At 30.9% G+C, this 56,273-nt stretch overlaps 1 protein-coding gene across 6 annotated transcripts; it reads left to right on the plus strand.

Annotated features, from left to right (window-relative positions):
- The first annotated feature begins 933 nt into the window (after window positions 1-933).
- Ufsp2 (UFM1 specific peptidase 2) lies at window positions 934-53,406 on the plus strand. Of its 6 annotated transcripts, none has more exons than XR_013029384.1 (13): window positions 934-1,091; window positions 12,428-12,667; window positions 18,408-18,621; window positions 25,058-25,275; window positions 30,228-30,321; window positions 34,389-34,540; window positions 36,607-36,709; window positions 39,452-39,598; window positions 41,087-41,259; window positions 42,635-42,733; window positions 45,111-45,213; window positions 48,499-48,686; window positions 49,502-49,626. XR_013029384.1 is itself a non-coding variant. In XM_076506402.1 (13 exons), exons 1-13 carry the CDS (start codon window positions 1,050-1,052, stop codon window positions 52,963-52,965), a joined length of 1,797 nt encoding a protein of 598 aa, XP_076362517.1. In that variant the 5' UTR covers window positions 934-1,049; the 3' UTR covers window positions 52,966-53,406. The 6 variants fall into 6 exon arrangements, 5 of the variants coding, with proteins under 5 accessions (XP_076362517.1, XP_076362518.1, XP_076362521.1 ...); XM_076506402.1 differs by lacking the exon at window positions 48,499-48,686 and adding an exon at window positions 52,879-53,406; XM_076506403.1 differs by lacking the exon at window positions 48,499-48,686 and adding an exon at window positions 53,067-53,406.
- The last annotated feature ends 2,867 nt before the right edge of the window (window positions 53,407-56,273 follow it).

The raw sequence follows: 56,273 nt of genomic DNA on the forward strand, positions 1-56,273 counted from the left end.
GATAAAATATCAATTTTGGTGTTAATCCTTTCGTTGGAGTTGACATTATGGAAAAATAAAGATGAGAAAATTTAGTGAAACAAGAGCTATTCCACCTACATTAAAGAAAAATGTCCTTTATGTAATTGATCTTATAATCTTAGCCAAAATAAAAATATCGTCATCTTGGCAGATCATCGGAGCTGTTCATGTTGCTGCTGTACTAACATTTCATTATTTGACATTTTACATACAGCCAGACAAATACTGCTAACATCTTCCTCCTTATACAAATACTTAATCGCGTCATACATGTTTAACATACGGGACTGCAAGGAAACGTTTCAGACTTTCTTCAACCTTGTCCTTAAATTTTGGGGAAAAAATCAACAAGCGAAATGAGTGTACTCATGGCACATTAACTGAATGTTTTAGACTTTAGAGTCGTTAATGAGAAAGTCAGCTTTTGCTGTTCTGTTCCAGGATTTGTTTGCTATTCGCGTTACTGTTGGCCATTCCGATAGGAAAATTACAGCAGCTGTATCTTTAGCATATCACATAATCTGACAGCTTAGAAACATCAAAACATAAAGTTTGTTAACAGTTTGTCAAAATTCAGCTATAAGTTAGTCTTAACTCTCGTCGCCAACTGGTTAAAGAAACTTACTGCACCCTCAGTTGTTGCAATACAAAAACGTTAAGTGATTCAATAAGTAATCTGACTGGTATAAATCTTTAAGCGCAACTAACGAAACATGAGAAACTTCAGTTGAATTTACAAAGTGATTAAAATTAGTTTTTGAAACCAAAGGTAATGGTGTACATTAAAAAGTTGAAAAACAAGATGATCAACAATGTGTTTTTGTATTTGTACAGTTACCTTCGAAACTCTGAAATAGAGGAGAGGATGAATTTCCGTTCAATACATTGACAGTTGTAAGATGACACAAAATGGCTTCAAATAATCTTCTACGTTTTTGTTATAGTTGCGATACGTATAAAAATGGTGTCAGCGAGGTGACTTTACGAACTTCGTGGAAAAACTAAGGCTAATATGTTGTAAAAAAGAAATGGTTGTTCGTCGTGTGTCCGTGTTTCACGAACTGAGATGGGTTAGTCCGACGAAGTTTTATTTGTGATTTTTAGTTTCTTTCATTTTGTACTTTTTATTTATTATAAGTTTTGAACTTTTTAAAGTTTTAGATTAGTGTTAATCTTGATTCTTGCATTTAATAGTTATGTAGAAACGGAAAGATCCATATGTTGTGTGTATGATTAGCACCAGTAATATCATACGGTGTATTATAGGGATCGTTCATTTGTTCTTTAATATTATTTAATCTTGTTTTACCAAACAACAGCAAAAATGGTTATCAGTATTGTAATAGAACTTGGGCACTATAACTAAATGCATAACTGTTCGTTGCATTGGGTAGCTTTTTACTTTATTTGACTACCTAGCAAATAAAGCTGCAGTATAAGCGTTAAAACCCAATTGTTTTGATGTAGTCTGTGGTTTCTATGGAGCCACATAATCTGCTAAATGCATACATATGATGCTGCATGCAGTTCATGAATATAATATAATTTTTACATGGCAAGCATCCTGGGGGGGGATGGGGGTATACATCCCCTCCTTCATTTTAGGTGGGGGGTATGGTGCATACAATCATCCCCCCCTACAGTTTGGACTGTTGAATTGTTTTATTGCATCACAGGCCAACAAATTGTATGTTTGTTCTTGTGATTCTTACCAATCGAATTACATAATTAGGCCTAGATGTAGGTTTTTTTAGTAGTCAAAATGTACATCTTTAATATAGGCGTGCTTCTAAGCTTTTTGATCTAAGTGATAGTTCGTAAGTATCAGTCAGTAGGCCTAAGTATACATGCAAGTATCGTGGCAACAAGATTACTCCGTGACTGCATGTTTACAGCTTTCAGGTTCACGTAATCAGAGATTACCAATTTGCAAATTGAAGTCCACATAAGTGGTTGAAAAAATCATCCCCCTCATCGGATGTAAAAAATCTATGCCCCTGCAAGCATCAAACATGTACCATAATGGTTATTAACTTACTGTTGCAACTGTGTTGATGTTGCATATCATTTGTTTATGTATCGGGCTCCTGTCCATTCAGACATGATGCTGTTTACAAGATCTTATATATAGTTTTTCTTTACCAATGCATGATTAATTTGAGCTATTTTACTCAAATATATGAAATGTTTTACAAATATAGACTGTCTCACTCGACAGAAATAATTAAATCATAGTTTTAAAGATAGTGCAAAGTTTGGTTTCAAGCATTTGATCAGCAGTCATGGTGATGGCTGATAATAAGTGTTAAATTATAGCCAACACTGCGTGATTGTAAATTTTATAGTAGTCAGTCTTGAAGCTGACTATAAGGAGTGGCAAGAATCGTGCAAGCAGGAGATGGTGCAAATGATGGCAGTTGTAGGTGAAAGTGAGGTAGAACTTTTGCAGCTATGTATTTTGTTTAGAAAATATTTAGTTTTGGATAAAGTATGCTGCAGCAATAGTTGACCAGAATTTAGGGTTGTCACAATGGAAGAGAATTGTAGAAGTGATTTGACCTAATATCTTTCAGAAATGATGGGGGGAAGGTATATTGATACAATCAATTCATAATTGTTAATTAAACCATTTTTGACTTTGTACAGTGTGCCAAATGTCATTAAGAGGAAATCTGTCCAGCTGCATCAAAACCATGACTAGCTTTACTATGGCTATCAGAGAGGAATGAAGATATATAAATACAATATATAAGACAATGTATTACAATAAAATAGGATATAAATAGAAATGCTTCTTTGTGTGTGTGTATATATGTATATACATATATGATATTGTAGTACATTGTCTTATATTTTCATTGAATATATATGCATGCATCTATATAAATTAAAAAATGCATATGACTATCTGTATATATAGCTTTACAACAGATAGCCCAGTGTGGCTTTTCTACAACATGCACACAGTTTGAAAAGTTGCCCATTCAGGCAAAGTCCAACATTCACTTTTGAAATGATGCAAGAACAGGCATAAATAATGTTGATGACAATTTTTTTTCTCAAGCAGGATATTGTACACTACATTGTTAGGAATTAACCACACTGTCACTATCATTTCCACAAAATGTGGTCTAACTTAAATAATAAAAATGTAGATTTACTCTATGTTATTGTTGAGCAGCTCTCAGCATGATTGACATGTTGAGAAATTACTTTTCATAGTGGACAGTGTAAGTAGCTGAAAGCATTGCTTTGAGTGAAACCAAGAGCACAGCATAAGTAACCTTTTTAAAATCCATGAAATAACTTAAAATGATAAACTTAAAATTTATCCAACATCAGAGATGGATATTTTTTGCTTATATGTATAGTGGTATGCACCAGTAACATGTTTTATTTCTTGAACTTTAACTTATTAAGATACCATTGGATATTGTATTACTAGAAGTAAAACTGTGCATTATTAAAAATTATATTTGTATAAATGAATTATAAGTGCACCGCATAATACACTACTCTACAGGGTGTTTCAATGAATTCATAAGATTCTGACATCAAAGTCAAAACCAACATTTCAGTTTTACTTATAAGTTATTTTCAATAAAATTATTATTAGAAAATTGTTAAAAGTATATCAGAGGCTCAAATTGTGGGCTTTTGAAAGCTTACTGAATTAGAACTTTTAAACACTGTAAATGAAATTAATATTAATCTTAGATGTGTTATATTATTGTATTTTAAAATAAATTTAATTTTGAAGTAATAAAAAGATTTTCAAGCTTTTGATATGTATGAACAAGGTTTTTAAGGTATCATCACTAAAATAAACATGACCCGGCATGGGCAAGCGTGTTAAGGCGTGTGACTCGTAATCTTAGGGTCGCGGGTTTGCATGCCAGTCGCGCTAAGCATGCTCGCCCTCCCAGCCGTGGGGGTGTTATAATGTGACGGTCAATCCCACTATTCGTTGGTAAAAGAGTAGCCCAAGAGTTGGCGGTGGGTGGTGATGACTAGCTGCCTTCCCTCTAGTCTTACACTGCTAAATTAGGGACAGCTAGCACAGATAGCCCTCGAGTAGCTTTGTGCGAAATTCCAAAAACAAACATTTGTGGATCTTTCAAATAAAGTTTATAAAATTAATTTGTCAGGTGCTGCATGATAAATTTACTCAGATTTTGAAATATTCAAATGTTATAGAGAACAAATTGCAATTCAAAATGAAAACAAGTGTAGTTTAGTTTACTTTTTAATACATGAGTGAGGTGTTCATATTCTAATATACAGGTATTTTAACACTTGAATATGGTAGATTATTATGTACTTTAATAAGATACAAATTAGGCCTCATGTAGAATATTGTTTGCATTTGTAGCCTTCTTATTCATTTATTGGAGAGGTTTTGCAGAAGGGATAAGAAAAAGGTAGATTCCAGGGATTGAAGGGTTATCTTATGGGGTGCAGTGGGCTAAGATCTCTTGATTATTTTTTATTGAGAAAAGAAGGGTAAGAGAGCTAGGGAAATGATAATGCAAGTACAGTCATGTGAAAAAGTTAGGATACCCTATGAAAGCCTGTGTATTTTTGTAACATTTTTGGATATATAGATAGTTAATCTTAATTTCAACAATACTGAGAGATTATAGGAATATAACTAAACAATTAAAACTGAAGAAAAGACTTTTTAAGATCTTCTGTAAATGTAATTCTACAAAAATGCATATTCTAACTGAGGAAAAAGTTAGGACACCCTACCCCCTAATAGCTATTGTTACTCCCTTTGGCTGAAATAACTGCAGTGAGATGCTTCTTGTAGCCATCTACCAGTCTCTGACATCATTTTGAAGAAAGTTTGCTCCACTCCTCAATGCAGAATTCTGTCAGTTGTGAGATGTTTGAGGGGTTTCTTGCATGTACAGCCTGTTTCAAGTCACTCCACAGCATCTTAATTGGATTAATATCTGGGATTTGACTCGGCCATTCCAGGACTCTCCATTTCTTAGTTTTCAGCCAGTCCTTGGTGGATTTACTGGTATGTTTTGGGTCATTGTCGTTTTGTTGGGTCCAGTTCCGCTTCAGCTTTAATTTTCATACAGGTGGTCTCACATGATCCTCAAGCACCCTCTGATACACAGTAGAATTCATGGTGGATTCTATGATTGTGAGCTGTCCAGGTTCTACTGCAGCAAAGCAGCCTCGAACCATGACACTTCCATATCCATGCTTCACAGTTGGTATGAGATTCTTTTCCTGGCATGTTGTATTTGGTTTATGCCAAACATGTCCTCTGTTCTGGTGTCAATCATTTGATTTGTATGTTTCAAGTGTTTGATTAGGCAATTGTTTAGCTGTGTCATCTTTCCAGTTACATTATACTGCTCTTAAGGTGTTCCACTTGGTCAGGTATAAGTATTATACCTTTATTATAGCATGGGATATTTTCTTTATTAGTGTCTTATTATATAATTTCTGTGAGTACTTTCAATTGTACACAACAAACTCTGGGCATTTTCTTGTGATCAGAGTAGCTTGTGAAATAATCCAATTTATATCTTCAATTAATTCAGTTTCTTATGCACAGAGGTGTTTTCATGATAATGTGTTCAAAGCAAGATTGAAAATTTTAAGGAAACTCTAAAACAGTAGAAAGGAGATCAGGAGTAAAGAGATGGAAATTTTAAAGAACTGGAAAAGTGGGAGGAAGAAAAATAAGAATTACAAAATAATTACATACAAAATTTATTGTTATCAAAGAAAAGATTGAGGAATCTGTAGGAAGTTTAAAAAAAAACCCAACATAAATGAAGTGCAGTAATTACATATACTAAAGGACACCAAAGTATAGAAATACACTGATCACAAGATCAAAGAAATGTATAGGAAATTTACAGAAGGGTTATACCAACAAGATAAGTAAAATTCTAAAGGAAATTATATAGATTGCCATGAATTGATAAATAAAAGATCGAATAGGTCACACCTTTTACTACAACCACTCAAGAATTCCAACCTTGAACAGAACTGTGTAATAAAGGAGAACCCATCTGACTACATCTGTTATCACTACTGTTTTATTAAATGCAACTGCAGGAACTTCCTTGACTGCTGAAGCTGCATCACATTTTCATCAATGTTTGAAGTATATCATATTAATTCAACACATAACAATTCACCCGACTGTTATCAACCTCAGTTTGAAATAATTTGCAAAGCTATTCATCTTGTTGTCAGTTAGAACAGTTAGCATTAACATTATCATGGAAGCTTCTAAGAGAGAACCATAATAATTATCAGATATTGATTGCTACTTTATCGTATAGATTTAAACTATTACATCAAAAGAAAGTAATACAAAGTTTAGGAAGAAAGTAAGGAAGAAGAATGAAAATCTTGTGATGATGAGAAACCCACTTGAAGTAAAAAATGTATCTCAGGATGGCTGGTATGGATATTAATACTTTTATTGAAATAAAATAGAGAACAATGTTAGTTTATGTTTACCAAATTGACTAGGAACAACTTTTTGAATAGATTCAATGATACGATAATGGATTAAAGAATGACAAGGCTCTTGGACTAGATATTTTCTTAAGAACTTTGAAGGAAATCAAGGATTGGATATGTGAGCAACTTGCTATTCTTTTTTGTAAGTCAGTAAGTAGTGGCGAGATGAAAATTGGCTAATGTTACAGCTATTTTTAATGGAGAAAACAAGTAAATAAAAAAAAGTAAAAAGAAATTGTTTGCATTGTTTTTGAAAGATTGATATTAGCCATGTCTTCAGTTTCTTCCTTTTTGAAAAGTTTTCTCTTTACTTGTTTGATTGTTATTTGTTGTTTTTTTGTAATGCAGTGTTTCAATAGATGTGTGAAGGTTATATTTATAACAAAGTTCTAAATTCAGTGAGGTTCCAACTGTAATGTTTATTGTTTATCTGTTTCTGGATGGTAATTTCTGTTTCATCCTGTACTTAAGGAACACTAAATTTCTGTAAGGAATCTAAGTTCAAGGGTAATGATAAACTTATTTGCACTTAATATAGGATTTTTTAAAGTAACTACAAGTTATTAATAATACTTATAAATGTGGATAGTCCATTTGAAACTATATTACCTCTGTGAAATAGGTTGATACCATTGTTTTGGTTTTTGATATTATCATGTAATAAAAAAGATGCAGAAGAAAGAATAATAAGAAACTCAAACAATTTCTTATGATATTTACTGACATTTCCAGAACTTGTGATACAGTCATTACATAGATATTGTTATAAAAGGAAATATTATATTATATTGTAAAGGTCTGATGACCTATTGAGGAGATTTAAAATACCATTATGATGAACAATTCAAGCTACCCCTACATAAGTAGTGCTACTGCTTGCCTTATTGTAAAATTATTCAGATAATTTTAGGCCATTTATCTTACATCAATGGTGAGAGAAGTTTTTGAAATCTCAATGGAAAATGATCTGTAGAGTTTTATTAACAACTCAGCAAGGCTTCATTAGGGGAAAATATCACTAATCTTTTGGCATTTGTTAAAGAGGTTACTACCTGTATTGATGGTGATGATGATGACTTGGGTTTGTTATATTGCACTGACCCAATTACAGGACAATCTTGAATGTCTGATGCCCCTCATTTTCAGAAACAAATGGAAAGAAGAAAAAAACTAAGTATCATAATGCTCATTAGATTGACAAAATCATTGCTGTAACTGAATAACTTGTAGGTGGATTAGTTGCAAAAATTAATGACCTTGAACAACCATCTGGCATGCATACATATGTAGATGCTATTTTGACATTCAGTAGCATTCATTTTGACAGGCTAGAGTGGAGGGAAGAGACCTATAGGCAGCCATGTATTTTTACAACTTAATTATTAATAAAAAAATGCTGACTTATAATCAGACTAGAACAATATTTATTTTTAGAAAGCATTTGACAAGTGCCACATGAAATAAATGCTTGTTAAACAATATTGCTAGGTGCATGCAGGGAGGATTGAAAAAGTTGGATTGAAAAATCTTTGAAGGAATGTAAGTAGAGAGTTGTTATAAATGAAGCTCTGTCATTCAACAAGTGTTGAATATCAGGGCTCAGTATTGGTATCTTTCTGCTTTTGTTGTTTACTTCAAGGGAATGATCTCTGCTGATGATATTAAGGTCTTCAATATTGCTGGTTGTGAGGAGAATGTTGCTGCTAAATGAAAAAACTTGGTTCATTTGGTGAGTGGTTAAAAAATTGGCTGATGACTTATAGTAAATTCATGGTGTTGCATTTTGGTTTTTCTAATTTAATTTATAAGCATAATTTTGATGGGAATAACTAAAACAGTGTCATGGAAGAGTGTGATCTTGTTATTTTGGTTGATCAAGCTGTATACGTAGTATGTTTTTGTATGAGGAAAAATATTTTGTTTTTAAAATTAATGAAATATTCAGTGATGTCGAGAAAACTCAGTTGTAGAGAAAAATATATATGTAGAAACGGCTCATTTGAGTTGAGAAAATTTTTTATGTAAAGAAGCAAACAATTAGCCCCTAATTTTGGAAAGGTAAAAACTATCAAAATATTTTAATGAATACACAAACATTATCCAAAATTTACAGAAAAAAACTACTCAAAGCCATGTTGAACACGAAATACAAAGAACTACATGACTTGCAAAAACAAAAAAATGAACCTAGACCATCAACTGGCATGCTGCATCAAACCAGAGATTTATGGACTTATACAACAAAACATAAACCAAATCAACACTAGGAATGACAGAGACAAAAAGATCTGCCACAACAAAAAACTAGAAAAACTAAGATGCAAACATCAGAAAAGACACCAACACGACAAACCGTTGACTAACCTCATAATTAACAGATTCAACCGACAATTAAACACAGACAAGATGCATCTACTTAACAAAGGATAGCACCTAGGTACATTCCAAACTTAGAAATCAAAACATGATTAGAAGATCTGGCTAGGAGACTTGTGATACTTTCTGTAGAAAACAAAAACAAGAAAACAACCAACAGAAAGAAGACAACTTAGACAATTTTATTGACATCCAACAGCCAAACTTCCCAGGAAAAATTAAAAATTAATATTTTTCAGAAACATCTAAAAACAACATCTTAAACAATTTTTTCAAAGAATTTTCTCACAAAACCATCAACATAATTTCACAAAACACAAAGCCAAAAAACAATCTTACAAAAAGAGACATTAATTCCATTAAAAACCTAAAACAAGACAAAAACATAATTCTGAAAGCAGATGAAGGAAATGCTATAGTCATAATGAACACGAATGAATACATCCAAAAAATGAAGAACATCATATCAGACACTAACAACTTTAAACCAATACACACAAATCTAACAAAGACACACAAAATGCAACTAAACAAAATACTACTAAAAATGAAAAAAGCCAACACAATTTCACAAACACTCTATACCTACCTACGCAAAACTGACTTGCGCACACCACAAATATACAGCACCCCCAAACCTCATAAACCAGATTGTCCATTACGACCAATAATGTCCAATTATGAATCGTTTTATTACAATCTTGGTAAATACATACATTTATCCAAATATGTAACATCAGCCAGCTCATTCATCAATGACTCCTTTAATTTCAAGTCTAAACTTAATCATAAAGCCTTAATGGCCAGTTTCAATGTTATATCCCTCTTTACAGAAGTTCCAACTGCTGAAGCCTGCAAGATAGCCTTAGAACTCTATATCCGAGACCCTAACCCATCTATAAACACTCCCAGCAACCAATTAGCAACCCTCATGGAATTCACCACGATGAAGACAAACTTCATGTTCAACAACCACAACTATATACAAACATAGCCTAAGCCTGGGCAACCAAGTATCACCAGTTCTAGCCAATATTTTTATGATACAAGGTGAAACACAAGCAATTAACACAGCATTACATCCACCACTATACTGGTACAGATATGTAGATGACGTGGTTGTGGTATTCACATCTACAGAACACACTTAATTTTTTCAATCACATTAATGCTATACATCCCAACATCAACTTCACATGTGAACGAGAAGAAATCAATCAAATATCATTTCTTAACCTCAAAATTACAAGAACCAACACACAATTCAAAACAGAAATTCACCGAAAAATCACCCATACTGGACTATACATTCCTTGGGACTCAGCACATGAAACAAAACAAAAACTGAACATACTAAGAAACCAAATAAACACAGCCATAAAACTATGCTCACCAGATAAAATTAACGATGAATTAGACAAAATAAAACAATACTTCATCAACATCAATAAGTTTCCTCCACAAACCGTAGAAAACATTATACGCACACACCTAGACAGAAAGCAAAATCAACCAACAAAAGTAAATATATCTCACGAATCAAAAAATCACGAAACCATATACTGCTGTATACCATATGTTCCTGACATCAGCAGACAACCAACATTTGGCAAAATCTAGTAACAAAATATGACATTCCAGTTAATACCAAATTTATTCAAAAACCAGGCACAAAACTGAGGTCTATACTATGTAAAAACTACACTGACAAACACTACACCAACATTATTTATAAAATACAATGTGATAACTGCCACGACTTCTATATTGGAGAAACAAGTAGAAAAATGGAAACCAGATTCAAAGAACATAAAAAGTCACCTTCACACGTTTTCGAACACTGCAAGTCAAATAAACACAACATTATCATAGAAAACACTCAAATACTAAATAAAGAAACAAACATAAACAAATGCAAAATTAAAGAAGCCTTACTTATGCAACAACTCAAGCCCAAAATAAATCAATACAAAGGAACACCTTTATACCTATATTAAAAATAATATAATAAATAATAATAAAATAAATAATATAAAATTATATATGACCGAAGAAGGCCGAAACATTGTTCACTCCTTTACGTAAAAAATTTTCTCAACCCAAACGAGCCGTTTCTACATATATTGTACTTAAATATTCAATACAAGTCTAAAGGGTTATTTTCATGATGACAAGAAACATCCTTGAAGTAAAAATGTATTCTGAAGACTGCTGGTATGGGTATTGAAACTTTAATTAAAATAAAGTACAGAACAACAAGAAGGTTCTGCACTTTATTTCAATTAAATGTTTATTAGCCATGCCAACTGTCTTAAGAAAGGGCTCTTTAATTAGGCAGGTTACTGGTTAGATTTCATTTGGGGAATTCTCTTTAATCTTGGATTTCTTACATTAAGAAGTACATTGAATTATTGGTAATGGTTTAAAGAATGGTTTCTGTGATATCTCACAGAAAAAGTTGTCATAGGAGGACAAATTAAGATCTGAGAAGTTGGTTTTTCTTCAACAAATAGTAGTTGAAGGGATCAAATTTATTTAGGCAAGATTGTTAAAGGACTTCATAGCATCAATGTATTATTATTGTTGAAACCTACTTTTTAAGTAGTATATTGTGTGTGTATGTGTAATGTAAATATGTCAGTGTGTTGGACTAAGGATTATTTTATAGTAGGTATTTATGATTTGTTGGTGATAAATTCAGTGATAGACAAATACCATTCACTCCACTTGTTTTTCAAATAACTTATATTTAAAATAAGTTAAATGTGTGTACACAAATTTTTTACACAATGGAGATAATGATTATATCTTAAACACTATGCAATTATTGTCTTGTCAAAAATTTTCTTAGGCCAATTCAATTGCAATTGCTTTAGAATTCAGTTGACAAGCCAATGTATTTCTTTCTCTGTTTCTATTAAAGTAGTGTCTGTGTGTAATTCATATATGCTGTTGCTTGAGTTGCAGTAGTTGTACCCTGAATTTCCAATAATCATTTAATTTAATGGGGTTTAAAGGAGGTTCTATAAAGCATACGTTATTAGAGCTGGATTTTTGAAGTAAGCGAGACATCTTCAATAGATAAACAGACCCTTGTCTCTGAAATGTTGTGTTATAGTCATAATAATAGGCTGCAAATTGATGAATCCTGTCTAATTTACAAATTTGCAAACCCGTGTATAAATATGCTATCTGTTTTCAAATCTATGCTTAAATTTTAAATAAAAAAGTGAAATTGAATGTGTTTTAGCTTTTAAAAATACTTTTCTCTTTTCTTGCATCTCTATGATGTGTAATTTAACACTGAATTGTATCTTAGTTTACCACTGGTACAGTAACATTTTTTATATTTGATTATGTGAAATTGAATGTGTTTTAGCTTTTAAAATTACTTTTTTCTTGCATCTCTATGATGTGTAATTTAACACTGAATTGTATCTTAGTTTACCACTGGTACAGTTACATTTTTTATATTTGATTATGTTACAAATGCTTTGAAATGTATGCTTTCTTTGCTGTTTGGTTTTAGCAATTAACAGAAACAGTAAAAGAAACAAAAAGCCAAGGAGCAGATGTAACATTTGGACTTTTGTTTGGCTGGCATGCTCAAGATGAAACAATTTGTTTGGCATGTTGTACACCTGATGGTTTTCATTACCTGCCATTTTCCATGAGTGAATGTATTGGTTCATTCTGTTGTGCAGCTTCTTCAGTAACAGATGAAAATGAAGTTTTCCAAATTTGTGAAAAAGTTCTGATGCAAAATCAGGTAAATTTCAATTCTATTTTTCTGCAAAATGTGGTAAAGTTAGTTTCGTTTTTGAAAGTTAATAAATGTTTCACTTTGTAAAATGAGAATTTAACTTGTAAGTTAGTTGATGATGGCTATGATTTTGCTAATTTCCAGAATCTTGCATTGCAGTTCAGTAAAACAAAAATATTTTACACCATGTATTGAAAAACCAGATATTTTAGAAGGCTGAAAAATATTAACTTGTCAAGATTCTTAATAAGAAAAGGCAATTACAAATGACTTTAGACTATGAATTCAAAACTAAATTGGTTGAACAAAGTTTGATAAGTTGCCACTGAACATTGGTTATTTTATCAGCTGTCTGTTTGTCACTTTTATCTGTGGAAATCCCTTTTTTATATAATACAAGTTGGATTGAAACTGAAACTTCATGCAAAGTTGAAATTCCATTTTTATATATTGCATGAAAGTAACTGAACCTTGAACTTGATGCCAAGTGAATTGTTTACCAATGAAACTAAAGAGTGGATGGGAAAGTGTTAAAAGTACCATCTTCCAAAATATACTTACCTTCTTTTCAACTTACAGCTATTTCACAACTGTCAGGGTTTTTCCTTTTCCCATTTAAGTACTGATGTTATTTTTTTCCCCTTGCTTTAGTCTTTTATGCCCCACCCAATTGCCCTTGGCAGTGTTAATCTTGTGACACTATATATCTACATCAATTTGTCCTCTTTACTGGTACTGTATATAAGCAACTCATTCAAATAATGTTATCTCTCTTTCTTGACAAAACATTTAGGAATGGGTTTTTAATTTTTAAAAAAGTACTGCAACTGTTAAAGTCCTAAGGTGCAATTTTTGCATTGCTTACTTGACTTATGATAATTTTTTTTTGTTGCAACACAGCATTTTCAGACATGAATTACTTGGTTACTGTATCTGTCACAGAGGTTAATCAGACCTTCCCTGCCCCACCTTTGACATCTAGTGCTGTTGCTGATGATTCTGGAGGGATTTTAGGCTTAGTTTTCCTGGCACCTTCATTTACTAGCTTGGCTTCTCATGAGACCAATTTGGATTAGCCATTTTAAGCTTGTTTACTTCAGTTAGTACATGGTGAGAGGACCTCCCAGGGAAGGTTCTGTTTTTTAATTTTACCTCCTCTGGGATCTAAACATCCACCCCAATGTTTGCTGTGCATGGTGACTCATGAAGGGGAGGAGAGGATCCTGGTGGTTGAGGGGTCCAACCCTAACACACCACTTTGGCCTTGAATTCCTGCAGATGCCCCTTGGGTCAGTCGGCTGGTCTACTTTGGCGAGTATTAACCAAGTAACAGTGTTGGATGTTCTCAACAGGTGTTGTGGACATTGTGCCTGATGCTGGTGTTTGGGTATAGTGCTCACGAAACCCTGGCGTTGCTGCATTGTCCTTGCATGACTTTGTGGTGCATCCCCTCGTAGGGCTCCATGGTGGGTGGGGTCAGTGGGTACCGAAATTTTTCTTTTTTCCTATGGATCCTCCTTCAAAACATTTAAATAAAATAGTGAAAAAACAGTCAATGGTTAAGCGACCACGTCTTGAAGACTGAACAGCAATCTTCAACATCTGTAGCACACGTACCTCATTTTCTTATATTACATTCTCTTTCCGAAAAACCTTTAGGGCAATTGTCCCCCTTTTTTATTCAGAAGGGACTTGCTGGATCTCCAAAGTGAGTAAAGAAGCTTCAATCTGGTGACATATTGGTAGAAACACCCACATCTTAACATAGTGAACTCCTCTTGCATTCAAAGGCAATTGAGGATATACCTATTGAAATTACACCTCATGCTACTTTGAATTCACCATGAGGAGTTATTGTTGAGAGGGATTTGAAGAACATTCCCAAGTCAGAGATTCTCTCTGGTTTCTCCATCCAAGGAATCTCTGCAGTGAGGTGTATCTCCACTTGCAAAGATGGAATTACGATGCCAAACAGTGTCTTCATCCTTACACTTACATCACCATGTCCACCTGTCTTCATCAAGGCAGGTTATCTTAATTGCAGGGTATGGCCATACATTCCAAACCCTCTCAGATGTTTCCAGTGTCAGTGGTTTGGTCACTTGAAGACATCATGCCGTAGTTCCTAGATGTGTGCTTGTTGTAGTGGCAAGGACTATGATGCCTATGAGTGTGAAATGGGCCCTTATTGCATCAGTTGCAATGGCTCTCACCCATCCTACTTTCATTCTTGCCATAAATGGTTGTAAGGAAAAGAGGTGCAGAGTTTGAAAATGATTCAAAACATTACTTATCCTGAGGCTCGAAAGTTGCTGTCCACCACTTCATCTGAGATGTATGCTGCTGCACTTTGTTCTGCTACTAAAATGGGAATGCAGATGGATCTCTCTGTGCCTCCAAAAGAATCATTGTCAAGCCAAATGAAAAGTCTTTTGACCTCCATGGTTGAAAAAGTTGATGAATCAACTTTAACATCTATCTCTGTCCGTAACATACATTCCAGCAAATCCAATGATCCACTTCCTTTGGTTCTGGATATGAACATTTCCTTGGGTACATCTTCTTCTCCCACTACAAGATGCAAAATGTCTCAGTCGCTGAAATCTTCTTTCTTTCAACAGCAAATATCTGCACAATCGATCTATGGAGGTTGATAGAGCTCCCTTGAAAAAAGATGTGATTTGTAAACAGAAGGATTCTCCACCCAGTTCACCTACACATAAATTAAAATTGTTACCTTGATACAATGGAACTGTTGAGGTTCACGTTCTAATCTGGATGACATCAAAACACTGATTGCTTCCTTCCATCCTGTATGTCTTTCCTTACAGGAAACATTTCTGAAACCTGCTGATACAGTCACTTTTTGGCAGTTTTCTTTGTACAGAAATGACAGGCTGTGTGATGGACAAGTGCATGGAGGGTTGCACTGTTGGTTGATTAGCATTTGCCCACCCTTTCTTTGCCACTCGATACACCCTTGGAGGCCGTAGCCATTCGTGTTTCCTTGGGTCATACCATCACTGTTTTTTCTCTCTACCTGTTGCCTGGAGAGACATATGATCAATTAGACCTTGATGCTTTCATTGAACAGTTGCCATTTCCCTTTTTAATCCTGAGGGACTTTAATGGACATCATCCCCTCTGGGAAAGTCCTGATATTGACAGGATATTCTCTGTAAAACTTATCTAGTTTTGGCAGATGCCAGGAGAATGCTCTGTGCCTGAATACATAATGCCAACTGGAAAGTTTTGTGGAGGAGGAATAATGGTCTGGGGCTGTTTTTCATGGTTTGTGCTTGGCTCTTTCATTCCAGTGAAGGGAAATCTTAATTCCACAGCATACCATAATATTCTAGAGAATTGTGTGCTTCCAACTTTGTGGCAGCAGTTTGGGGAAGGCCCTTTTTTGTTTTAGTATGACATTGCCTTCATGTACAAAGTGAGGTTCAAGACATGGTTTGCTGAGGTTGGTGTGGAAGAACTTGACTGGCCTGCACAGAGCCCTGACCTCAACCTCATTGAATACTTTTGGGATGAATTGGAATGTCGACTGTAAGCCAGGCCTTCTTACCCGATTTCACTATTGCTCTTGTTGTTGAATAGGAGGAAATTCTCACAGCCATGTACCAAAATATAGTGGAAAGCCTTCCCAGAAGAGTGGAGGCTGTTATAGCAGTAAAGGGGGACCAACTCCATACTAATGCCCATGGTTTTGGAATGAGATGTTCAACAAGCACATATGGGTGTGATGGTCGGGTGTCCACATAATTTTTGCCATGTAGTGCAAGTATTATGTGGAGCTCACTTTTAATTTAAGAAAATGCTAACTTCCAAAATCCAAGTAATGTGTTTAATTATAAATACACTTCTGTAATAATCAGTTTCCAGTGTCATTAGATACTGTTTTTGTAGAATTTTGCATAATTAGTAAATGACAATGTGTTTTAGAAACTTCACATATTTTACTTGACTAATATCTAGCTGAAAGATATTTGCAGATAAGGAAAATATTAGCTTAAAATATATAGTAGCTCGACATGATAAATATAAAACATAAAATTATCTGTTCATCACCTTTTCAGAAAATTAATTTTTTTATTCGAGTAAAAACCCTATCATGTGATGATAGTAACTATCGAATCATTTGTAAACATATTTTAAAATGCATTGCTATTTTGAATAGTATCAAAATATTACTAAAAAAGAATATTTAAAACTTTCGTTAAACCTAAATGCAAAACATACATAGAAATGTAGAATATTTTGTTAATAATCAAATGCATGCATATTGGTCAACTTATTAGGAAATTCAATGATTATCTACTGCATCTCTGGAATACCTGTCCCTTAGACAGAAGTTATGTAAATGCATGATTAAATGACAGGTTATCTTAGGACATGAAAAGTTTCTTTTCTTATAAATATTTGTAAAAATTAACCATAACTCCAAAACACAAAATCTGGAATTTGCACTTATCTCCACATGAACCCAACAAATCTTCATGCCAAATTTGGTAAAGGTCCATCAACAGAGGGTGAAGTAGTGGTAAAAAACAGAAAAATGTCCATAAAAACAGCAAAATGCAAAACTTCAAATTTATATGAACCCCTGCATGGATCGAATGAACCATCATATCAATTCTAGTGAAGATCCATACATATTCTGTGAAATCATTACATGGACATATAACAAAGAGTATTGTTATATTTATATAGATTATAATGATTAAAAGTTACATCTTGAGGACTTTGCAGTTCACTAATTGTAATTGATGAGATCATTCTATATGAATACAAGAATGCAGACTCTGGCTGGTCCAATATAAGGTGAAAAGGATGTTGGTATTATGTTACAGTACATTCCAGAGATGTTTAACACAAATAAAATTAAGCCATTTTGCTGTTCATGGAAGATGTCTGAGTAGTCTTTAACATTTTATTGGAATACATTTTAAACTTTTCCTGCACAATAAATAATAATAATTGTATTGTATTGTATTAGGATTAACATTAAGATATCTAAAAATCTTAAGTAGACGTGTGGGATCTTTCAAAATGCTCGAGTAATAGGAATAATTTGATGAGCTATTAAACAGCATTAAAAAAAATAGTTTTAGGTCTATAAAATTTCTTACATCAAGACCATCTACAGCCTGAGTTGGAAGAATTAAAGAACTGGAATCCAAAGCCTCAAAAGGTTTCTTTTTATATCAAACTAGTCTTTCTGTCAGTGAAGACAAGTATGAATCATAAGACAGCGTAATGATCTTCTATTCCACATTTTAAAATACATTACAACAGTCTCATTCCACATTTTTCACTAACTCCAATGATTCTTGAATGGTCTTCAGCAGCGATATGAAATCGGGCCAAGCTCTTTGTGTAAAAGACTGATTAATATAGCAGAGTAATGTCTAAGGTTATTTGAATCTCTCAAATCTCCTAGTTTTTAACCTATGTAACAACTAAGTACATTGATCTTGGGAATAAAAAACACCTTTTAGACAAATACTAACAGTCTTCTCTGAAACTTTTATCTTAACCCACCTCGGGCAAAATTGAATCTAATGTGACAGATCTACATGACACTTAAGTCTGCATAAGAGTGTTTGTCAGTTCAGAATGTAGAGTATTCTTAATAGTTGTTATTTAGAATTGTTTAACAGTGATGAATATAACAACTTCAGTAAAAAAAATGAAATTTTCTATTTCATAAGAAAAAAAACTATTTGTAATCTTGCAGGTAGAAGAATCAAGTCAAGCTGTGTTGTTAGGAGTTTGGTTGGATTCTTCCAATCATACCAAAATAGTATGTCAAAGTCATTCTCATTGGTTTGGAGGTAATGCCAATTACCTAGAAATAAACTTCAGTGAGAGTGATACAGTGCTCAAGGACTGTATAATAGTGAGAGCAAAGGGAACATTTCCATTGATTTTTGAGTTTTCTGAAACAAAAGGTATGCATCATGTGTAAATATACTTGAATTAGTTGAGCAAATGGTATTGCACACTTGGATGAATACTGCCTATTCAATAGAAACTAGTTTAAACAAGTTATGTAAAATAAGGTTTCTCTGTAAAATAATTTTGAGAAGAATGTATTTATCTAATATACACATAATGAAAAAATTATTTAATATCAAATTAATTTACTCAATTCAGTATGTAATTGCTGTTTCTTAGCCCTGAATATGCAACTTAATCAGACCAAAATCTCTAAAACATTGTGATATTTTTACATCATAAAATCTGCTCATACTAATTTTTCACTTTTGGTTGTTCTTTTGTGTAGAAATTGGTTTAAGAAGTTCCAAAACCAGCACAAAACCAAAGTTCAAGGAATTCAAAATTAGGCAGTCAAAATGATTTTCTATTACTGCGTTATACACCTAGATAACATCCAGATAGAATAAGTTAGAAATAGTCAATAAATGTAGGTAGTTGTATTATTCAGAAACAAATCACTACAAAAAAATAGTGTTAACCACTCAGTTTTCATCACTTGCTACCACCCCTGAATCATAGCAGTTTTATACATCACCTTATAAAATTGTTTAAAATGTCAGAAACATTTAACACAATCTAAATACCCTAAATGATCTCTAGGATCTGTAATAGTGTATTTCCTTTTTGCTGGAGCCTTATAACTTCTTCAAATGTATAAGAGTTAAGTGGATGTTTTCAGGAAAAATTGGAGACTGATCTATATATTAATTTTTTCATGTCACTTCATCTTGAAAATTTTCTAGAGGTTCATTATAAAAACAGTCTGTAACATCTCATTTCCATATTGTATGTCTAGAGTTGCAGGCATCAATTTTTTGTTTTGTTTTTTAAAATTTTATGAAAAATGTTTTATTATAATATTATGTGCTAGATTCATATCTGATAAACTTAACCTGCAATGACTTAACCTTCTTTGTGTTTAGATTCTTATTCTCAACAACCATGTGACTTGATTCTGATTGCTCATGACATAATACATTAACTGCCCATCGTGTCCAAAGTTTTCCTTCTTCCACTTTCCATATGACTTATGGCACAAACTCTAGAAAAACTACTTAACCTATGCTTCCCACCTCAAGCCAGATGTTTGTTGTTGACAGTCATTCTGTAAATTTTGTGCCTGTGTTTATTTTATATGAATTCAAATGATAATATTAGTCCTGATGTTAAAACTAGTTTCTGAAGAAAATTATACAACCCCTTCAAATTTTTAGAGGCCTTGTTCACATTGTTTTTATTTAGTTGTCATCATGGAAATTCCTTTGTAGCATTGTCAACACGTCAGTGATTTTAATAATGTATCATCTTGTAATTTCTCATCTGAGTTTCCCAATTTTGTGGACACTAAGTTTAAGAGATATCTGCCTTTCTCTCCTATTGGTATACAATGGAATGGAGTGATGAACTAGATGAATCAATTATCTATGAAAATTAATTATATTAATTAGTTTCCCACAAAAATTCAATTAAGTTATAATTAAGTCGATTAAAGTGACAAAAAATAAGCAACTGACCAAAATTAGTGTTTCTAGTTATTACTATTTTCAGTTATTCTATTCAAATCTCACAAGAATGATTAATTAGTTGAACATAATCAAATATTGAACTTGATGGTTGATAAATTATCAAATTTCATTAAGCACCCAGTTCTAGTGAATGAGCTTAATACTTTTTTTACCAGCTTCATTTCAGCTCTTTAACTAGAAACAGGAATTGTCTGTCAGTCTTCATCCTGAATAAATTTCTTCTTGTCTTATTTTATGTTTCTCCAGTATGTATTATTTTAAATCTTGAAGGTGTTTCTGTTAGGTTGAAAACATTAGTGTTATGTTAGATGTTTAGTTTTTAAATCTGTTTATCTTCTGCATTTTAATGTTTATGTTGTTTCTGATGTGTTTGAAAATCAGCAGAATATCAGTGTTTGTTTTACTTTCTTTATGTTTGTCATGAAAACAGCTATATTTTTCAAGTTATAGACCCTTAGATAATTCTTGGGGAGGGGGGAGTTCACAACATAGTTGCCTTCTTTTTTTTCACCATAAATTTTCTTCTTTGCATGCTATGGTTCGTCTTATTTTGAGACTCTTCCTTAATACAGTTATTGGTTATCAGCTACTTTTAATCAGGACCAATTTTCCAGTTTGCAGTCATAACTGATTTATAAATATTACAATATGTTTTCTGTGTTTCTTTGACACTGGCCTATTGTTCTGTGTTGCAAATTAATCATCCACTCTTCACCTTCTTTCTTGCATTGTTCTGTCTTGGAAATAATTTCATTCAATTTTTACACCAGAATTAGTTCATTCGGGTTCTAGCTTCTCTCTTTCTTTTTTCTTCTTTTTTTCTTGTTATTGAACACATTGAGAGATCTGTCAAACCTTAATTGTCCTGTTTTCCATGATTTCTTTTCATACTTCTAAGTTTTCTTGGCTGTGTTTCAAATTGTTGCTCTTTTACTATTTGAGTTGCCAAGTGGGCAGTTTTCTATTCCTGTTTTTTTTTTTTATAGTTTCAAAAGAAATTAGGTTAGAGAACTATGATAGACTTACTCAATTATTTCATGGGATTTCACATTTAAAAATGGGAAATAAGAGAATGTTGCATAAGTTTCTGTGATGATGAAGGTGGATATCCAAGATGCTAATTTTATATTTTGATTCATCCATAATCTTACAATTTTCTTTACTTTCCTATCAAGAAGTAGCTTATCAGTTCTTTGACCTTGAACCTGGTTTTGACTTTATTCAGTAATTATGTGGATGACTAGATTGTCCATTGGTCAAGATTATTTCAGTTGTGTTCAGTCTCCAACTCCCACTCTACTGGACTCTAGTCTTGGCTCCTGCTTTACTTACAGTATATATTTTGAATCAAGATTGGAAAGATCTCTTTATTTCAACCTACTTTGCATTCCTTCACTGGTACTAACCAGTGTGTGTTACATGATGTATTACATTCTCATCATTGCTCAACTTTGGCTGATCCAACCATAATTTCCACACAACACATTTATTTGATATAGATCTGATCCCATTACAACCATGAGAACATCTTAGTGACATTGACTAAGATGACTAGTTCATGAATTTCACTGGGCTATTTTACATTGAACATTCTGATCTTGTCTTTCTCTTTTTCCTTTTTTCCTTCCACATATTTGTTTCATGTTTATTCAGTGTCTTTTATAACACATTACAAAACTGCATTATCTGTGACTTTTCAAGATTTCGTGGGAACCATCAGTCTCTTGTCTCTGTTGTTTACAGCTTTTTTGCAAACTTTTTGTTTTCAACATTTGGAGCTCTCTTGTGTATTATGGTGTATCTGATCACTTTAAGAGTAAATTTTGGATTTTATCTTGTCACAAGTTGAATTTGCCAACGTCTTCAGTTTCAGTTTTACAGATGTAGTTAAACAAGTTCTGCAAGCCAGAATGTAGCTGAATTCAAATATGTTTTTAAATGTTTTCTGAGATCACATTTTTATTTTTTCAGCTCAGATATTCCATTTCTTTCCTTTGTTGCTACTCCAATAGAGGTGGGCTCAACAGGTAAAATAAATAATGATTATTAAAAGGAACCTCCACAGTCTCTGTCTCTCTCCTAACAGGATACTCCATGCTTATGTGGTTTGTTCCAGTCAAGACTCATGTGTTTCCTTTTATGTGTGTAATTGTCCTAGAAACTGTTCACCCACCCACTTTGTACTGGAGATCTGTAAAAGGGTGATGCCTTCTGGAAATAGACAGAGGATGCCATTTGATGGCAGATAATGTGTTAGCATTATCTTTTTACACCTATATGCACCCATCTTTGCATAGCATTTTGAAATACTGTAGATATGATGACCATTTTCCAGTTGATGTTTCATAGCTGGCTCCAACCAAAATGAGTAAAGCATACAGTTTCATTTTTATCCATAATCTTACTGCCTTACATGGTGTTCCTATTGCACTTTCCTCTATTTGAGGATTACCTGGTTTTTAGTGATTCTCCATGGGTTTCTTCTGCCTAGTTCAGACTTTTTTGAAATTTAGGATGAGGGGGATTTTAACCTCAAAAGTGTGTTCAGTTCTTTTTTTAGTTATTGATTTTTATCACTGACATAAGAAGATAATGCTTTTTATTCTGACACGAGATGTTTCTCCAGCCACTACCAAGGACTGCTTTAATATAAATGTTTGTTTCCCCACATTTCTCCATACTACCTGAACAACTTTTATATTGTAATTAAATGACCTTTTAAGGTAAAGAAGTACTTTTCTGAAAAGAATGTTTATCATCAGGTGTCTGCATTTTTTATCCAGTCTTTATTCATTTGGATTTTGCATACAATCCATTTATAACCTTTTAATTACAGGTTGGTGGAATCCACCTTGCTCTTAACCAAAAAAGTATCCATGAGAATAATTATACTATGATATTTGAAAATATATGCATATATTTACAAAATTCTGCAGATTACTGGTAAACATTACAAGGCTTTCATACACTAAATGCCAAGCTTCTGAATTAAGTATTAATTTTTTTTAAAGATTTAACATAAATGTTTTATTTCAGAATATTAACTATCTAACATGCAGGGCTTTAGATTGGTTATTCACATGTCGTATATAGAAGTAAGTGTATATAAGGGACCATTTACAATAATGGAAAGAGGAGAGCAGGGCCACTGTGTACATGAGCAATAACTCAGCAAATAGAAAAGATAGGAGATTCTTATGTTTATATTATAAATTTTAGTATTAACAATTTGAGCTCCTAATTCATACAGAACCATATATTTTGTATTTTGATGTCAAAAACATCTAATTTCAACCAGAAGTAGATTCAACAGGTGACACAAAAATCTATGTTTAGGTGATATTTGTTTAAATATTTACTTTTAAGAAATAAAATAATGTATAATATGAAAATTTGAATTATAGTCTACAGTCTCATACCAAACTTAGCTATAAATTCATAAAATAGCAGTACAATAAAAATTTGAATGGAAGTCAACAAAAGCTGTGATATGACCTTTCACTCATGAATAGTATGGAAAAAGTTAATGTCATTGTGGTCTAGATATGTTACCTTTACTGTTTGAAGCTCATATTCCGGAGATCTATTTGTCTTTTATGATGACTTTCTTCTTTTTCTTTCTGTCTCAGTGCTGTTATTCTTACAATATTTCAAAGATAAGTGTATCAAATTTGAATTTTACATTTTTGAGAATGTAAATTAATTTAAAACAGATACTTTCCTCTGTAATACATTCCCACCCATTTCTCTACAGTCAGCTGGAATGTGTTAGGACATTGCAACAAAGAATTCTAGATTGTGGTGCAAAAGCAGTCAGAGCTTTTATAGTTTACATATTGTTTGTGCAATAAGTTGTGAATGGTGGAAGAATAGAGAAGTTTAATAAAGTGATTCATGTAATGCATTGCCTCAAGATTTCTAGTGGGATAACAGTAAATATATAAATTTACAAGACTAAAAATCTGGCGTTCAGTTACCTGGGCTGGATACAGCAGATAGCCCAAAGTGGCTTTGCTCTAAAACTAACATTGCATATCTGAATAACTAAAATGTACTTAGTTATTGGTAGCAAAAACTGCTATAAAAGGAAAGGTTCATAATATTTCAAATTTAAGTACCTGTTGGAAATTCTATTTTAATTCCAAAAACCTAAGGTAGTAAAATATTAGAGAGATATTTGAAGGCAGTAATACTTGAGATTTCTGTGGTGAAGTTTTACTTTTCAAACTCTTCTTGGTTTCTATATTTACTGGTTATATAGTCAGAATACTGTAAAATGAATAGTTTAAGGTTATATCATGTGTTAGAGAATAAAGCTGTATTTCTAAATTTCAGATTAAAATGAAAAATAAAATAATTTTTAAGTCACCAATTTAAAGAAAAAATAAAATTTGATATTTCATGTGCACTGTCATTATTGCCAATATGCCAAGTAAATTATGTTTAGTTTAAGTAACTGTTTTAAAATAGATAAATTATGTTTGAAACTTTTTATTTAGTACATTATTCATGTTAACACTGCTGTATTTAATTTAACTCAGAAAATTTGTTTGAATTAACTGTTACCCAGTAGAACAGCAGTAAGTCTGGATTTACAATGCTAAAATCAGGGGTTTGATTTCTCTCAGTGGACACAGCAGATTGCCTGATGCAGCTTTGCTACAAAAAAAAGCACGCTCACACATGCACTTGAATTAACTTTAAACAAATATTTTTGAACATAAAATATTATTAAAAATATTACAATCAACTGACTGCTGTTGTACTGACAAGTATTTAATAAATATAGTTTTTCAACTTTTTATGATTTGAGAATACTTATTATGAAGTTGTTATGATATGATTGATTTTTTTTTTCCAGAAGCCCTAACATGTAGTATAACTGCTGTTGTTGAAAAAATTATTTCTACATTCAAAACCCATAAAGCCTCATTTCATCTAAGTAAGTCCCTTTACCTAATGGAAGAATTGGCAGCTGTGGATAAAAGAACACTTAGTAGTATTAGCCACATGATTGAAAAAGAATACGGCATTGTTAATGGTCAAGATAAAATGAAAAAACATTCATTAATAGAAAAGGTATGTTTTTTTGTATACTTTTATAGTAGTTAGAATAACCCTCAAGCATGCAGGTTTGATAATTCTATTAGTCTGATGCTGAGTTCATTAATTAATGTAAATGTAAAAGTATTCAATACTGCTATGAAGTATGAGAGAAATTGAAAATAAAACTGCAGATAAATATTTCAGGGGTTCTAAAAATTATGCAAACTGTACAATGGACAAAAGTATTATTGATATGAATATCGCCTTGCATTCTCATTTGTCTGAGTCAGACTGATATTAACAGTTAACAAACATATCTTGAGTACAAATACATTTATAACATATCTCTTGTGTACCTTTGGCTAAAAGCTTGCTACATTTTGTACAGTAAATTCAGAATTACAATTAAAATTTGGTTGAGGAAAGAGTAAACTTGGGTCATAATAAACATGTTCAACTTCTGAAATGTTTGGTTTGGTAAGAAGGTTCTTATTTTTTATATTAACACATTATAATATTATGCTACAGCATAGTAATACTTAAGATATGCTTACAGTGAAGGTACTGAAATTGAAACATGGTTTTGATTAATTTTAAATCAGTTTATAATGTCATAATTGGTGAAGTATCTGGAAGTTATATGTGATATTCTGTTAAACGTGCTAAAAATCAGAAAGCTTATTATAATTGGCTTTTACATGAAATTTTTGGTTTAGTGTGTCTTATGCTTTTCATTATTTGCTTTTGGGGTTTATTTTATGATTGATTTGATTAAGAATAATCCTGCCTATCAATATGATTTGTAAGTAGTTTTCTGAATTGTTAAGTGTCTGCATATACAGTTCTACTTTTTGATTTTGAAAGGAGTTTAATCACATTTAATTTAAAGAAGAATATTAGCTCTTGTTTTACATTGTTCTATAAGTATGTTAATTTATAAGGTGTTAACCCCTTAATGGCAATTTTAAATTACAACTTGACTCACAAATATTCATTTTATGAACTACTGAATGATTGTTGTTTAGAGTTTTTCTTCTATTCTCTGAGAAACTCTTGAACATTATATTTTGAATTACAAACTTGTTTTTTTATTCTCTTTCTGTTTAAGCTTTATTCAATACCACCAAAAACAAACTTAAAAATTTCATAATATGGTCAAGAATGAAAATAATACATTAAGTATTTGAAATATTTTGTAATATGTATTTCTTTTTAGATAAGTTATCTTTATGCATAATGAAAGTTAAAACATTGTTAATTTTTGTGTGATGATTTTTTATATAATCTTTCATTTATGAAAAGATTTAAAACTGTAAGTATTTTAACAAACCATGAAGATAAAATTTAATAAGAACATTTTATGTTCACCCACTGAGTCTTAATGATTGCAAGAACTAATTTTTTGCTGAAATTTCTAAACATGGAATTTTTTGTACTTGAACTCCTTTAATTATTTGCCTATCTTTAACTTTAGAATCAATTATATTGTCCTCTTTTATTTATGATTCTTTATGGTGTATTTTTCATTTGTAAGTTTTTAACTTATATTAGAGTAAACTGATTCTTTAAAAAAAAATACAAGATGATGGTATGTTGTTACTCAGTGTTAAGAATGTGACTCCAAGATCACCTTAGAAGAAATGTTTTGCTCCTTAGCATTCATGTGATTTTGTTTAGGATTTGATAATGTGTACTTTTTTGAAATTTCATGGTATTTGACATCAACAGATTATTACATTAGCACTGACACCTTTTAGTCCACTTAGTTGCTTTCTGAAGTATTCTTGGACTTACAAATACTTTTAAAAGATTGGACTTCTGTCCTTTGGCTTGGTAAGTAAATTATCTTGCTTCATGTTTTTCACTGACTGTTTATATGATACTGAGACTTCTTCAATTGAAATACTTATGTTTGTACTTAACTTTCTTTTAAGTACAATCCTTGTTTAGCAGAGATTGTACTGCACATATTACATGTAGATACTGTTATTTTCAGAGATAACTTGAAACCTGTAGGAACAGTATTAATGTAAGGAATATCTTAAAGTAGGAAAAAGAATTAAGGAGGAAAGACTTCAAACAACAGTGCCATGAAAATATAGTTTTCTGTTATAAAGTGCATTTTAATTAAAATATTATGATTACATTTTCTTGTGTCGAAGTGATTGGAATGTCAAAGAAAAGTGACAAAGTATTTTTTGATAATTACAAATAAATTTTTATAACAGATTAGTGTATTATTAATGTTAATATGAAGCACCTGCTTTGGAACATTGTTGGATTTCTAAGAACTTATGAATGAAAGTAAAGACAAATGTGTAACAATATATTAAATACATCAGCTGACACCAAATACCATAGCTTATCTGACCGCCAGTGAAATGACAGACATAGGAGGAGTGAATGAGACATTATTTTTCTTATTCAGTTACTTGAACAACAGCTATTATGTTGTGAACTAGATTAAATGGCAAAATTTAAATGTTACAGATTCTCACATATTGTTATAAAATTTACTTAACAGATTACAATTGTTTTCTCTACCATTTTTAACTTCCTAAAGCAACAGACTTTTATCTAGTGTTAAATATTGCATACATATCAAACTATACTATTTCATGCAGTTTTGTAAGCATTTTCAGTCTTTCTTGGTACTTTTGATGTGGACTTTTTGTTTTCAGATGTAGATAGACTACTAACCCCCCTTAAACAGTGGTAGTGTTGTAGGTACAGGTCATCACAGATGTAAAAAATTGTGAAAAAGTTTTCTTAAACATAATATTTAGCATTTTTATTATGAATTTTGAACAAAGTATAAAAGAAAATGTAAAGAAAATCATAGCAAAGACTTATTTATTAGAAGTTTAAATGTTTTTTAGGGTATGAAAATCACAAAGGCATTCTCTAATGCACAGTGCTACTCTATATTCTTTACACCAGGTAGTCATCATCTTTTGCATCTTTTCTTTTCTTGCTGTATACTTATATACATGACATTGACTTTGTCCACTTTTTCTATCTCCTGATGATGGAAAGCTTTCTAAAAATTGCCAAGAAAATATTTCTTTTCCAACAAGTCTATCAGAACAGTAAGGCTATGTCTTTTTGGGAAAAGTCTTCCTACCCTTCTATACCTTTTCATTAATTGGTAAAGTAAATTGTAACTAATATACCTCAGTGATGGCTTCTTGTCAGTTTTTATAGTTGCATGTTATAAGAATTCAGAGCTTCTTGTGCCACTTCACATGCTTACAAAGTCAATTAATTTGTCCAATTTACATGTTACTTTTGTCACTTAGCCTCATATTGACAGTTTAATCTAAAACCATATCGGGTTTTGATATTGGTTGTTTAGATTTGTTGTCTTCCTTTCGACTGTATTTCATTTCACCTTTATCATCTGTGCCAAGTGAAGTAACAGGACATTTGTCTTTCCATTGAAGTGCTAAAAATTTTCCCTTGCTTTTTTGTCTAAACATCTACCTTCTTCAGAGTTGCAAATTTTGGCATGTTCTTCTGATTAGTTCTAACTGCTCCACAAAAACCAGTCTCATTTTCAAAGAGAAAGATGCATAATTCCAGACTTGTATAAGAATCATAAATATATAATATGTGACCTTTTTAAAGCTAGTCTTTCATCAATTGCTTGACAACTGATCCTGAAAATCCTAATTGGGGATATTTGGGGATACCTACATCACTTGCAGTATAGATTATTATATTTATTATAATTCCTATTTCAAAATCACATAATACAAAGATCTTTATTACAGATTTATGATACTTGGTTGGAATGTATTGCTTGAAAACAATATGACCCCTGAAAGTAATCGAAGGTTCATTGATAACTACTTTTTTAAATGGAGAAAAAGATTCTTTAGCTTTATTCTTCACCACTGTAAAACCTTCTTGAAATTTCAATAATCAGTCATTTGCATTAGGTTATTCAAAATGCAAATATCTAAGAATCTCCCTGAATCAATCTCGAGTGATGTATTTTAGAAAAATTGGAGTTCCTATGAGGGGATCATTCTTCCAATAATTAGCAAACACATGCTTTTTTTACATGTGGCATAAGTATCCCCAGAGCAAAAAAAGTGTACATTTCCTCAATAGTTGTATTTTCTCATTTCTTACTTCATGAAACAGAGGTAGTGTTACTTTCACTTTCTTCGGAATTCACAAAACTCATAATATCTATTTGTATCTAACAGAATGATTCATTATACTTTGATCTAATATAGCTGTAAAAAATTCATATTCTTTAAATTAATCTGTGAGCCTAAATTTATCTGTGAGTCCACCAATTTCTACTGTCAAAAGAATGACTAAATGGATCAAAACTATGACACTGTATCTATTGAGAACCAGTGGATTCTGATTCACTACCTAAATCATGTTCAGAGCTTGAAACAATTGAATTTTATTATGATGATGATGATGAAAAATCTGAAAAGTTTTCTTCCCCATTGGAATAATTACCATGTTATAATACTTCAATTTCATCTTTCGATAAAAAAAGTTTTGCTTCATTCTCTTAGTTGACATTATGCTTTTAGTGGGTACAGTCAATTATGGTGTGAGGGGGTTGCCAACTAATATTTTTAGCCTGTATCATCAGGTGCTAATAGATGTACTGAGTGCAAAGCATGCAATCATTAATTAATGATGGCTGTCATTCAAGGATTAAATTATTTTTTTTATGTCAACTTCACTTGGTGATTGGTGAATTTTGTAATTTCATGAAGGATTCAGATATTGGATGTTGATTTCATTTACTCATATAGATTATAAAAAGAAAAATGGCAATAACTAAATCAATTTTGTATAAGTAGAAGAAATTTGTAATGAGAGGTTTTCTTTTAATGTGGCTCAGTTGAAAGGTGAAAGCTGGTTTATTATTTTTTTTTGTGTACCTAATTCATAAAAATTCTAATCAATAAATAACTTACTGTTTTTTGTTGTTGTTTTTTCTGTTCAACCAGAGACCTTTGTCTTTTAATATCACGATACAAGCAACTGGTCAAGAGTCTCTCTCAGATAATTCAATTTACACTCCTACAATTCATTTTCAGAGAAGTAAGTACATATTCTAACTATCCTTTGAAGATGTGTAACAGAGTTTTTAACATCGTGGTCTTCATGATAAGAAAAAAACTTTTTCTTAATAGTGCTTAAATTTTAAAAATGTGTCAATAAACCATTGTATATTCATATCATTTAATAGTTTGTTTTTGAACACTGGTATGTTTTAGAGGTTAATTTGTAGTAATGTGTTCTTATGCATATAGCTAGGATCAAAATGTGAATGCCATGACCTTGTAGTGAGTTGCATCCAAAATGTGATTAACTTTATTTCCAAGGTAGCATGGAAAAATAGTTTAAAATTCAAATTTTAATATTGTATGAGTTGAACAGAAACTATATATAAATTCTCAGTCTTTTCTTACATATGTTACTTGATTGTTATCAAAATTGCCCATTTTATATCATTTTTTTTCCCATAAACTCGAAATTGTACTGTAACTATCTCTGGGGTAAAATGTGAACTTGTAGCATTTGTTAGTCATCTTGAGGTAATGAGATAGTGGTAATAAACTGAAATTGACTGCTGTTTCCCCTTTGCTCATTCTGATTTCAGGAAATTTGGATAATTTTCTTGTATTTTCTATTGGAGTATCTACAAACAGTAAACATATAAACAGTGCCTAAACTGAGCATCAGTAATTGTCTGATGGAAATACGAATGTGACTGACAAAATGACACTTGATGGTAAAATTTAAGCTTTACAGTACTAGCATTCAAGGTTTGATTCCACATGGTGGACACAGTAGATAGCTTGATATGATTTTGCTATAAAACAAATGAGATAAGTAAGACATCAGACATTTTGTCAAGCAGGAAAATTGCATTTTAAAAACAAATATTTTGAATTTTTGAATTGCTGTTTCTATTTTTTCATTTTACAGCTAACTTGTTATTTTAAGAAGCATTAGACAGTGTTGTATTATTAGCATTTCTTACAAATAGATTGCCAAGATGTGCATTTTATTTTCTTCATTATAAAAATCAGTATACACCCACACATACATAGAGCACTGGTATGAAAAATAACACATATAAGAGTTATGCAAGTAATTTAGGTCATGTTAATTTCAGTTGTAGGCTTCAGTAGATATTAATGTAAAAATTAACTCCCTATAGGCACATAAACTTGTTTAGAATCTTTTTATCAATATCTAAGTTGTTCAAATGTTATGAGGCTCTGATATATAGTTCTCTGTATATTTACATGTATGTGTGTGAAATACTTTTTCATTATGGATATTTCTGTTGAGATAAACCTAACTTTTATCTTGAAATACTAAATAAAAATACAGTTCATCTATGAAATAAGAATAAAAGACTTATCTGTAGAGTATACCCATCCTTAGTTATGTTTACAAGCACAGCAGGGGTAGACTCCAACTTTATTAACAGGAATAATAAAATAGTTATATCTTGTTCAATTACAAAATATAAAACTCATTAAGAATAAAGTACATTCACAAATTATAATCTTAATAAATTATTATATTAAGATGTTACAGTGTATTTAAAGGGAAAACATTTTCAGTTTATATTGAAAATAAAAATTTCTGTATAAAGACATCTTAAAAGTATGTGCTAGAGAATAAAAAACATTAGAATCTCTAATGATAGCAACAATAATACTGTTTAATATTATAATTGGAAAATGAATTCTGTAGTTGTAAACTGGAAGAACCCCTGTTGTAAAATGTATATCCTACTGATCTCCAATGTGGAGAAATATGGGAATATTTAAAATGTAAATTCTTGAGTATTCATGATAGGCATGTTCCATATAGAAAAAAGGGTGGCTGATTCCACATGGTGGACACAGTAGATAACCTGATATGATTTTGTTTTTAAACAAATGAGAAAAGTAAGATGTCAGACATTTTGTTAAGCATGAAAACAAAAAAACAGTTTGACTCACAAAGGGTATAAAAGAGGAAATTAAAGAAAAGCATTGTATGTACAAGTAGCTTAAATTAGTTGCATTAATGAGAGATGTGAATAATTATAGAAGATGAAGAGAATTGTTCAAATGGAAAATTAGGAAACTGAAAAAAAGGTTGTCCGAAAATGTAAAAATAAACAGTATGAATTTCTTCAAATATATCAAGGAGAAGCAAAATATAAGTATAAGAGTAGAATGTTTGACAAATAAGACCAAAAGACTAGTATGTGATAATTGCGGATGGTTGGGCTGTTAAATCCTACTTTTTTCCAGTTATTTTGTAAAGGAGATTTAACCATTTTTTTTTAGAGATTTCACAGTATCTTATGGTTATTTTCAATCTTTAGTGAAGTAAATTTATTATCACTGTATGCCAATAAAATTGGCATCACAATGTGGTTTATAATTGAAATGATAATGTTATGTATGATGTAATTTCTTAATTTTAAATAAAATATTGTAAAAACTACTACATGTGTTTGTGTGTCATAGCGCAAATCTTGTTGTATCATTGCACAGCTCATTTTATTATGCTGACCATACAATGTCTAGTGGTTAAGAAGTTAAAAACTCAGATCTCTGATATTTATAAGCTTTATTATAAAATAAAAAACTCGTGTTTTTGATTTGCTAAGGTGATATATTTTGCAAACTACTTCGTTTTTTGAAACCTCTTGTTTATTTGCACATACTTCTCTTGATACATGTTTATAATGAATGGAAAGAACCTAAAATCCTATTAGTTCTATCACTATCAACAGCACATTGCTTGGATTATTTTAGAGACTGATTGACTGTTGCAACAAGATTTCTTTCTTTCATGACACTATAAAGATTATTCCCATCGAAATTATATTTCAAATTATGATAACCCACATGCATTATCTTGCATTTATTGTAATTTAAACCCATCTGCCACATGTCATACTAAGTCTAAATGAATGTTTATGTAAAATGCTAATCTTTGTAATTTACTCTGGGGGTTCATGTGAAAATTCTAAAGAGAGAATCTCACTACTAGCTGAGGTAACATAATTTCTATAATATTGCATTTAGAGACAAAATAATAATTTGTGGAAGCTTTCAAACAATTATTTACATTTAGGCTGCAAGTATTAACAGTAAGTTCTTCAACTATCACTAGAAAAGAAAAAATTACTAACTTCAAAATTTAGACTTTGTTAGGAAAATAAGGTCCATACTCAGTAAGTAATAAAAGTTTTATGTGTTTGGCTGACAAATACAAACAGTTTTCTGATAAAGTGAGAGTGATTGAGTGTTTTGTTCTTCAATGATGAATCTTAATTATTGAACTTAAAGATTGTAGCTCTAAGAAGTAATCTTAAATCTAGTATTTGTAACTTAAAATTTCTCAGCTTCTTTAAGGTTCATTTCTGCACATATTGACAGTTTATTTACTTACTGTAAGACCTTGAGTGCATATATTAAGACATTTGATGTAAGTGACAAATTCACTTAAAATGCAAAAAAGTTTAAGAATAATTTTTGGAATCACAATGATAAATATTAGGACTTGCGTAATGATTATGGTAAGCTGATTTTTGAAATGTTAAAAAGTTTTCTTACGTATATTTGTGTACTTGTATAACAATTTATGTAAGGATTAACAATTATTATCTGCTCTGATAACTATGTTGGCAATGTGTACTGAAAATTTTCAAAATTTTAAAAAATATCATGTCTACAAAATCATAAATAAGCTTGTAAACATCAATTTGTACTCTGTAATGTGTATTAGAATAAATTCCGTATAGAAATTGTAATATTCTAAGTACAATAAATTGATAACAAATTTCATAATTGAACTTGATATTCTATATGACTTAGTGTTTTTAAATAATCAACAGAATAAAATTTATTAAATATCACAATTTTACTTTCTTCATGTTATAATAACCAATTTTGAAAACAGCTTTAACTGTGTGATATGTTGTTTACTCTTTGTAACCTTCTCACTGTGGTAAAGGTTTTGTTTTCATAGTTAAGTAGAATACAGTCATTCAAGCACTGTTTATTATTGACAAAACTATATATACAAACCTATAGGCATCTAATATTTTTAACCAGATGAGATGAATTTAAAAAAAATCAAATTTTTAGGGTGTTATAAAGCTGTCACTGTGCCCTTACCAGTTGACGTTATTGCTGTGCTAAAGCAAGAGATGACTTTATCAGAAGTTAAGAATACATTAGAAGATAAAGCTTGTGATCAGCTTCTGTTGTTTAAGGATTGCCTACAGAGTTTTATTGAGGTAGGGGATATTAAATATTAATTTACTTTTTTAATATTTACTGAGAAATAGTAGGAACTAAGGGTACTAACTCTTTAAAGACATGTGGTCCATGGGAGCAAGGGAAGCAGTGCTTCACCAATATACATTAAAAAAATTTAATTTTTAAATATCAGCAAAATATGACATTATGAACTTGCAATTAATTCACATGGAAGCACTCTACTATCTTGTACATAATCAGTAACCACCTTGTACAGGCAGAAGCACTGTTAGGAAGAATCTGGACTACAACTCTCAAAATGTTTCCTTTTTTAGTTGATTTCAGTTTTTTCCTTCTAGAAAAGGCTTTATTTCTATTTTGTTACATAATATATTCTGTAAACTATAAAATGCTTCTAACATGAATAATTTTGTGAATAAAAAATTTCAAATTCATAGTTGTATTTAAAAAACAAACATATCTTGAATGTTATGTTGGCCTTTTCTATGGCATAAAGGAAGCAATTACCAGTTCATCTTACTTCAAAATGCATGCAAAATTGGAACTTATTGACAATTTATAGTCTGTTTATTAAATTATTTAAATTGCTAAAAATATCAGTAAAATAAATAATTTATAAATAAGTTAGTGTTTTGTTACTAATAGTTACAAATATACAATAAACAAATCAAATATAATAAGAAAAAAAAAATATTGTTAATTTTCGTGCAACATTTGGAAATTTGTTTTTTTCATGTACTCATGCTCATGGCTGTTTGTTACCTTTCTGATATCACATGATGTTCAAAAGATGATAGGAAAAATTGTAACTGTATTATTGAAAGCTTATTAGTGAACAAGTTTGGTACTAAGAGTTTTTGCAATAAAAAAAGCATCATCAGAAGTGGTAGACTGGTGCCAGCTCTAAACCTGACTGGAATAACAAAGCAGTACGTTCAACAATTCAGTGTAAGCCAATGTGATAAGACATCTTGGTTAACTGCTTGTCCTAACTTGCAGAAGCTTTTCTTCTAGTTGTGTTTATTTACCAGTGAATTTGAGACATGGAACTCAAGTGAATTTGATGATTTAAGTAATATGCATAATACAATTAAAAGACATAAAAATTCCTACAGTCATATATCTTCAACTCTGGGGCTAGCTAGATTTGTAAAATCATGGATTGAATTCCAACTAAATAGCCAGTGTAAAATAAACGTACAAATATGTCTTGTTTTTATCTTAAGTATGATTAATGATTACAAGTAATTAATTTTATCTTTATTGGTTGTCCTGTATACATTTTTTTTTATTTTATATAATCCATTTTTTTATGTTTTCGCATCCTCATTAGAACAAATTACCACACACATCTGTTTTGCTTTATATGTAACCTTTTGACCTGATTATTTTTTTAGTAGCTCAGTTTTCATTTGTTTTTTGTTTCTTTTTCAATTTTGAATAGAAATTTCATTCTTTTTTGCCTAACTTTGAACTCTCTTGAACCTATATTTTCCTTTACAAAAATAACAATAATATTAAATGGTATTGACTGTGTGCATTAGAAGCTTGGCCTTGGTAGCTTATCAAAATTCTCTGCAGAAATTATGACACTGTTAAGAAAATGAAACAAAGAAATAGGATATACTGTAATATGATTTAGTACTCTGGTGAAGCACATAGAAGCAGTACTATCTCACATTTTATGAGAACTTTTTCATGATTTAGTGCTATTGCTTCTTCCTTACTAAAATAAGAGTCAGGGTAACTATTTATTCCTTCTGGCTATGATGGTCTTAAAACCTTATGAAGAACCTGTGTTATCATATTCTCCCATCAGCTAATTGGTGAGATTGACAGAGTTTACAGTTACCACTTTTGTGAGTCATGGTATTTAGACAGTTGACTGAATATAACAAATTTATTATTTGATGTATCATTTATTTTCTTGATTTATGAGAATTTAATCTTTTCTTGTCCAGTCCAAGTTCTTGCAAACAGCTAGTCTTATTTTTGAATCTTTGCTATTTAATATAATTTCACAATGTCAGTATTTTATTGAACTGTGAACTGTTTTAGTTTCTTGTCTTTTTTTTAATTCTAGAAAACAAAAATTCCTGTACCTGCAGCTTATCATGTATGGCCAAACACTTTATCATTCCCTGTAACTGTTGTTTATCCAGGTAATAAGGAAGACACTGAACTTGGTAAGTTTACCTGTGTACTAGTATTTCTGTATAAGCAAAGAAAACATTGGCTGCTTTAACGTAAGGGCTGAGTATGGCCAAGTGGTTGGCATGCTGGACTATAGATTTGTGAATCCATCTTTTGCATTCCATTTAAAAAAAAAAAGTGTGCATATACATACTCGGCACTTTGAAGCCACAGATGTATTATAAGTGTGGTGGTCAAATTTCACTGTTTGAACAGATAAGAGTACCCCCAAGAGCTGAAGGAAATGTAGAAAATGTCTCCAATGGAATATCCTTATCATGCCAGTAAAGTTGGAATCCATCTGGACCATCCAGGTTAAATATTTTATCATTAGAGAACAAAACCTTCATTCACTTTTCTACGTCCCATGTTTGGTGCTACTCAGCAAATTTAACCGAGCTGTTTTGTGGTGTGGAAGGAGGCGTAGCCTTTGAAAACGTTTACGGTTTTTAAAGCCTTTCTTTTGTAGATGTCATCTTATTCTTCTTGAGCTGCATTCTGCGTCTGTGAGGGCTTTATTCTGGTTCGATGATCGGCTGATGTCTTGCCGGACAATCCGTCGAATCCTCGTGCTCAGAGCTGGCAGAATTTTTTTGGGCCCACCACTTGAAATTCTCATTCCGTATCCCTCAGGATCTTTTGAGAAATTTGCAACAGCAGTTTTACTATGCCCTATCTCACCAGCGATGGCACATTGAGAGAGACCTTACTTTTGCAGCTCAACACTTCTGCTATGTTCAAACTCTGTCAACTTTTTAGCCTTTGCCATGTTTTTACCCAATATAACACAGGAGATGTCATGACAACACTAATGCTTGAACACAAGTGACTAAATTTCGTTATGTGTTACTGATTAACGCTTTGTTTCAGTATGGTCTTCAACTTTTGACCAGCTAGTATTTAGGCTAATTTCATAGTGTTCACATTTTTCCTATTAAATGCTAAAAAAGTTTTTTATTTTTAATTTCCCTTTTCTTATTTTCATCTTTTGAAGCTCTAATCAAATAAGTGGTTGAGTCTAACAACACAAAATGCATATTTTTTCTTTATGTTCATTGGCCTTAAGATTTTGGCTAGCAGTATATGTGTGTGAATACTTGTAAGTATTGCACAACAGTTTAGCTAATTTTATCATCTAAAGGAGAGAGAGCCTAAATTAGTATATCTTTACCTATGGTTATATTATTTTGTACAGCTCTTCAGAGAAGGGCAAAAAAAGAAAAAGTGCCACATGTAAAAAGCAGTAATGTAAAATGAGGGTGTAAACTAAATTATAGAAAGGTAAAATGTACTGTTGTAAAATAGGTATTTAGAAGTTTAACCCAAACAGCACTAAATTTACACCATCTATTATTTGAAACCTTTTTTTTTTCACAAGCCTCAGGTGAAGAAGAAAGAAATAATAATTTTTAATAACTTTATATTTCAAACCCACAACATCTTGCATTTATAACTACCATTCACCATATGCATGCATTTGTGTGAAGGTTTATTTTGCATAACCCTTGGTATGTTGTATTGGCAGTGATAAGATTACACAAAATTATTACTAGATTAAAGCTATTAATAACATTTAGGTGGATATATTTTTCCCTTCATAGGTATTAAAACATGTGTAAGTGATTTATTAAACTTTCTTGCTGCTAACACTGATGTACTTCTCTCATTTATGTAAGTTGATTGTTTATTAGATGACAGTGAACAAATCAATAAATTTATTTTCAATTAAAGGTAGATATATAATATTTTTCATTGTAGAAATAGAAGCATCAGATACGGTATTGTTCCACAACACATATTTCTTGATAATAAATTCAATTGAATATAATATTTTAGGTATATTAGTGATAAGCTGTAGAGGTGCTTGACAATTTAATTAACCTTAAGTTTTTAATTTATTTATCATTTAGGTTCTTATTCGTTTTTTCAAAATTATTTTATGGTGATTTAATACTGATCTGTATTTGTTTTGCTTTGTTTTCATAACCTAGTTATCAAGAATATTATTTTAAGATAATCATTAATCATATGTAGAGTGAAAACTGAAAAGTTCCCAAACTAGATTCATGCTTTTATAAACAATTATGTTTCAAGGATTTTTTTTCACTTTCGTATAATAGTATGTCACAATTAAATGACACCTAACAACACGAGTAATTTTGAAAGGTAAACTTTTATTATTAAGAAGTAATGGTGAAATATATACCTTTTTAAAGGGTTCAGTTATGTTATTTTTAAATGTAAGTTACTTGCTTTTGTGTTTTAAGTTTGAGTTTTATTTTAGGATGAAAAAAATATGAAGGAACTTTCTCATAATCTCTGATTTTAACATGAGTAGAAAACAGTAAATATTCTTCTTTAATGTTTGGAGAACCCAAAAATATGGCTTAATAGTATCTGCAGTTGTTCTTGAATTTTGACACTTATTTGTTCAGGAACATCAACAACTATATCTAGAACTAATGTATCTGTGTTAAGATTTTAAGATTTTTCATTGCTGTATATTCTGACATCAATGAAATTATTAGAATTAAAATATTCATAAACTTGACTTTGAATCTACTTGTTGCTTGTGATGGCTGTGTGAAGTCTATACAGTATGTCTTGGGGAGGCATTTAAAAATTACATCAAAGTATACATTGAATGAAACCCAGAGATCATTATATACTGTTACAGTGTTCATTAATTTCTTCTGTACAACACACTTAAAGATTTTTATGTAAATGTTTTATAGTTTCATACAGAGAAAAGCTTCACAGAGCTCTCCTTTTACAACTGGACAGACCTCAGCTCCGTCGCCAGAATAGTCATAGATTTTCAGCTTTAGAAAATGAAATTAGCTATTTAAGAAATACTCATGTTGGACTTTGGATTCCAGAAGGTATTAAACATCAGATATTTTAATAAAGTATTCTTTGTCACCAGAAATAAAGTTAGTTCAAAATTTGAGTATTAAATGAATTAAAGTTCAGAGTTTAAATTATTATTCTTGTTTGTAAAAAATAAATTCTACTTTCATTCATACAAGGATTATTTGGATTTATTATGTAATTTTCTTTCTTTGTCTAAATCTGTTTTGCAAGCCAGTGTAATTATGTTAATTTTTATTGTGAAGTGGCTTAAAGCTCATTGTACAAAATTGTTTAGGATAGTATGAATGCACAAAAATAAAAGTTTTAAAAATGTTTCTTAGTGTCTTAACATTTTACTATTTCACAACTGAAACATATTTTAAAAATGCACCTACCAATTTTATAGTATGCAAAGAGAACTGCAGTGTAGTGCAATAAAGTAATAAGTTCTTTTTTACATATTAATGTAAGACATAATCAAGAAAGTTATTTATATAAATCAATGTAAGTTGAGTGTGGGAAATTACAAGAATAGTATGAACAGACATTAAAATTAAATTGTAACTAGCTTGACAAATCCTGTGTACTCTTTTTCTTTTATTATTATTATTAAGAATAGAAAAAGTTTTGTTAAGTCACTTACTGACACATAATGTTTTTGTAATGTGCTTGTTTTGTGGATTTCACTTTAGTGGAAACTGGGAAACTTTTTTCTTCAAAATACATCTTCTGTGATTTATTGATGTGTGGATGTGTCCCCAATTTGAAATATATAGAATAATGTTTACCCTATTGGACTACTTAACCACTTCATTTATTTATTTATGTAGGAAATGCAGGTGATTGAAATTTACTCCTAAAAATTATGTATGCATTCATGGAAACTTTAATACAGGAGAAATGTAAGATTCATAGCTCTAGCAGTCCAGTATTGTTGTCATTAGGAAGCTTTGCATTGTAACTAGTTGATGATTTTGTTCAAATTTTCATAATGTACAGGTATAAAGTAATAGAGAAACATTCATTTGACAAATCTTATTGTTGCACAAAGAAAATTTGTATTTTTAAAAGGTTTCACTGAAACTGGGACAGAGGAAGCTGTTTTTTTTTAAATCACAATGCCCTATATAACACCCCAATTTTATTGTGTTTTATGAACAAGACAAGCATGGACTAGTGTTTAAATTGCTCAGACTATGCAAGAGTTAGTTGTGGGAGTTGTTCACTATAACTAGATGCTTGCCTCTTCTTCTGTTACTTCAAATGAGGGATTGCTATGGGGTGGTAGCTCTAGTAAAACTGTGTGAAATTCTTAAACAAAACGTTGTAAATATGTTTGTACTTTACTAATCAAAATTAAATTCACATTACAAAAATTTAAATGACACCACTCATATATTTTGTCACTGATAATCATGATTTCAGATGTTTACATAACATTAAAAAATGAAGTTACTTAGAAATTTTAATTGTTGTTGTTTCAACATGTTTCCTACAATTTTGATCTGAAACTTAAGATGGACACACCCAGTTAGTCAGAGGAACATACACATATCATCACTACATGCAAGACCACATGGATGATGATGGTTGGGGCTGTGCCTATCGTTCTCTGCAGACTGTTGTATCGTGGTTTAGGTTCCAAGGATATATTGACAAACCAGTTCCTACTCACAAAGAAATTCAGCAGGTATCTAAATTAGAAATTCATATATTGTCATAATCAGCAGAAAATTGTTTGATTAAAAGAAATATAATAATTATTTTAACATTTTTATGTTATAAAATTTTGTTTTGTTTTACATACTTCCCACCATATATCATTTACATAATCTGATAACCTACTGTATATAACAGTTTAAAAGTCATTTTATAATTTTTTTCATTTTTTAATGTAGGCATAACTTCATTCAGTTTGCAAAAAGTAGCATAAACATAATTTTTTGCAGGAAACTATACTTTGAGAAGGCAATTATTTTACTGACATGCATATCATAACCCAAACCAGCAATGATAAAAAAGTGTATATAAACTTATGTAAACTATAGAGTATGTTCTTCATATGTTCTTCATACTTTTCTAGAACTTCCTATATGCCACTTTTGGAAATTCCACCATTTCTTTTTTGTAGTAGTATGACAAAAAGAGAAACTTGAAAAAAATTAATTGAGATGTTTATTAGAGTATTATAATTTAATATGGGCTCAAACAAAAGAGTTACATTGATCAGGTACATTTCATTATTTTAAAGTAGTAGACAGTGAGACCATTTTTTAAAGAATTTTAATACTCACCTAACTAGTAGAAACACGTTATGCCAAGCATTCATATACTATTTGAAATAGTCATAAGGAAATATGTACAGAAGTATGAATTATTTCAAGCCAAAAAAATGCTCAATACTAAATGTTGGGTGTTTTATTATACTTTCAGTTGTAAAAATCATTTGTATATATAGATTATTTTGCATGACTTGTTTAAGTAACTTTTGGTAATGTGATTCAGATATTTTTAAAAATTATACAGCACAAGTGTAAGCACATAATCATAAATAGTTTAATTTTGTGTACCGTTATGTCCTGTCCAAGAGCTTTATAATTTTTACAAACAGACTGTGAAGTGTTTAATATGTTTACATCTAAATCTTTTGTACACTGCCACACATGTAAACCTCAATAAGGAGACTAATGCTTCAGCTGTTCCTGCTTGCATTGGGTATTTTAACTTCTTGATTTTGCATTACAATCAAAAGATGTATTAAGTTTACAAACTTTGCCAATTTAAAAAACAAAAAACATGAACTTGCAAAACAAGGTGTATTATAAGAAAAAGTGATATCCTGAGTCTCTTTTGGGGTGTTTGACTTGTAGACCAACTGTCAATACATTTTTATGGATAAAATCCTCTGTGAATTTTTCAGAAATTTTATACTAGCTCAGTTAAGTAACTTTTATATTTCATTGGGTTCATAGAATCTATTTCATTATTAAAGAAATAAAAATATTTTGACATTTTGGCTTATCTGAAATTTTATTTTACATTGATATTTTAATGTAACATTTCAGGCTCTTGTAGAAGTTGGAGACAAACCTTCATCCTTTGTTGGTTCTAGAAAGTGGATAGGTTCACAGGAAGTCTCTATTTGTTTGAATCAGTTAATTGGAGTAAGAATATATGAGTTTCCCTATTATTGTACCTGGGATTTTGAATGATAGAAGTAAATAAAAAATAAAAGTACAGTTATGGTGTTTTACCTGACTTCAGTAGTTAATACCAAACTATTGAAGTTCATACTAATTTATAAACAGTAAAGGTCTACACAATCATCAATGTGTCTGGGAAAATTTGACATCAAAATGTAGATAATTAAATCTTAGTATTATATGAGTTTTAATTTCAAAAGGATATACTTTAAAACTCACTTTTCCCACTTATGTATATAGTGACATTTGTTCACTCTGACTAACTCATTTTTTATTTGTTTTTTTCTTTATCACCACTCTCTGATATCACATATTTAATATAAATTACCCACTTTAGTCTAGATATTACTAAGGTATAGTTTAATTTTTACAGCTTTCAATCTTCTTTGTTTAGGGAAATATAAACTAGAAAGTTGGACCCTCTTGCCAGGCCAATGTGTCACATCCTTCGTTACCCATATTTCTAATAATTCATTTTCACAATAGAAAAACTTAGTTTTGATTTACCAAATAATGTATAATGCTACCTTATTATTAGTAAAGAGTTTTAATTATTTCACCCACAAGTTGAAAGTTGCTGTCATTAGAGTTCTGACAAAGTAGTAAAAATGATTATTTTAAGGATAGCTTAATTGTAATAGACAAAGAGCATTGTTTACTTTGTGTGTAATATTATTTTGTGTCCTAAAGTGCATATTTGAAATAAATAAAAAATTATTTGATGTGCTAGTACCAGTACATTAAAAGTAGATGTAAGCATGCTAAAAAAAATCTAGACCAACCATGAGTAATAAATTACTTGTTTTTTATGTGTATTTTTTATTTATTATTATAAAAGTAACTAACAAGTAAAAATCAGAAAATTGTTTGATCAGTTATGAAAATAACAATAAAGAATTTTATCATTTCACACATTTACAAGTAGCTTCTGTGTTACATTATTCAATATGGTAGGTTGGACAACATATTTGCCTTTTTATTTACAGCTTGTATATCATAGGCTTATTAGTTATATGCAGTTCAGAAAATAATAAGGCAATAAAATTAAATAAAAACATTTAACTGTTATGAGCCTTAAACAATTTAGGATAAACAGTTGTAATTTTCTTTTACAATCTGTGGTCCCTCTAGAAGGAAAAAAAAAGTAAATTAAATATTTTTTGTTGTGGTACAAGGTTGATCAAATAATCTGAATTTGCATAGTGTTAGGGTAAAAAAACGACAGATAAAATATAAAGTTTTGCAGAAACAAAATGCATAATATTAATTTAGAAAGTTTTAGAAGTTATTCCAGTAAAATTTGAAGACTGTAAGGTGAAAAAAGTATTTTTAATCTTAACATGGAAATCACCTTGCACTTAAACATAATTTATTAGTATGTGACTTCTCCCACCGAGATTACCCATATACCTGTATGCTTGCTACTTTTTGCTTATATATATATATCACATCATAAGGTAAAACTTGTACTGACCTGCAACTTTGTACCAATATTTCTGATACTGTTCCCAAGATATATTCAGATGATAAGAGAACTGTGTCAACACCAAAGTTTATTCCACATTATTAAGTTACTAAGAACATATGCATTCATTGCATGTATGCATTTCCTCCTGCATATCAAAACTTGATTTGGCATTTGGAAATATTAGTAATACACATGATGAACTCATAAAAAATAAAATACTTTTACTTTTTAATATACTTGATGAATCGCTTACAAAATTCTACATTTACAGTGTTTAAACCATTGATGCTATAGTCGCTAAACCCTTATAACAGAAACAGAGATAAAAATAACTATTGTGTGCTAGTAAGTTACTTATAACTTGTTAACTAGGTAGAGAATGTTCCAAGTGTTACTTTGTTTTTGCATGTGTACAATTTTTTTTATCTATTTTTTTACTTGTTTTGATTATTTAATAATATATTTAATGTGTGAAATGAGAAAATAGAAACCCAATACCTTATTCTAATGATAAAATTGTTTCTGTAAATGAATGTATATGTACAAAAAAACTAGCAAAATATTAGAAGTGTATCAAATACTATACATACTGCTTTGTAAAATGGAATTTTTAAGTTCATGATTTATGTACACTGTTGATGGAGTTTTGTGTTTATTTATTTTATAACTGAATTAAAAAAAAAGTACATGTAAGAAAACTGTTTCTAGAAGAGAATAATCTTTGTTTTTATGTGACGTCAATGAGTAAAAGAATGTTGAAATATCACCAATGTGTCCATTTTATTTTTGTTTGGTAAAAGAAATTAGTTTTTGTAATAAAAATTTCCTGATATTTATATGTTGGGTGAGATATTTTGAAATATTTTTCAGGTAACATCAAAAATAATGTTTGTGAGCTCAGGTGCAGAACTAGCTAATAAAGGCAGAGAACTTCTTGAGCATTTTAAGATACAAGGAACACCAGTTATGATTGGTATGTTTGTTTTTGTATTATTTTGCTTTGCATAATAAAACAATTTCAGTTTACAAGTGGTAAATAATTATTGTTTATTTATAGTAAAACTTTTTTTTTTATTATTGGACTTTTCCCCACTTTTTTGATTGATAATGCTAGGCTTAATGTTCTTCTTCTTTGTTTAATTTCGCAATATATTTTACATATGGCTTAGAGCGCAGTTTAACCATTTAAACTAGTAAAGTATGAGGTGGGAAAAATGTGTCATGATGATATAGTGGTGCTTTGAACTAGTTAAAAAAAAAATTGGGAAATTAAAAATGATAGGCTTCTAGCCCAGATAGTATTTTCCCAAGGCTTTTGAAAGAGGTTAAAGATTGGATATGTGAGCCACTTTGTAAAATTTTTCACAGTCTTTGTGTAGTGGGCAGAGAGATGATTGTAAGTTAGCTAATGTAATTCCTCTTTTAAAGGGGGTGATAAAAATTGTTTCAGTAATTACAAGCCCATTAGTCTTATATCAGGTGTGAGAAAAGTTTTGGAAAGCTTGTTAAAAGATGTTTTGCAAAATCATTTGATAAAGTTAAGAATTTTATTGGATATTCAACATGATATTAATTTGGTGTGTGTGACTTTCCAGAAACTGTTTGACAAGGTGTTACATAAAATGCTTTGGAAAAATATCTCTTGGTGTAGAGGATAAGTTAGCATATTAAATAATAGAGTGGTTGGATAGGAGAAAGCAGAGGGTTGTTATAAATGGGGTTCAGTCAAATTAGCTTAATGCATAGTTGGAGTATCTCGGGGCTTAGTCTTAGAACCTTTGCTCTTTTTGATATACATAAGTGACATGGATGAAATAATAATCAATAAATTACTTAAAATTTTAGTCTTGAATGTTGCAAACTGGGTAGAGGTTGCTGCTGATTTACAAAAGAATTTAGATAATGTAGTGAGTTGAGTAAATAAATGATAGATGAGTTTTAATTATAATAAAGGCAAGATAATGCATGTGGGTTATCTTAATCTGAATTATAAGTATAGTTTGGATGTGAATAACCTTAACAGTGTTATGGAGAAAAGGGATCTTGGCATCACAGTCAAACAGCTTCTAAAGCCATTTATACAGTGTCCTGTTGATAGTGGTAAACAAATAGGATTTTAGGTTGTATCTACAGAAATATCAGTTAAAGTCTAAAGAGGTTATAATTTCATTATACAGGTCACTGGTTAGGCCAAATATGAAATATTGTGTTCACTCTCAGGGGTCTTTTTTTAGGAAAGACATTGTGTTGTTAAAAATTGTTCAGAGAAGGGCTATTAGAATAGTGCCTGAGATAGAGAGGTTGCCATATGAGGAGAGGCTGAAATCTCTCGAATTGTTTTGTCATTAAAAAAAGAAAAGAGTTAGGGGAGATCTTATGGAGGTTTTAAGATTGTAAATGGAATTGATAATGTTGATGCATCATCTTTTTTCATATTTAACAGTAAGAATAGTAACAGTAGGGAACACAAATATAGATTATGGCAGGTTAGGTGTCATCTTCAGCTAAGACAGTTTAATATTTCTAACAAGATGGTTGGCCTTTTGAATGGGTTGTCTTTGAATGTAGCAAGTGAATATAAGAAAAAAGTTAATATGTATGTGAATGCTAATAGTTGACTTTAAGGTTTATTTTGGTTTTTTTAGAATAATTTTAATTCAGAGGATGGAACAGCCAAGATTGACCAGCAGGTCCCATGTTGTCCTAAAATATTGTTAGTTATGTTATGTAGTAATACGTTTGCTGCACTGAGAATTAAGAATCCCATAATTAATTGTAAATTATTGTACTTCCTTTATATATAAATGCTGTTATTTGAAATACTGAGATGTAATAGACCTTATCTAAAACAAATTAATGAATGATTTTCATGTATATGACATCTGAGCAATGCTCTTTATCAAGTATGGATTTCAGCCAGAGATGTCTGAAAAATTTTGTAACTTCCTTTCTTATTAGCTAGGAGGTTTAAACAAAATAAGACTACTCATCACCTGTAATTCCTGATAACCCTAATAAGATGCCTCCCAGAGTGTTAGTAGTATGATTGAAAACTTATAATACTAAAGTTCAGTGTTTGATCTTTGTTACTGGCATAGCATAGAGAGGTCATTGCAAAACTTTGTGCTTGAAGCAAAAATAAACAAAAAAAACCTACTAAAGTAAATCTTGTAAAACTACATCTGATCACGTTTAATCATCAGTCACATCCACAAGTCTTAAAGAAATGCCTAGAAAATGTACAATATCTAAATGACCAAGCTGAACATTTATTTCAAATTCTTGTTCTGTGTGAAAATTTTGAGTAGATAATTTAAAATTTTATTGTCATAATAAGTTTTAGTAGAGTTACTAGTAAGTGCACTATATCATCAAAATACTGATAGCAGAAAATGACTGTTGCCACATTTATAAATTTCAGAAATATTCTATCAACTCCCTATTTAAGAACTTGCACCAAATTTTAAGATTTTATAATGTGGTTGCAAAATAAATTTTTGTAAAATTTGTGGAATTACTTTGTATTTAAGTTTAATGGTTAAAATTTATCACTTTTGTTGATAGGAAGGACTAATGTTTTTCAAAATTAAAAGTAGAATTAATGTTTAAAATACACGATAAAACATTGTGCTTTTTGAACATTGGTTTTATTTTTAATTCTTAAAATTTTTTGCACAAGTTACTGTAATTGAATCTTTCAGGACTACTTTTTCTTCAGAAGATTAAGTAACTTTGCTAAGAAAACAAGCTATCATCCAAGGCTTCATAATAAAAGGAACTCATTAACTCTACTCATTTTGAAATTATTCCACATGTACAAACACACATTTATGTGATCAGATTTAATACTAGTCAGTGTTTTGTTATATCAGTTGTATTAAATAAACCACTAGATTGTAATCCTTAATTCTTGAAATCAGAAAATTTTATGACCAATCAGGAAGATTGACTGAAGGTACAATACTTCAGTCCATTGGACTGGCTCTGTACTGGAGAAAATGTTAACTAATTCCAAATGTATTGTGTATATCTACACAAAATATGACAGTGTTTTAGTTAAATATACAAGTTTTTAGTATACAAATCAGATGTTTTATAAATGTGTTTATACAAAAGGTGTGTCAATGAATTGTTTTGGTCAGTCTGACTTGATTTCTGATAAGTCTGAGTGTAAAGTGATACTCATCTGAATAATAAAATTACTTTTGCATGTTCCATTGCTAGAACCTTTGACATGCATATCTACTTTTTTTTCCAGTATCCTTGTATGTTGTACTTGGTATTTACTTTCCTCTACCATGAATTGTGGATATATCTGCAGTGTAGAATGAAATAAAGTTTATAACTCTAACATCAATGGACAACACCATATTGAATGGCACTTAAAAGGTTGCAGCATGTGCATTTTGGCTCCCACCTGTGAACACAGGATTAACAAAATAGAAAGTTTGTGAATTATAAGATATCATCTGTTTCTAGAACTTTTGTGAACCACTACTATAGAAAAACAACTATTGCCATAACCACAATAAATTTCTTGTAAATAATTTACAGGCACATTTTATTTTGTTACCCAATTGTGCTTAAAAAATAAACATTTATTTTGTTATAAATTAATATCTTTCTTGAAAATTTCAGTAATTTTTTGATGACCATTTTAAAGTTATAACAAAAGAATTTTAAGTGAATGAAAAGTTTATTTGACACCTAAACTTATTTTTTATAAACCATCTGATGGGTTAATGACTTTTAACATATGTGCCAGACGTGTTGTTTTTTATTTTGTTTGTTGCAGTAGCTATAAAGTTAGATATCAGAAAATTAACTGTTGATATAAAAATAATAAATTCTATATTAGTTTTATGAAAATTCATTATTTTGAATGTGGAATTGCAATAAATGAACTGTGAACACTAAAATTGGCTTAAACCATATTAAAACTATGTTGTTAGAAAATTTTAAGTTCTTTTTTTAGCATATTTCTAAGAAGACATGTTTTTGTTAAAATTTGTTATAAATATGCTCTCTCTTCAATGGCATTTGTTATTTCTGTCATGCAAAAAATTTATATAGAAACTTATAAAATAAGCACTACATAAACATTAATAGAATTGCTTTTGTCAGTTGTAGTTGTCAATTTGATGTCCTAACAGATAAAGCCCCACATTGGGGATATTAAGTTCATTGTTGCTTTACAGTACTGATTTTGTTTGATTGTCTGTTAAGAATAATGTAACTATATATTTATCATTCCATCTTAGGAGGAGGAGTATTAGCACATACTATTCTAGGCATCAACTTCAATGAAGTCACTGGTGACATAAAATTTTTAATTCTTGATCCTCATTATACAGGAAATGAAAACCTTTCTACAATTCAGAACAAGGTAAAAATAATGCATTTTTAAAGGAATAGTATTTCATTTGTAAAGTAGTAAGAACTGAGACAGAATATTAGCACTCTGGTAACAGTTTTTTGTGTGTCAGCCATTTAAGATTAAGACACTTCATTCTTTGTGCTGAAATTTTTTCTTTCATAAAATGTTAATGTAAAAGAAAATTTATACATATTTTCAGTAATAATTATTTAACTTTTCAGGTCCTACTTCATTTAGAAAAATTTACCCCATATTTCTTTTTGATATATTTATATAAAAATACACTACTTAGAAATGGCCCCCTCAATAGTGTCCTATATGAAGGATGCTATGTGTTTGTCAAAAAACAAGGTCACTTTGTTAGAACAAAGAAACATGGCATATATATTATAAAATTCTTTGCATTTTTATATATAGTTTTGATATTTTATGACAAAATTACAGTATCTGAACTTATTTCTGTTCAAGTAGTAACGAAACACTCATTTTTACAAAAGTGAAATTTTTTTTCAAAGTTATAGCAGGGTGTTCAGAAAGTCCTATTCTGGTTTTAAAAGTTTATAAGAACAAAACTGAAAAAGCAAAAATTATACAGTTTTCAGCACCTTGTTACTTAATTAATGAAGTATTGTTTTTGATTCACAGATTATAATCAGGGTGTCCAGTTGCTAATGTTTGATGTTCAAAAAAAGATGGGGACTATACAGGAGAAAATTCAGTGTGTGCACTTTATACATGTAAAAATGTAATATCTTGTGTTGGTCTTTGTGTACCTTTGATCTTGGTACCTAGTGTTCTCTTGAAGCCCAACAAATATGCTTTTTAGTGCTGTGTTGGAGCATGTCCTGGACATTAGCAACTGTTTTTTTTAGAAACACTTGGACATTCATTTCAAGGCAGGTCAATCACAGCTCCTGTTTTTTGAAAATTGTGAAACCACCTTCTAATGCTGGGTTTGGAGGGAAGAATCTTACGATATTTACAACTGTAATTCTGTAGAATAGTTGTCACTGATCTCAACTCTTCAAACCAGATGACACTTTGAGCTTTCTCCTGTATGATCACCATCTTCATTCAAAAATCAATTATTAGCAACTGGACCCTCCAATTACAATCTGTAAATCAAGAAATACTTCCTTAGTTAAGCAACAGGGTGCTAAAAACTGTAAAATTCTCTTTTGGTTTTATGGTAATTAACTTTTAAAACAGTGTTAGATATATAAGACTAGTGTAAGTGTTATTATTTAATTTATTTGGTGATTTAATATTTAATTTACTTTTCGTAATAAGTGAGTTTAAAGTAATTATTTTAAAAGTGACAGTTTGTTTGTGTAACTCTTTGTGAGTTGGACATTATGTTTGCAATTACATTGTTAAGGCTTTATTTATATTGTTAATATCACATTACTTAAACCTTTGCTATTTTTTTTCATTACCACAACTAAGTATTGTTAAATCAGCACCATTCTTGTACTTTACAGAAAGTGTGATGCATTGGTGGTCAATATATGAATATAGGCAACCAAGCAAGTGCAAGTTAAGAAACAAAGAAATACAAAGTAAAATGAAGTCAAGTGCAGTTGAATCTGAAAATTAGTTAGTTAAAGAAAACATGAAAAACATGAATTCAGCTTATGTGTGAATGGTTAGCCTTAGCAATTAATATTTTAAAGTGAGTTTCACAGTTTAATCGAGATAAAAAGAATTTGTATTGTCAAAGGATTTCTAAAGTAATTGAATCTGTCTGTGTGGACTTTGACAAAAACAATTATTTAATGTTCAGGATACAATAGCGGAAACCCACAAGGTAGCATAAATGAGTCATTCATTGACACTATTGCAGAGATTTGAGTGTAATCATTACGATTTTGGTGTATACATTACGACTATAAGCTCATAGAGACAAATATTATGACTTGTTGCATCTCCCAAATTATTATATATTATATAGACCTATACAATAAAGTGATAAATTGCTCCCTCAGGGTTTGAAAAAGGGGTGAAAAGAAATTTTCTAGTGAGATACAAATAAATTTTGATAATAAATAAAAGACATAGTCCAAATGACTACTTGCAATAATCATGTTCGTGCTTGAAATGATAAAAAATATTTGTATCTCCGACGTCTACCAATAGTTTGAGTGCGGTGCTTCTCCATACTGGGTACGTGGGGGAATCCATAGTTACGTCATCAGTGCTTGTCAGCCAATCAGCGCATGCGTAGATGGGTATTTCTCGTTTTCTAAGTGGCATAGAAACACCAATACAATCGTTCACAATCATGATTTGTCTACAATCATTACGCTCAGTCATTTGAAATAGTTGGCATCTCTGCTATTGTGATAAGGTAAGGAAAAGAAAATGTTCATCTCGTCAATTGGATTCTAAAGTAATTGGTCAACCTAAATGGACTTTTGACAAGTAAAGAGAATTATTTGAAGTTTGAGATACAGCTGTGATAACCATACAGTAAGGAATTTTTATACATAGTTTGACTTGTTTTGAATACATTATTTGAAAACAAGTGGATTGTGTGCTGTCCATTAATTGTTGAATTTATCGCTAAGTTGCAGACACCTACTTTAGAAAAATGAGAGCCCATACATGTATATAATATCCTGACAAACCAGAACAGGACTTTATGGGCATTTCGTAAAATATTTTAAGTGCTTCAAAAATGATTAAATTTTGAGTTAAACCCTTTTTCTTTTGAACTTCAAGAAAGATATGTGAAGGTTATCATAAGTTTCTTGTACAACTTCCTAGAAAAATATGCCTATAAATAAAATATACCACAATTAGTAAAATTTTCTTAAGGTACTCAAAATATAAATTTAATCAAAACAAAACTTAGACTAATTTATGTATTTTTCTTCAAATAAAACTTGTAACACATTTTTTAATACTTTGAGAGATATGTATATATAAAATGGGTATAGGATTTTTATTCAAATGAAAATTTAGAAACATTACAGACTTGGGTAAACTAATTTTATGCTCTTTAGTTAGTTTTTGTTTATATCATCATGTTGGGTAGAAAACAGACAACACATTGTGTAACTTTCTGCATACAAACACAAAAATATTACAGGTCTATGATGTAAAGATAATGTGATGTTCAATATCACTGTATTTTAGTAAAGAGTAGCCAAAGAGTTGGCAGTGGGTGGTGTTGAATATCTGATTTCCCTGTACTTTATCTCTTTGAAATTACTTCTTTTGATGTGTATTTATTATATTTCAAAATTTAAATTTTTTCAGGGATGGTGTGGCTGGAAGGGACCAGAGTTCTGGGAAAAGAATTCATTTTATAACCTTTGCTTACCACAGTGTCCTCATGAGATATGAAATATGTATGTTTATGTATACAAAGGATTTTGTGGTTTCCTATACATTTGTGTATTAGTTACTTGATTAGAGTATAATATTTCTTCTTTGTATATTTTCAGCTGCCTAATGAACTAAGGTGCAGTTTTGCCTATTGCTAAGCTATGAATTTATCAGGAAAACTGTGATGTTTTGTAACTGACTACTTTTTGGTATATTTGAAGTTTTAAAAGTGTATTTTATACCTGTTAAACTTCTTACATTGTTCTTTTAATAGAGCAATTCTGACTGGTTGAAATGGGCTATTTTTGGAATAAGCAGTAACTTTGTCTTTTCAGTTATGATTATATATATATATAGAAATAATATGTTTATATATATATATCTGAAGTAAGGGGATTAATAACATTTAAAACTGTTTAGACTTTACAAAATGATTAAAATAAAAGATTGTCAACATCAGTGTCTGTCTGTTTATTTGAATATTTAAGACATAAAGCAATACATATATATATACGTGTGTGTGTATTATTTCAAGCAGATTTATCCAAAGAAGGTAAAAGTTTCAAAAAAACTTGAATCTCTACTTAAACCACCTCTTTGGCGGTGGGTGGTGATGACTAGCTGTCTTCCCTCTAGTCTTACACTGATAAATTAGGGACGGCTAACGCAGATAAACCTCGAGTAGCTTTGCGCGAAATTCAAAAAAACAAAATTCACCAACCAAATGCATTGACAGAAACCTATTCCAAAACATCTTTTCCCAGAACCAAAATACAATTGTAAGAGGTGATCTGAACAGTAAATATAAAAACTTTGGATGTAAATACACCAACACAAATGGAAGACACATACATCCTTGTGCCAATTTATTGAAACAAATGGTCATTTTACAATATTTTCAGCATGGCGGCTGGTGTAGGATCGCTGGACCCGCCAAGTTCCTTTGATAGTCATTTTTTTCACATAAACGGCGTCATTAGCTTTGTTTTGCAGTACGGTCGATCTATTTTTGGGACATATAACGAAATTTTGAGGAATATTACGTCATTTGAAATTGCGTTAGAAGGGCAAGGAGACCAGTCAAAAAACCTTTTACCAACTCAATTAAGAAAAAACGGTATCAATGGGGTCTGAAATACAAGAACAATGGAGGAAGGTGTTATTCATTGACGACACTCATTTCTTCGTACAGGGCCAAAGAAGTCTGCATGTTTGCAGATCTCCAGATAAGAAACTTCGAGAATCTCACATCAATCAGTTCATAAAACATCCCTGGAAGAAGATGTGTTGGGGGTTTTCAGCTACTATGGCGTCGGAGGCTTACATATCGTAAAAAGTATGATGCGAGGACCACAGTACATCGAAGTTTTGCAGAGAAAATTCCAGAATTGAAAAAGAGATTTCCAGATGGATCTGTCATTTTTCAGCAAGATCTGGCTCCGTGCCACATATCGAAACTTGAGAAGAATTAAATCCTATTGCAAATCTTTGGGCGATTTCTAAAGAAAGGGTGTTCTACGAAAGATAAGCTAATTGAGGTGTGGTACCGCGATCCAAAAATTAGTAAAAATTGCAGTCAACTCGTGGACTCGATGCCAAAGCGGATTAATGATCTTCTGAAAAATAAAGTGAGTAACTTTTGGATTCTCAGAAATAAAACGCAAAAAAATGGAAAAAATCGTAACTTTCCGTCTTGTTTCAATTAATTTGCACAAGGGTGTATTACAATTAATTGATGAAAATAGCATAGCCTTAAACGACAGCACACCTACTAATACTACGTTACGTATGCTACAAGTACAACTGATATCTTAGACATCTGAGTCATCTCCTTTAATATCAGACAAAAGTTATTAAATTTTAATGTGGGAAAAGATGTTGGCAGTGATCATCTACCTATATGGTGTGTCTTCAATCTCAACCCCCATAAAGATATAACCTTTAAACAAGACAAATTCGACTACAAAAAAGCAAATTGGCAAAAACATAAAAAAGAATTAGACATCGTATTTCCTGAAAATATTAAGTATACAGCCAATAACAAAACAGAAATTGATTGTTATAGTCTGATAATCACGGAGTGCCTACTAAAAGCAGCAATTGACTCTGTGCTAAAGCAACAACATAAAACTATAAATAATGCATGGAAGCCAAACAAACAACTAATAAAACTGGTAAAACAATTAAGACAGCTCATGGCAACAAGAGATAAAGAAATAAAAACACAAATAAACGTATCATAAATAAAATCAAAGCAGAAATTAAATTATTAAACAAGGAAAAATAGGATAACGTCTGCTCCCAACTAAATGAAAAGACTCGCCAACGAAGCCACAACAAGATAATACCCAACACTAAAACATAAAAACACATTAGCACACACCAACAAAGAAAAAGCAGAAGCTTTCAGACAACAACTACAAAACACATAACAACCCAGACATGAATAATTATTTTTACAATACAGTAAACAATCATGTAACAAATAACGCAGATTATACAAACCATATTTGCCATTCAATATTAACAACAATAACATAAATAACTATAATAATATATTGCTTACCAAAAAAAATCACATTAACAAAACTCAAACAAGCAGTTAAGAACTCAAAAAACAAACTAGGAAATGATGGTATACAAACAATTCTCGTCAAAAGAGGCACTCCGAAATTAGTTGATCATCTACTATCAATCTTTAATTTATCATTCTACTCTAGCTAGATCCCAGTTTCTTGGAAGCAAGCTAGTATATTAATGTTCCATAAAGAAGGTAAGCCAGCCAATAAACCAAACAGTTATAGACCAATCAGTCTGACCAGCTGTGCTGGTAAAATTCTTGAACGAATAATAAGTAATATACTCTCCACATTGTTGGAGATAACATCAAAATTACCTTAGGAACAAAACGGATTCAGAAAATTTAGACAAACGACAGATCACTTAGTTAGGTTAACTGAAATAATAATAAATAGCTTTAATAAAAAAGAATGCACTGTCGCTTGCTTACTCGACATCGAGAAGGCATTCGACACAATATGGCACAATGGTCTTCGGTTTCGTATGAATGAAATGGGACTATCGCGTGGAATTATTCGCTGGCTCTCTAACTTTTTGGAAAACAGACAATGTAGAGTAAACGTAGAGGGAACTTTCTCGGAGTTCTTCACTCCAGAAGCCAGCGTCCCTCAAGGAGGAGTGGTTAGCCCTATTCTCTTTATCATGTACGTGAATAATATGCCATTTAAAGATCTAAATCATGGACACTCGTCACAGTTCGCTGATGATGTAGCAATCTGGAGCCAACACCAGCAATAGCAGCCACA

The sequence above is a fragment of the Tachypleus tridentatus genome, chromosome 6 (genome assembly GCF_004210375.1).
Source record: "Tachypleus tridentatus isolate NWPU-2018 chromosome 6, ASM421037v1, whole genome shotgun sequence".
Lineage (NCBI taxonomy): Eukaryota > Metazoa > Arthropoda > Merostomata > Xiphosura > Limulidae > Tachypleus > Tachypleus tridentatus.

Coding starts and splice junctions, on each gene's coding strand:
- Ufsp2 (XM_076506402.1), top strand. CDS start 1,050: ATGGTTGTTCGTCGTGTGTCCGTGTTTCACGAACTGAGATGG. Junction 1,092..12,427: donor TGTTTCACGAACTGAGATGG/GTTAGTCCGACG, acceptor GTTTGGTTTTAG/CAATTAACAGAAACAGTAAA. Junction 30,322..34,388: donor TACAATTCATTTTCAGAGAA/GTAAGTACATAT, acceptor TCAAATTTTTAG/GGTGTTATAAAGCTGTCACT.